General features: G+C 39.7%; 3 protein-coding genes and 2 long non-coding RNA genes across 13 annotated transcripts; 2 read left to right on the forward strand and 3 right to left on the reverse strand.

Moving 5' to 3' along the window:
- The first annotated feature begins 595 nt into the window (after positions 1 to 595).
- LAMTOR5 (late endosomal/lysosomal adaptor, MAPK and MTOR activator 5) lies at positions 596 to 8,247 on the forward strand. The gene is made up of 4 exons (XM_081946917.1): positions 596 to 760; positions 927 to 988; positions 3,176 to 3,293; positions 4,520 to 8,247. The coding sequence occupies exons 1-4, from the start codon at positions 726 to 728 to the stop codon at positions 4,578 to 4,580; spliced, it is 276 nt and encodes a 91-aa protein (XP_081803043.1). The 5' UTR covers positions 596 to 725; the 3' UTR covers positions 4,581 to 8,247.
- Positions 8,248 to 8,338: 91 nt separating this feature from the next.
- SLC16A4 (solute carrier family 16 member 4) lies at positions 8,339 to 31,934 on the forward strand. 2 transcript variants are annotated; one of them, XM_081946915.1, is made up of 8 exons: positions 8,339 to 10,302; positions 14,330 to 14,462; positions 14,910 to 15,053; positions 16,416 to 16,577; positions 17,354 to 17,914; positions 19,488 to 19,699; positions 20,723 to 20,816; positions 31,323 to 31,934. In XM_081946915.1, the coding sequence occupies exons 1-8, from the start codon at positions 10,171 to 10,173 to the stop codon at positions 31,445 to 31,447; spliced, it is 1,563 nt and encodes a 520-aa protein (XP_081803041.1). In that variant the 5' UTR covers positions 8,339 to 10,170; the 3' UTR covers positions 31,448 to 31,934. The 2 variants fall into 2 exon arrangements, with proteins under 2 accessions (XP_081803041.1, XP_081803042.1); XM_081946916.1 differs by having other exon boundaries at positions 10,178 to 10,302; positions 14,391 to 14,462.
- Positions 14,462 to 31,316, reverse strand: LOC309389026. Of its 5 annotated transcripts, XR_014174879.1 has the most exons (6): positions 29,549 to 31,316; positions 29,408 to 29,456; positions 28,818 to 28,916; positions 20,686 to 20,807; positions 19,574 to 19,696; positions 18,378 to 19,075 (listed from the first exon to the last, which is right to left on the reverse strand). It is a non-coding gene; the product is annotated as an uncharacterized lncRNA (long non-coding RNA). The 5 variants fall into 5 exon arrangements; XR_014174878.1 differs by adding an exon at positions 14,462 to 14,582 and having other exon boundaries at positions 19,012 to 19,075; positions 28,818 to 31,316; XR_014174880.1 differs by having other exon boundaries at positions 28,818 to 29,456.
- On the reverse strand, positions 31,350 to 36,145 carry LOC309389028. Its single transcript, XR_014174883.1, has 3 exons — positions 32,659 to 36,145; positions 31,945 to 32,418; positions 31,350 to 31,415 (listed from the first exon to the last, which is right to left on the reverse strand). It is a non-coding gene; the product is annotated as an uncharacterized lncRNA (long non-coding RNA).
- A 9,472-nt stretch (positions 36,146 to 45,617) lies between these two features.
- On the reverse strand, positions 45,618 to 52,980 carry RBM15 (RNA binding motif protein 15). Of its 4 annotated transcripts, XM_081946913.1 has the most exons (3): positions 49,141 to 52,980; positions 46,392 to 46,535; positions 45,618 to 45,986 (listed from the first exon to the last, which is right to left on the reverse strand). In XM_081946913.1, exon 1 carries the CDS (start codon positions 52,042 to 52,044, stop codon positions 49,234 to 49,236), a length of 2,811 nt encoding a protein of 936 aa, XP_081803039.1. In that variant the 5' UTR covers positions 52,045 to 52,980; the 3' UTR covers positions 45,618 to 45,986; positions 46,392 to 46,535; positions 49,141 to 49,233. The 4 variants fall into 4 exon arrangements, with proteins under 4 accessions (XP_081803039.1, XP_081803040.1, XP_081803038.1 ...); XM_081946914.1 differs by lacking the exon at positions 46,392 to 46,535 and having other exon boundaries at positions 49,167 to 52,980; XM_081946912.1 differs by having other exon boundaries at positions 45,618 to 46,535; positions 49,167 to 52,980.
- Positions 52,981 to 71,527: the final 18,547 nt, after the last annotated feature.

Raw genomic sequence — 71,527 nt, forward strand, 5'->3', positions numbered from 1 at the left:
AAATTACAGGCACCATCTCTCAGAATCGCCGTGTGGTTATGACTGCCTGCCGGTCCCTTGAACAAGCGCGGTAGGAGATACTGAGAAAGAAACCCCAGCTAGGTGGCAGCATCGAATTGATACCGATATAGAAAGTTAAACGGGGCGCTTCTGATCTGATGCTAAATATCAGGCTTATATATTGTTTTATTGTATTTATTTACTTATTAGACATAAGTAAATGTAACGCATATGACTCCGGGCGGCGTACACAATGAAAACACAAAGCTAAGGAGTCTGGAGAATTCAAACACAACCATTAAAAACCAGTTAAAACCAATTTAAAACTATATTATTTTATTATTCACAGACACAATATCAGGATCCTAGCTATGGGCAAGCAGGCACCAATGGTTTGCAACGAAGCTCAACCCCAAGCAAAAATCTAAAATCATTCTCGATAGGAGGCATCTATCTTCGCGGACGAAATAAAACAAATCCAAACTCTCAAATACAAATGCACGTCCCGCACAAAAACAAAACAAAACCAAAACCTAAACAAGCTGCGTTTTAAGCGCGGCCGCTTTCCGCAGAAACCCATTTTCTTCGCGTTCTCCGAGCCGCGTTTTGTTTCCACCGCGCAGCATTTAGGCCTTCGCGAGCCACCGTCTGAGTCTTGCCAGTCACGTGGCTCCAGATCAGCTGACGGATTCGAGGGCTGCCGGAGAGAGGCTGCGGTTGGCAAAATGGAAGGGACGCTGGAGACGCATTTGGAAGATACGTAAGTGACGCCAAGGACGGCGCGCCTGCCCGCGGGACCACCGGCAGGTTCTCTCTCTCTTTTTTAAAAGAAGGGAAGCCGGCCTGTAGTTGCGGGGGTGGGGGGGGGGGATGGTTTCTTCTCTGGCCGGTTCAACTCTCACCGGTGCCGTCTCCTTTTTCCTTAGTATGAAGAATCCCTCCATTGCGGGAATCCTCTGCACCGATTCTCAGGGGCTAAATTTGGGCTGTAAGTAGACGCTTTCCGGGGAAGGGGTGGGGTGGGGGCAGAGGCCGCCTTTTCGCCCCTCCAGAAGCTCTTGCGCGTATTTCCAACACCGCTTGTCTTCTCTTTCCTTCGTCCCTGCGCTTCTCAGGTTGTCGTCGTCTTTATTTTGAATTTCGAATAAAGCCTTATACAGCTGTGCTCTTTCTCTCTCCCCCCCCCCCCCGGTGTAAACTACTCTTTTAGCTGGTACTCCAACGCTATAGGATTGAATTGGCCAGGAGATATTATGGGAAGCAGGTGGTCCCTCAAGTAACCAGGCTTTATGCCAGTGTTTCTCAACCTTGGCGACTTGAAGTCCTGTGGACTTCAACTCGCCAAGGTTGAGAAACACTGTAGGCTATGCCAAGTAGGGCGCTATAGAAAACAGTTCCTTAAATTGCATTTGGAAGCCAGCCAACCAGTGAGTTTGTGAAGCAGGGGTGTTAGATGGGCATGCTGAGGCTTGGACCAGTTAAAACTTCTTTCTAGTCTTCCAAAGCAGCCTGTGCAAAGCATGTCACACTAGTCAACAGTTGTGAGATAATTAGAGCATGAGGGCTGTCTGAAGGCCCTCCCACCCCCCCATCTAAGAAAGGGCCTTAGTTTTAGTTCCAGCAGTTTGTGTTTACAAAACTACTGAGCCAACTGAAGTTTAGTCAGCATGTTCTTAGTTTCTGGTTCACTGTTGTTATGCAGATACAGCAATTGAGCGTATTGTATGAAAGTTGCTCCTATAGTCTGCGCATGTGCTGTTAAAGCAGCCAGATGTTCACATAGGCAAATGATGGGAGTAACATTGGGGTTGGGGAAATGCCTATGGAGATTCCAAGTGTCCAGTGTCATGGTTGTTCCAAAAGTTCTTTTCAAAAAGCAACTGGACTTTTTGTTTGTTTTTTCTTGAAGACGTTTCGCTTCTCAACTAGGAGGCTTCTTCAGTTCAGGACAGTTCAGAACTGAAGAAGCTTCTTGGATGAGAAGTAAAACGTTTTCAAGGAAAAAAACAAAGAAAGTCCAGTTGCCTTTCGAAAATCACCTATGGGAAAACTGCTAGCTCATGGAGAGGATTTGTTCTGCATCCTCCTGTCTACCGTGATCAGATTCAAAGACCAGAGAAAGTACTCAGCCAGACTTGGCAAGTCATTTTAAAGTTACTATCTGTGCTACTGTCCATCAATGAACCACAATGATGTAAACTTGTAAGAGCCATGGAGGAAGATGTAGACTCAATTGGCTCATTTGTTAGCAAAGAAAATGAAAAGAGGAGTAGCCTTCCACATTCACCGAGCAAGGGAAATAACCCTTTTCATCCTGTGACAAATTGCACTGACTTAATAATTATGCAACCTTTCTAAAACCAATACTGCTGTACATACTTTGTTCATTTAAAGAGGAAATGAATGGGAAAACACTGAAACAATAGTAAAGATAGAAATGAGAAGGAAGCCACTTTTTAAAATCTAAGGCAGAGTTCCCCCAGCTTTTTCAGCTTTGTGGACTGGAGGGAGGGGGATGGTTCCGCCAGAACGACAGGCAAGCACGCACACTTGCCCACTGTTCACACAGATGGGGATGCATGCACACGTTTGCCCACAACGTCTGCAGCCTGGTTCTGAACAGCTCAAAGCCCAGAGGTGGGCTACAGCCCGGGGGTTGGGGATCTCTGTATTAAGGGGTACCATAAAAAGAAGATAAACATGAGGGAAACATTTTTTCTTCCTAAAGGATAAGAGGAAAGCATTAAGGTGCTTTGAGCTTACAAAGGAGACCAAGTCTAACCTTCCTCACCTCTGGCTTAGAATTGCCAAAATTAGCAACTCCACATTAAACAAGCCTTTCCATTCCTTTGCTAAACCCAAAGCCTAGTTAATAATTGTAAAGCTGCAGCAAATAAGTGACATACTAAAAGCCTTGCTGGGTCATATCCAAAAGTTCAACTGTTTCAGGATTTTATTGCCAAAAAGTCAACCAAAATTTCTGAAAATGTTATTTAGCTGTATCAGTCCTTCATTGCACTTTGACTTTGCCACTACCGGTAGTAACTGCATATATTGTCAGAAATCCAGACAAATTTCTGCAATTTACAGTTAATTATTTGGGGAGAACCTTTATTCTTCTTCACAGCTAAATGAAGAACATTTTTCTTTTGAATGATGCACAGTTATCTTCTAGGTCGTGGCACCCTCTCAGATGAGCATGCAGGTGTAATATCTGTTTTGGCCCAGCAAGCAGCAAAATTAACTTCTGATCCAACAGATATTCCTGTTGTATGTCTTGAATCAGACACTGGGTAAGCATAATTAATACAGTTTTAAAGACCAATATATGATTCTATAAATATTGATGGATCCAAGTCCATTACAAGTAGGCAGTGTTCCCCAAAGAACATGGGCAAGCATGTTCATTTGATTCTGTGGTTTTCCTTAGTTGTGTTTAATGACTTAACAGACCTTACCTTATCATTGTCATTTTGAATAAGGATTTCAAAAAACTAAAATTAGAAGTTAAAACTCCCCCCCCCCTTTTAGTTCTAGAAATTTGCATAAAAGTTGCATATATAACACATCTATTACATGTGCATTTTCCCTTTCAGGGAGAATCCATTTACTATTTTTGCCTCCAAGCTCTGGAGTGTTCTTGCCAATTTTCAACCTAATTTTTGTATTTTAAAAAAAGGGGTAATTATTTTTGGAAATGGTTTGCAATTGCCTGATTCCTGATTGTTAGGGCTGAGAAAGAGTAACTGACCCGAGGTCACCCAGCTGGCTTTATGCTTAAGGTGGTACTAGAATTCAGTCTCCTGTTTTCTAGCCCAATTCCTTAACTACCACACCAAACTGGCTCTTTTAATAACAATAGCATCTAGACTTATATGCCGCTTCACAGTGTTTTACAGCCCTCTCTAAGAGGTTCACAGAGTCAGCACATTGCCCCCAACAATCTGGACCCTTGCTTTACCGACCTCAGAAGGATGGAAGGCTGAGTCAACCTTGAGCTTGGTGAGATTTGAACTGCCAAATTGCAGGCAGTCAGAAGTAGCCGGCAGTATTGAATTCTAACTACTGTGCCACTGTGGCTCTTAATCTTGGATTTGAATCCTTAATTCATTTTTATTATCCCCATGATCTATATGTTCGGGATAAACCTGGGTTTTCCATTGGGTGTGGAGTTCCCATGGAAACATTGAGTCCATTAAATGGCTGGTATAAGTTTGATTGTATTCTTTCATGTTTAATTGTTATTATAGTGTTTTCACTGTTTAAATGTATAAGTTGTATTCATTATGTAATTTTTGTTTTGTATATTCTGCCCAAAGTCATATGCAAGTGTGATGTGTGGCTATATAAATTCAATAAATAAAATACCAGGTTCAACCCGTTATGTAACTATAGGAATTATAAAATCATCAATAACCCCAATCTGCGCTATTTTCATTAATATTTTGGGTTTGCTTTCAGTATTAAAAAAAGTTTTAACTTATTTATTTATTGTTTGGTGTTTTGTTTTGTTTTTCAGCAATATCATGATCCAGAAGCATGATGGCATCATAGTGGCAGTACATAAAATGGCATCTTAATCTTGCACATTCACAGTATTCAATGCTTTTCAAGAAATCACTTTGTGGAACTGTCTTCTGCCAATTAATACAAATGGGATGTCCAAACTCATGAAGCCAGAACCCAATTGAATCTGTCAACATCCTCACTTGCCTACCTTGGTACAAGGTGTATACTTACATCGTTTCATCTTTTGAGTAATGAAGCACTTTTTATGTATTGCTGGAGAGACAGCAACTTAACAGATGTCCCCAATGTTAGAGGAACACAAAAAATTGAGGACAAGTAATGCATTCTATCTTGACTAAATATTGTGCATCTACTTTGATGTAGCAGAAGAATCTGTTAAGAAAATCTTGTCTTCTTCCTTGGCTCATTGAAACAAAAAGTCTATTTCATCTCAAGCTTGGCTCTTGGTGATTTACATGGCCATTTTTATGTAGCTTTGTTGCCATCAAATGCAAGAGGTTAGCCATTGCCGCCTTCTCTGAGATACTTTTCAATTTTTCACCCTAGTCTATAAGTTGGATTTCCTATCTCATTCCAAATACTGATCACGACCAATTCACCATAACTTTCTAGATCACTCAAGGAGGCTCAAATATTGCCACCTTGCAAAAAAAAAGATATTGCCTCCTTGCATATTGATAGATTTTTAAAGGAATTTGATAATAACAGCAATGTGGTTTTTGCACTGCTCTTTTCTGAAGAGTAACCTAGAAAACAAATGAGAACAACTTCTCCTCTAACCAGTTATTAACGAATGTCATGATCTTATTGTGGTTGATGAGACTATCACATTCTTTTATGTTCTGGCTACTCAAAACATACCAACAGGATCAATACTAAGCATGGATGTTTCTTGCCCTAAATTTTAAAGTGTAAATTTGCATGCTTACACTTAGAAAACAGTTCATCAGAGTTAAGCCCTAGGGACATAATTCAATTAAGGTTACTGCTAAGTAAAATACTTAGCAGCAAGAGATTGAAAGAAATCTGGTGCCCTTTGTTTTCTGCCAAAAAAGTAATTATTTGGCATTGTGAGAGTCTACTTAGCCAAAGGGAATACATTTTTTTAAAATGGAAATGGAGATAGAAGCTGGTGGCAAAGGATGATAGAATCAGAAACAGTAAATACCATGTTTGCACAACATGCTATTTAGAGTACTGAACTGTGATTGACTGCATTCTCTTGAATATGGGCAGAGCGCTGCAGAATCCAATATAAACAATGTCCCTTCAGACGCCTTCCCCAACTATACATTTGGGGGTGGAGACAATTTCCCTTCAGTCTTCCTTCCTTCCTCCATGTATACAGGGGAAAGCTTACTGGGCTTTGTATTATATTCTGAAATATTTTTATTGTTCCCTTCTTTTCAACTCTTAAATTGTAATGGTAAAATAATAAAACCATCCAAAATTGTGGGCAAAACAGGAAAGATTTTTTTTTTTAGTATGAAACTGATAGTTTAAATGTTGACACAGTTGACAATGTGGATGACTACAGATTTCTTCAGCTCTGTATTGAATGCTAGTCAGGGATATGATTGGGACACTAGACATTCTTCCATAGAGAAAGAAAACATCTGGATGAGTATTGTGTCCTTTGGACATTTAGCTGAATCTGCCTGTTCCTTGCTGCAAAGCACACATAGCCATTGTAATTAAAGGGTAGTTCATTAGCTTGCAATTAAGTTTCTGTAGAAAGGAAAAAAATAACACAAAACTATGTATACAATCACTAACCACAGCAGTAAGCCACTGTTTACAACAGGCATCATGTGGCATATCAGGACTTTTCCCCCCCTTTGCTAAACAGCCATGGATGTAGCCAGTGCATGATGCATCCAGCCCCTGGGCTGGGAGTTTAACAGCCCTAGTTTACAACATAGTACTACTGTCTTCATGTGTGCATTCACACTAAGAATTAAATATCTAACCAAACCTTGGCTCTGCTGCAATATTAACATCTGCACTATGGAAGAATATCCTAAATCCAAATCACAGAGGATTTTTATGTAATGAAAGTTACATTAGTTTGCAAATCTGTACTGGTGGTTTTGTGTCAAGCCATTTCCAAAACTTTTTTGTCAGCAAGAAAAGTAAAAATTGACAACTTTTCTAGACGTGTAATTCCCTTAGCTGGGGAATTCTGGGAGCTGAAATTACCAAATTTGAAAAACACTGGGTTAGTCTTAATTGGCTTTTGAGCAATTATTTTTAAAGGGCTGCAGCTGATAATAACCATCTCTCAGGATACTGTATAGCTTGTGGAAATGGCTTTTGATTATTCAAATGTAAAACTGCAGAGTATTATTGTTTTAAAGTCTACTAAAACCATGAAATAAAAGAAAGTGCAATATCTCGGATCTCAGAAGCTAGTGATTTTTCAGTCTAACCAATTGGCATTCAGTCTGAAACATAATTCTCTTTAAAGCTGAATTAAAAGGGCAGGGCCTAATTGAAAAGAGGACACTGATTTAAATTGCTGGAATTACAACCATATTTATAGTTTCAGTTGTGATCTATAAAATTGTTTTATCCACTATACTTTGGTCAGATAGATTTGTATGTTTAACAACAACAAAAATGAATACAAATAACGTGTAGCTCCATTGAAACCCTTTGATGGGTCAGGACTCTTAACATAGAAATCTATTAGGAAGTCCTGTTCATCTTAACAAATATAAGCTCATTAATAACATTTGAATATTTGCACAACAAAGTTAACTTTTTTAAAATATTTTTTTTATTTTCAAAACAAACAACACATAAAATCTTCCTTCTTTACATACTGTAGAAAGTGTATCAGTTGGTTACAAAATGCTTTTGTGCATCTCTTCCAGAGTCATCAAGCAAAATTCATATTAACTCAAGAATTTTAACTCAGATATTTATACATGTTACCATCATCATACCTCCATTTTTATTTGACTATAACTGTTTAAACGTCCATCATAAAATATACCAAGATTTAATACATAACCACATACTGGCATTTCATTTACTATTTGTAAAATCCTCCAATAATACTGAATCCTTATGTCCTATTGTAGCTATACATCCATAATGTTTAATAACAAAAATTTCTAATCCTCCTTTCCAAATCACTGTTTACAATTTACATCCAGTTTCCGTATGATGTACCCGTACATATATATATACGTTGTTATCATTATCCCTCCTTTATTTGACTATATCCTGTATCATAACATCTTCCCCTAATAATCAAGACTTAACTGTATTTAACTTAGTTCTTTTTTATTAACATTAATATATAATCCAAAAGGATTTCTAATCTTCTTTTCATGGGTACCATCCAATATTCATATCCAATTATTACTTATCATAACACTACTCATTATATACATTATTATCATTATCAATTATTTAATTATATCTATTGTCACTAAATTTAACTTAAGTTTAACTAGTTTTAAATTATACTCTTCCATCTATCAACCTGTATCTTTCCAGTAGCAAAACAGTCTCATATCTTCTGCCATTTGTGGTGTCAGTCCTCTAATCATCTTAATCACATTTGTATGGACTCCACTTAGCAATTCCTTGCTTATAAAATATCTCGTGTAATTTCGATGCCCTTCTGTTTCCTTAATCAGCTTATCTTTGATTGTCGGTAGTGTTATCAATGATGTTGCTAATAAAATTTCTTTCTAAATCCATAAATTATTTTGTTTCTTCTTCTGTGTCTTGCCATCTGGGGTAGATTTCCCCTCCATTTAATTCCTCTTTCAGTATTCCACTCTTTCTATTTTCAGAGACAAACCAATCACCATAAATATCAGTGAATTTAATTTCTTTATAGTCATTTTCCTCTTCGATTTTTAGGATTCTAACCACCACTTTTTCCACTTGATAAACATCTCCAACTTCATCATATTTTACTGTTGGATGCTCTAAGTCTTCCAACTTCTCTATCCTTTCAAATGTGTTTGATAATTTCTGTATTTCTAAAAATATCTTTTGCAGACTTAAAGTTTCTTTCTGCTGTTGAGATTGTGCCATTATCTTCAGCTAACAAACACTGCTGCTCTATCTTGGAAGGTTTTAACAAGATTAAGCATAGATTCACAATAAAGTTTTATTTTCACTTTTCTCTGGTTAAATATATACTTCAAAGGGACATCTGTATGCTTTTCTTCTTATCACTCTCTATAAACAAGTAGTAAGACCTTGGAGTGTCAAGCCAGGATAATCAGTGAGAAAAGTAAGAGTGTTTCATTTCCAATACACAAACCTCCAGCCTTTGAGTAGCAGTGTTATTGTTGCAATTTTCTTTGTTTCTTTTTGTGTCTTTTTTGTATTTCATGTTTTAAAAAGTCTGATTCTTGAATGAGTTAGAAGAACACTCACAGTAATAAAGGAGGAGAATTTTAGTCCATAGGTTACAAAGAATAATAAAAGAAAAAAAGAAGAAAACTTAATCCATTCATTTTAAAAGACTTGCATAAATTCCATCCATGAACATAGCACTTAAAAAGCAAGATAACCCACTGTCCCAAACCATTCCAAACTTAATTCCGCCGCTTATTTCTTCTGTTCTCCAATTTAAATTAATTTTACGTTTTTTATAGGCAGTCTCTTTTAAAACTAAAAATTCCTTACCAGGTGGAAACACTTTCTCTTTCCATATCCTTCCGTTTTGGAGCAGCCCCCGACTTCATCAGGCTAATGGCTGGATTTTTTGTTGCCGACTTGAAGAACTTCTCTTGGATCGATCAGGAACTTTGCGATGTCCCTGAGATCAGCAAGACGTATTCTTCCTGTTCACCATCTCTGCGGGATGGTTTAGGTCTGATTGGACCACCCAGCAGCAAAAGTATCGGCTGCGGTCTCGGAGCATCGTGGCAATGTTGGCTCCTCCTCCTAACAAAGTTAACTTTTAAAGCAGTTCCATTTAATATGTTTAATGTCAAAACTTACTAGTAAGTTAAACAATCCATAATGGTTTGTTTAAAAAATGGATCAAACTAAGGTTTTTTAAAAAATAGAAAAATCTTCACTTCAATTACATTGTTGCTAGGGGGAAATATTACACTGGAGAAGATGAAGAGGTGATCTGTCCCCTGCTGATCAAAATTGTTACAGGTGCTCTGGCAAACTAAACTAAACTGAACTGAACTGTATGCCCGAAAAAAAGGGGAAGAGAGCAAATAAAGAGGAAGCAGCAACAGGTCTTGCAAACATTAACAAACCACAAAAGAAACAGCTTTGGGCTATTTTCATCAGATTCTGGTCTCCTTGTCAGGTTCAACCTGTTGAAATTTTAAAAATTTCATTTTAAAAATCCAGAGGCTATCAAACAACTTTTTTAATGCCTGGCAAGCCTACTTTAAAGGCCTATCTTTGTTTATTTAAAAGCATTGGCAGGGGCCATCAAGCTATAGTAGCACCAATCTTTGCTAACAGAAAGGAGGAAAAAAACTAAAAAGATAGCAATTAAAGTTTCACCTCAGTTATATGTTTCATCCTTTGAAACATTTGGTTAATGATTAAACGAAGCCTGCAGCACATACCTATTAAAGCAATTGTGCTGATACACAATTTGAGAGGCAGACTGCCTTGGTTATTACATTTCTTATACTGCCAATGGCAGCAACTGCCTGGAGTTCAGAAAAGGATGGAGAATCCGTTGAAAGTAATAAAAACAGCAAAGGTCCCGATAGCACAGCAGTTCCTGATGGAGGATGGGGCTGGCTGATTGTTCTCAACTTTTTTCTTGTAAGTAAGCAGCAGATAAGTTACCGGTACTATGTAATGCGTGGTTTGTGTTGTTTAAAAGGCATGACAAATACAAAAGGCACTTGAAATTTAAAAATTTAAAAATATTGGAGAAAAAAGGAGGTTTTCTCAGTTTAAATGGCCTGTAACATGATTCTTGCCAAAATCTGAAACTATATAAAGAACTTAAGGAATGAGTAAGAATTGTTGCCCCTTTTGTAAAAACTTATCAAACATTTGCGGATTTCTTAACAGAATGAAAAACATCAAAGAATACAAATTGTACAAGATCCATACACTAGCATCTTTCTATAGCTAGTTTCTTTAGAGTAAGTACTATGAATTTAATTGGAGAACTATTAGCTGAAATCATGTGCTGTGCTTAGCTATAATTTTGTTTGGTTTTAGCATTTAGACAGACATTTTGGCTTATGCAACAAACCATGGTTGAGTAAATTATGCCATATAGACTGATATGTGAATCCATGAAACTCCTGCTGTCTCTGGTAATGAGCAGTTTGTGCTATTCTGAAGGACATAGTAAGTATAGTCTGTATAGAAGTTACAATTGATTTATGGTGATGAATGTGGTATACCAATCACATATCCCTCTCCAGATCATGCTGAAAGTAACATCTGGAAAAATGATGGTTTTCTATTCCTACTGCCAAAAAATTAACATCTGTCTAGCTATTGACGCAAGTTTGCTTTTTATTGCATGTTACAGTTCCCTACAGAAAGGGAAATAGTACAGTGTCATATAGCATGAATTACAGCAAACAAGAGATGACAAGAGTGTGAGCTCAGTGTTCTCAGGGTACCCTTGCAGGTAGGGCTACAATTAACAGTTTAATCAGAGCTGAGCAAATCCCCTCCAAGTCATGGCTGCCATCTACTATTTTACCAGGAACTCTAAATCAGGAGAACTCTAATATTATGAGCCTGTTTTCTCTGAAGGAGCACAACTTCAAGAATCAAAGATGGTATAATCTTGACGTCACTAGGCTTCTGAGTAAACAGCCACTTACCCTTTACTTGAAGCTCACCCTGCTTCAAGCACTGACTCAGGACATCAACCATTTGGCCAAAGGAGGAGATATACAATTAGGTATTATCAACATACCCCATACCTCATACCTCACTTTGAACTAAGTGATGACCCTTCCCAGACACTTTACGTAGATGTAAACAGAACAGGGGAGAGGATACCTTTGTGTCTGTGATCTGTAGCACATCCATTCCCACATTGTCACTACCAACCAGATTCATCCAGTTGCAATGTAGAAGTATCCAATTGGAATGCCGATTCCAAGCTTTCACAGGGGATTCAAAAGGATACTGGGATCCCCAACATTGAGGGGTGCCCATGGGCTTTGTCAAAAAGCCCAAATATTTTGCATGGTATATCAGAGAAACAGGAGAAAAGCAGAAAGCTGTGTAAGTCAGAGAGAGAAAAGTGTGGGGAAGGGCAGAGAAATATATGAGGAACTGAATGCAAAAGGAGAAGGGTAAGAGCACTCTACCCACCCACTCTATGATATTCTTGATACAAAGGATTGATTACGAAGCTTATCCAAATGTAAAAACTAAATAGTTCTATTCAACTCTGAATAGTTTCTAAACGAATAGAAACGACCACTGCATAATCTGCATTCTGTGTCACTGTAATGTGGGTTTTTGCAGCAAGGGAAACGTTGCTGTTTATAATTTTATTAGAAGCACACAACTGCTAGACAATGCCAAGAAAAGTCTAGGCCCATGAGGGCAAACCTATGGCACATGGAGTCATTTGTTAGGGCATGGGAGGCATTGCCCTGTCAGCACCAGCGTGCTGGCCAGCTGACTTTGGCCTTCTTTTGAGGCTGTTTTTCACCCTCCAGAGGCTTCCCTAAAGCCTCCGGAGAGTGAAAAACCGGCCCTATGGGCAAACCAGAATTTCAAAAATAGACTTCTGGTTTGCTTGTAAGACCATTTTTTGTCCTTTGGAACCTTCAGGAGGCTTCTCTGAAGGCTCCGGAAGGGGAAAAATGGCCCCATGAGCAAACCAGATGTCTGTTCCTGAATTTCCAGTTAGCCCATAGAGCCGGTTTTTCACACTCCGGAGGCTTCAGGGAAGCTCCTGAAGCCTGTTTTCGCCCACCCCAGGCTCCTCGAAAGCCTCTGGAGCCCAGGGAAGGTGAAAAACATGTGCCAAAAGCGGTGGATAGCGGTGGGGGGGTACCATTGGCTGCTCACGCATGTGCGCTGGCACCACACACAAAGCATTATGGGTGTGGCACACCCAGGCACGACTCCCCTGTGCTCCCCCCGCTTTTGGCACACGAGCCAAAAAAGGTTAGCCATCACTGGCCTAGGCTGTATAAGTTTGATGGGTTAGTTGAGTTGTTAGTTAGGTTGATTTTATTGTAAAGTGTAAGCCAAAAAACCTCATCACAGCTCTTTCTTCCATCACAATTACGTTTCTCTGGATATTTTCTAATGGCCAACCTTATCCTATGGTGACCAATAAGATGGCTAGGGCCCAGCCCTGCCATCGTCAGCCCAGTACCTAAGCCACATCCCTTTCTCTGTTTAGAAATGGGATTGAAAACGTTTTGTCCTATTGTGGGCCCACAGCAACACTGGCCCTGGGTCAATTCCATAGCAAACTTAAACACTCATTCCATCTCATTTGGTGTCTGCCATGCCTGGAAAGAAAAACTGAGGCACAAGAGAGAAGGCATTATTTGAATCTGTGTAGACAGGATATAGACAGAAGTACAGTTGACACTGTTACTTGATTTTCAAACAGCTTCTGGAAAAAAAAAAAACCTCACCGAATAATTTTGAATAAGCTTGATTCTTATGAATTGAGAACAATATGCTGACTTTTTAAACGGCTTGGAGAGCCATAAAGCACTGATATATTGCTTTTGAAGGGTATTAACTGGATAGGAAACAAAAGGTGGGAATATATGGATGCAAAGATATTTTAGAAATCAGAAGGCCCTCCCAGTAATAGATTTGTGCCTCGGGTGTGTAGAAACATAAAGGACAGAAAGCAAGAAACATTTCAGAAATGTAATTGATTTTTAATGAGTTTTAAACAAAACTTCAGGGAATGTCTGGCTTACACAACTATTTGTGCAATGCCAATGGAGACCAAAACTATGTACCATTTTCCATACAGTTGTGCAATGATTTCATGTTTGCAAAAACTAGTCTATATAACCGTTTCTCCAACAGAGCCCTGGCATAAAGTAGGAATTGCTCAAACAGGCAGTCCTCGTTTAGTGACAGTTGAGACAGCCTACTTGGTCGCTAGGTGAAACCGATACTATGCTTATGATCTACTTCGCATTTCCTTTGTTTTTACAGACTTGGGAAGGTTGTAAATGTGAGGATTGGTTCAAAGTTACTTTTTTATCAGCATCACAAATGCAAACAGTTGTTAAACAAGGACTTCTTATAGTTAATCTTTATAATGTGTAGCCCATGTTTCTTCCAGATATATTTTTCCTTTTTAGCTTAAATTCTGAGGGCATTCCATTTTTCAAAACATAGCTTTGACTTCTCATTATATCTGAATTCATCTTTTCTGGTGATCTTGGCCAAACCGGGACTACTCAGCCTGATCTTTATCACAGTTTTGTATGAAAACTTTGCAGTTTCCTCCCTTCTTCTATTTACCATCTCAAAATGCTGTGATGTTATTTAGGCTGACAGGTCATAGCTCATCCAAAATAGTCCAAAACATAACATTTATGCTTTAAAAATACTTTGTATCATTATTTTAGCACTCAAAACACGACAGGTTTCAAAATATTCATGAAATACAAGCTTTCAGCAAAGGTCACTCATTCCTCTTAATTTTTTTTCTTCTCAGATCAGATACTAGCTGGTCTTTGGGGCTCTGCTGGGTCTGCCAGTGTGATACCTAGTTTCATCCTCTGATCATTGAAAGAGAACACTGCAGAGTTTCACAATAGAGTGCCAATTAATATTCCATTTTGCATTTCAATTAATGTGATACGGATGATTTTTGTAGGTAAATGTATTTGTGATTGGAACACTGAAAAACTTTGCCATTTTCTTTGTGGCTTTTCAAGAAGACATTGGTGGCTCTTCTGAACATGTCAGCTGGATTGGCTCCATTATGTCCTCACTTCGATTCCTAGCAGGTTGGTATAATATTGGTTTAAATGCATGCTTAAATGCATTTCACTGGACTGTGCTGAGATTATGTCAGTGTAAGGCCAGTTCATGATCAGTGTCCAATTTGCGAAGTCTTGCCCCTAGAGCTGGGGGAAAGTGGCACTCTTACTCAGAATGCCAAATATGCTTGCAAAGCCTAACCCCCAAACCCCTATCTATATCTGTGAGTTAAAACTATTTTCCCAACTTTTAGTCATTTGCCAATCTTGTTTACTGACCATAACTCACACATTAGAGTTTTTATTTCATAAATCAACGTCTTTATAAAAACCATTATAAGTTTAATGAACAAAAATAGGTAGTTTGGTAATTCCTTAAAGCTGAAATATTTTCACCTCAGTGTTTTCCATCCCAGAAGTGCTATCTATTTCTCAAGCTATCATTAATGCCAATTTCCCTCTGCTCTGTTCCAGCACCTCTGGTAACTACAGTGTGTGAAATGCTAGGAGAACGGAAAACTTCCTTGTTAGGGGCTCTGCTGGTTGGTGCTGGTTTTCTTATTAGCACACTGGCCACAAGCATTCCTTTTCTTTGGGTCTCTATGGGACTCCTAACAGGTAAGCATACCATGTCAAGTATATTTAATAAGCCCCTCCAGAAACTTTCCAGAAATTGAAATTATACATGAAGATAATTTTCATCACCTACTCATTGTCAAAGGTTGGATTTTCTGGGCATTTTCATAAAGCTATTCCCTATCAAAGAGACCTGTAATCTGTTTGAGTGGCAGTGCTGTGAAACAGAAAAGGAAACAAGCTCAATGCAATACAGAAAAATAACCCCTCAATATAGTGGACTGTTCAGAGGGAAGAGGAATCCATTAAATGGTGAATGAGATATTTCCAGCCAAAAAATACACTTGGCTTTGTACTTCAGGTAAGGCAGAAAAAGGAACCAATGTTAAATGCTGTTTCTAGCCGGTTGTTTTAATTATTCACATCATCTTTAATGTTGTTTCTGCCTGAATTTTGGACAATAACAGGATCCCCCCCAAAAAAGTGCATAAAATCCACGCTGCTGAATTGAGGCTGTTGAATGGAATACTACTATAACTGACTATTTTAAATTGATGTTCTGTCCTTAAGTAATTACGGAACACTTAAAACCATGGCATTTAATTTGTTCACTCCTGCATCATCTTTTGAGGAGCATGAATAATTGCTTACCTGAGGCAAAGCCAGTACTCAATCCGTACTTCTTAAAACTTTAAAAGTTCTTGATTAAACTGAATGCTTGTATTGGAGACAGATACAAAGATAAAATACTACAAAAGCTTTTGTTATATCGCTATTGTTAGAAATATATTCTTACTTTTATATCACTTCACATTAAGAAGTTGTTCAGATATTTACATATAACATTGCAATATTATATAATATGTTGGCATGATGCTGATTCTGATAAGGCAATGATTATCCAGGATTTTAAGGTTTCCGTGTCTGTTGTATGTATTTTATTCTGGAGAAGATTAAGCCTTTGACATAGTAACATCATATCACAGAATTATGGTCCCTAAACGTGTACTATGTCAGCAACTGAGTTACTCTTTTGTTAAGTGACATCATTTCAAATTAAGGATTACTGCATTCAAAATAAATATACCAAACCTCAGACTAGAGATCAGTCTGTGACTATTAGTATGGAAATTCTAGAATGCAACATTAGCAGTCAACAATCCAATCTTTTTTTTCCTTTTGTTTCCAAACAGTATGTTAGAAGTAATTATTGATCTTGTTATTGGGGGGTGGGGGGAGTAAAGACTAAAATGCAATAGCTTCAGAGTTAAACACTGTCCACCTGGAACACTGTATTTGTGCGATTACATTACTTGTACTCATGAAAGGCTGTTTAACGAAATGAAATAAAAACACATTCCTACAGAAGATGCTGCCTCTGCTCATGCTGTTTTCTTTCTTTAGGGCTGGGTTTTTGCCTGCTGTATCAGATAGCTGCTGTCATGGTAGTTAAGTATTTCAGGAGATACCTGGCTCTAGCCAATGCAATTGGCCGCTCGGGAATGGGGCTGAGTGTTGTGCTAACACCCCTTGTCCAATTCCTGATAGAAATGTACGGTTGGCAAGGTTAGTCATCCTCATTTCTTATATCTTCACACTGTTAATATGTGAAAGTAAGTTGATGTTAAACTTAACATTACAGTCAAATAATAATTGATTTCTCATTCTCTTTCAGTCCTTCAGTTTCCTCTGAGTTTCCTCTCAGTGAGATAAATGAGAAATCTGCTTTGTATCCTTTTGATACAAAGTGCTTTAGATTTTCTATTTCAATTGCTCTAATTTTCTCACAGGACAATTTTAGAAACGTTTATAGAAACCAAGTTATTGCTATTCATGTGTCACCTCAGAGACACATGGGAAACAAATACTGTCAAAACAGCATTTTAGAGATTAAAACAGAGGTTCATTTTAAATAGCTAGAAAACTTTTTTTTCTTTTAAATTTCACTTAGTATAAATATAAAAATTAATTCTGGCCTAGGGTGTTCATCAGTATTGGGGGGGGGGGTGACATCTTGGAAAGATGGGCAATCTCTGAGGATTGTCAAATGCATTTTTAATAACATTGTTATTCACTTAAAGTGATATTTACCATATCTACCACTAATGATGTCCATTTTTATCTTTTTCTTTCAACAAGAATAAAAGCTTTGACATAATTTCAGGCAGTGCTTAAAGTCGATTCCATACAGCATAGAGAATAAGGAAATTGTTGGATATTGCTTGAAAATTATCAAAATAAATAGCTCTGAAAAGAAATATTTATCCATATGCTAGTTAGTTCTGTGACTGTAATGATTTTTTAAAATGATTTTTAAAAAATACCTTTTCCCATTCATTCAGGGTTCTTATTGATATATGGCGGCATCATGTTGAACCTTGTACCTTCTAGCCTGCTACTACGGCCAGTTTATAAGAAAAAGACTAGAGACATAGATCCTAAAAGTGAAGGTCAAATAGTTGCAATAAGTATGTTTCCAGAGACTTCCAGAGGAAGTGTAGATAAAATCTGCACCAGAGAATTGAAAATTCTGGATCCTACCAATCAAGAATGTGCTAAATCAGACAACCTACAACCGTCTGATAATTTAGCCCCAATTAACTACAGGTTTTCTGAAACGCCACAGAAAAACTGTTTTGTGGACACCTACAAGAATGATAACCAAACTTGGGATCAAATTTGCATCCAAGCAAATGAGGGCGGAAAATCCAGGCTGCAGCCTTTCATCCAGAAGCAATGCCATCTTGTTGTTTGTCACCTAAAGAATCCCTTCTTCTTTATTTTCACTTGGTCTTTTCTCTTCAGTCAGCTTGCCTATTTTATCCCAACTTTCCACCTTGCAGCCAGAGCCAAAACATTGGGCATTGACCCAATGGATACTGCTTACATCATATTAGTAGCTGGTAAGAAAAATCTTGAACTTTTAAAATGTTTCTTGTAAAATGTCACCATTACCTATCAATGCAAATCATGATATTAATTATGTAATCACTAATTACATATGGAGCACATCAAAATGTATAATTGTTTAGGGTTTAAAAGTCAACTCAAAAGAAATCAAGGCATGTGTATTGATTCAAGTTCAAAACTTGAACTCCATTATTGGACGAATACTGAAGTGAAGAAGAAATTACAATGTGACACTGGAAAAAATATTTAATATATAGCTTTATGAAATGTGGTTATGCTGTAATTATTAAGACCTTTTATTCAAAGGCATGCTTCTATAATTATGTAGTTTTGGAAAGCCATCTTAACAACAACAAAATATGTTCTTAAATTTTATTAGCATTAAAAAAAATCACCTCAATACAAAACTACTTCCATCTTTATTACATATTTTTCTTAAGAGATAAGAGATAAACCAATAGTTAAAATGACTTTATTATTTATTTTCAATTTAAACCAATCCTTTAAATTTTGCTTGAAAACACTGATGCGGAATAGGGGTTAAGAAACTGAGGTATCAGAGCCAAATCCACCTTAAACCTGATAATGGATTCTCTTGAGACAAAATCAAGCAGCTTATGTAGCAAGAGATCTTACCAATGGGCAATTTGGGGGATGGAGAAAGTTAAGGGTTATTACTCCTGATTATAAACTCCAATTTCATTTAACAAAGCATTTTGCCATAAAATTACTGACCAGAGCTTGTGAATAAGTGTAGAGTTTAATCTTAGAAGAAATGTTTAGAATTCTCAGATATGAATGTATCAGATAGAAACAAAACTTCAGCTCCATATGCCTAACAAAAATAAAGCAAAAATGTAGTATTCAACAGTCATATAATTAAATGTACTGGGCTTCAGTCAATTGAATGTGGAGCTGAAGAAAAAAAGAAAGGGAGGGGAAAAGAGTCTTCCAATGGTGAAAAGATGCTTTACTATAGCACCCAGGAATTTTCCATACAACATACTGGACAATTTTTGAGATGTGGAAGAATTTGGTGTTGAATCTTGATAACGATAGAACTGAAAATATAAATGGATCAAAGACTTACCACTCAGATAAGAAATCTGACAAAGGAGGCCACAGCCAAGCAGTGTGAGCATCTACCACCAAGTCTATAAGTAGTATAGAAAAGGATATTTAAATTGCCAGAGTGATTATTTTTATTTTTCCCATTTTGCAGTTTATTTTTGCTTCATGTGAATTAGAACAATCTGGTTACCCTCAGACTTGGAATGACAGTTTATAAACCACTTTATAAATATTGACCATATGGCTCCTCACAGTGTTTTGCAGCATGATTTTTCCATTTATTAATGTTTTAATTAAAATAATACAAAATAAAATTAGAGGGGGCACAAAATCTGATACTAGGACCTAGATATTATTGCTAGGTATATTTATATCCACTGATGCTATAGAAATTTTAGAAATGTATAAAGTGCCAGTTCCTTCTTTTTGATCCTTATCGACCTAAATAATTCTATCTTAGAAATAATTGTGTGTTTTTGTTCTGTTTTCTTTTAGGGATAGTAGAGACAGTCAGTTTACTGGTCTCTGGCTGGATTGCTAATCAAAACTGGATTAAGACATATCATTACCATAAAACATACCTCATTCTTTGTGGGCTCACTAATCTGCTGTGTCCTCTGGCTACCACCTTTCCATTACTTATGAGTTACTCTGTAACTTTTGCCATTTTCAGTGGTGGATATCTTGCACTGCTGTTTCCTGTGCTGGTAAGTGGAAAAAAGTAATTGAACAATTAAAATATTAGAACAGTAGCACTTTCCAAATGATGAAATTTGCTTCAATTCAGTCAATGCTAGAAAACTGGAGAATTGCATATTTCAGGTCCAGTCAGAAACATGAATTTAAGAGGCAGAGAAAGAATTGCACAGAAACACTGAAAATACTTTTTACTGATCCTAATTTGTTATGAGTTAAGCACTGATCTGCACTTTCTTGGGGTTTTTTACCCTTGAAAACATTTCACTTCCCAGTGGAAGTGGAAACTTTTGTGGAATGAGACATTACACTTTTTTTAAAAAAAGCAAAGACATAACACCTCTGAAATGTAGTCAGGTGTCAGGGACTTCATTTCCTGCTTTGAAAGCTGCTAGGCATATTTGGCTATTAATAGACAAGCAGTTAGGACGTGATCCCAAATCACATAACACATTGACATTGTGATATAATTCAAATCTGAAATTTGCAAAGAGGAGGTTGTTTTGGAATAGTTGGGCTAACAGGAATTAATATTTTAAAATGTTGTTGATTTTAGTGGCTATTTTAAAATTTTTGAGATATTGTCTTTTGAGTTTGATTTGCATTCAACATATACTTTGTACTATGTAAAACTGAAACCTGTATTATCAGTATCACCAGGATGCTTTGGCAGCCTCCAAGGCATCTGAAATTTTAGCTCCTTTAGAAGATACTGTTCATAAACTGAAACCAACAGTTCACCCTTATACAGTATTAAAATGTGCGTGTGTATGAATGTTTAACAAGGGATATACTTTTTTTGTCTTTGAATGTTGGCAATGTAAGACATTTTAAGGTTCTTCAACTCATATGATTTGGTTTTGCTCTGTTATAGCTGTGTTATAATTGTATTAAATTACAACAAAGGTATCTATAGTAATATAAAAAGATGGCTTTATCAAGCTTAGAATACAACAAATCTCTCCGTCTCTCCATGCACTATGATAAATCTGTTTACCTGTCTGTTGAATAATAAATACTGGTTCCTTTAACAGGTAGATCTTGTAGGTGCAGCCAGATTTCACAGTGCCTTGGGAGTTGCCTCATTCATTGCTGGGTTTGGAGTTATTGTTGGACCTCCTATAGCAGGTAACATAATTATCATTTTCTTTCCTTGAAAAAATAATTCTAACCGTACAGCGCACTGTATTTTTCTTTCAAAATACAAATTATAATGTGACTTATATATGCACTTACATTTAGGAAAAATCCTATCAAAAGTGTAAACAAAGGGAAAATAAAACTACCTGTGTACAATTTGGCAATGTAATACTTAGTGTTACATTTCATATTTAAATATTTTTCTACTTTTCCTCACTTCATCACCCTTTAAATCTATTCCTAGTAAAGAGCAGATATTTCCTTCTGTTCATAAAATGCCAGGTTATGTTGACAGTGCTGTGTAAAGAGTAATAGCAGAATGTATCAGCCACAATTACTACAGAGAAGAAATCATTATCTTCCTTATTTCTTCCTCAGTCCCGTCTTGTACTAAAGTTGCATTATAATTTTCTTTTAAACTTTTGTTAATAGATATCAGAGCATTATCCCTTTCTACTATTATAAGATTACCTCCTTGTAGGTCCAAATGAGTAGCTTAGTTCCTCGGGGGGGGGGGGGGGGGGAAACGTACGAGTATACACAAAACCAAAATCTATATCTTAAATATCTATCAGCCAAACAGATGCATCACTGAAATTGTGAAAAAAAGGTTGAAAGGCCAGGTAAACTATATAGATAGATTTTGACTTCTGTGTTTGTAGGTTAAGGATAATACTTTTCAATCTTTATGGTATTTAAACCATAAAAAATATTCAATTGTAAAAGGCTGTGAAATTCTGTGTTTTTCGTGAAAATGACCATTGGCTTACCTGAAGGGTCCTTTTCTGTGCACCGCGGGAGAGTCCAAGCAATGGGTTAATTCACTCTGGTTGCCCTGGATACTGAGGAACTTTTTTTCTCCCTTTAAACACACCTCCTCGTGTGATTACTGCCAGAATAAATTTCCGAAAGGTCAATCTGTCGAGAGGATGGAGCGAAGGCGTCCAAGGAGTGTTCAGTTGAAAAAAGAGGAAAGAATCCCCGGGCCGAAGACCAGGGTGGGTTGGACTCTCCCGCGGTGCACAGAAAAGGACCCTTCAGGTAAGCCAATGGTCATTTTCCTGTGCACCGCTTGGAGAGTCCAAGCAATGGGACATACCCAAGTTATTGTCCGATTGGGTGGGCAGAGTCAGAGTCCCGGGATTCGGTCGAAGACACGACCCCTTGAAGTACCCTCCTGCCAAAGGACGCCTCAGCCGAGGCGTAAACGTCCAGTTTGTAATGACGGATGAAGGGCGACGGGGAGGACCACGTAGCCGCCTTACAAATGTCTAGTATTGATGCCTGGGTGGCCCAGGCCGCAGTGGTAGCCGCGCTGCGAGTGGAGTGCGCAGTGATGCCTCGGGGCACCGATCTGGACTGACTTTCGTAGGCCAGGGCGATGCAGGCACGCAGCCACCTGCCAACAGTGGAAGAGGAGATTTTCTTGCCCAGGGAACCTGGATGAAATGACACGAATAAAGACTCCGACTTCCGGAATTCGGAGGTGCGGGCGATGTACGTTTTCAGCGCCCTTCTCACGTCCAACATGTGCCACTGTCGTTCCCTGGGATGTGACGGTCTCGGACAGAAATCAGGAATCACAATTTCTTGCGTTCTATGAAACCAAGTATTAACCTTTGGAATAAAGGTAGGGTCCAGTCTCAACACCACCCTATCTGGGTGGACGGTACATAGGTCCTGGCGAACTGACAGGGCTGCCAGTTCTGAAATACGACGAGCTGACGTCACGGTGATGAGGAATGCCGTCTTTAGTGTAAGATGACGCAGCGACGTAGTACTGAGAGGCTCGAAGGGTGGAGCGGTGAGCGCCTGCAGAACCACGGACAGCTGCCAGGTGGGGTAACGGTGGACCGTGGGAGGTCGTAAGTTACAAGCTCCCTTGAGGAAGGAACGGACCCTGGGCACCTTGCTAAGGGGCAAGACCGGGTCACCGGCCCAAACGGTGGAGAGGGCCGCCACCTGTCGTCGAAGGGTATTTGGAGCGAGGCCCTTGGCAAGACCCCCTTGTAGGAAGTCCAGGACGCGGGAGACCGGAGCCGTCACCGGGTCCAAACGTAAGGCGTCGCACCATTTGGCGAAGGAGGCCCACGAGGCATCGTAGATTCGAGTGGTTGATGGTCGCCTAGCTGCCTGAATGGTGTGTATTACCTCCCCTGAGAAGCCCTCGCGCCTCAGCTGGTCCCCCTCAAGTGCCAGACGGCCAATTGTAGCCATTGGGGCTCTGGATGAGTTACGGCCCCCTGGCTGAGGGAGACTTCGTCTGGAGGAATCTTCCACGGAGGTGACAGGGAGAGGCTGACCAGGTCGGCGAACCACGAACGACGGGGCCAGTGCGGGGCCACGAGGAGCACCTCCGCCTCCTCCGCGATGATCCTGTGGATGACTTGTGGAATCAGGGGCAGCGGAGGAAAGGCATAAAGTAGGCCCCGGGGCCAAGGAGAGCGAAGGGCATCCGTCCCTTCCGCCCCCGGGGACTGGAAGCGGGAGAAATAGCGGCGAAGTTGAGCATTTTCCCTGGATGCGAATAGGTCGACCACGGGGGTGCCGAACCTGCGGGACAGCTGGCGAAACAGAGCCGGATCCAGTTTCCACTCTGCCGGGTCTATGGTGGTCCTGCTCAGCCAGTCCGCCTGGGTGTTGTCGACTCCCGAAATGTGGTCGGAGCGAAGAGATGCCAGATGCCTCTCCGCCCAGCGCCCCAGGGATTCCGCTTCCTTCATCAACGTCTTGGATCTGGTGCCCCCCTGGCGGTTTATGTGAGCCTTGGTGGCCACATTGTCCGTCATCAATAGGACATGTTGATGGAGAATGTCCTGGCGAAAATGCCGGAGTGCCAGGTGGGCCGCACGCAGTTCCAGAAGATTGATGCTGCAGGAGCTCTCTGCGAGTGACCATTTGCCTTGCACCACTAGATGACCCATGTGTGCCCCCCAGCCGTCGAGGCTTGCGTCTGTGGTGACCACTAACCGGTTGGGCTCCTTGAACAGGTGGCCCTTGAGGAGTGCAGGGGACGTCCACCATCGGAGCGATCTCTTCACTGCTGGGGGAACGCTCACCAGTCGATTCGAGTTGCTCCTTGCGGCCCTCTGGTGAGGAAGGAGGAGCCATTGGAGAGCTCTGGAGTGAAGGCGAGCCCATGGGACGATCGAGATGGAAGAGATCATTTTTCCCAACAGCTGTGACAGGAGGACGATCGGTACCTGTCTCGCGAGCATCACCTTGCGGGTCATGGCCACTAAGCTGTCTAGCCTGTCCTGGGATAGGAAGACCCTGCACAGGGAAGTGTCTATGACCGCCCCCAGGTGGATAAGTCTGGTGGTGGGAACCAGATGGCTTTTCTTCAGATTTAGGGAAAAACCGTGGCTCCTCAGGGTTCTCATTGTGATGCGGAGGTCCCGCAAGGCCTGCTGCCTGGACGACGACTGGATCAGGATGTCGTCCAGGTAGCACTGGAGCCTTATGGGTCTGCGCCTCAGTTGGGCTGCTACAACCACCAGGACCTTGGTGAAGGTCCTGGGGGCCGACGACAGGCCGAAGGGAAGGGCCCGGTATTGAAAATGCCTGCCGGCATAAAAAAAGCGCAGGAACCTCCTGTGCTGGGGACGGATGGGGATGTGTAGGTAAGCCTCCTTGAGGTCGATAGAGGTAAGGAGGTCTCCCTGACGGATCCCCGACAGGATGGACTGGAGGGACTGCATCTTGAACCTCCGGTAGGCAATGTGCCTGTTGAGGTTCTTCAGGTCCAAGATGGCCCTCCAGCCCCCTGAGTTCTTTGGTACCAGGAAGAGGATGGAGTAGAACCCCTTCCTTTCCTGGTCGGGGGGGACCTGCTCTATCGCGTCTATCTCCAGGAGATGGCGAATCTCCTGGTTCATAAGCTCCCTCTTCAGAGGACAGGAAGGAGTGGGACACCGGATGAAGTTCCGGGGAGGGGGGGATAGGAATTCTAGGGATAGGCCCTCCCTCACGATCTGGAGGACCCAGGCGTCCTCCGTGGTCTGGACCCAATGGTGGGCGAACAGCTGGAGGCGCCCCCCTATGGGTGACGGGCCCGGGCAGTCACTTAGATTTGCGGAAGGGCCTGTTAGAGGCACCTCCGCGGTTGGATTTACGGAAACCGAATTGTTGTCTACCTCTGTCCTTAAAGGAGGACCTGTCCTGGAACCTGTCCCCTGACTGACCGGCCGGTCGGTAGGGCGGGGAGAAGGAAGTAGAGGTAGAGGGTTCAGGGGCACGAAAGGGCTGCCTCCTGGGGTATGGAGCGGACTTGCGGTCCTGCTTTTTCGTGGTGGAAGGCAAAATCTTCCTTTTATCTTTGGATTCAATGAGGAGAGGCTCAAGCGCCTCCCCAAATAATTTGGCGCCCTTAAAGGGGGCTGAGGCCAGCTTCCACTTATGCTTCTGGTCCGCCTGCCAGTGACGGAGCCAGATCAGGCGGCGTGAGGTGACGTTGGCCGCCAAGGCTCTAGAAGCAAATTTAGAGGCGTTAAGGGATGCGTCCGCCGCATATTGGGAGGCCGCAATAATTTTTGAAATATCCTGGCGGAGGCGCAAGTCTCCTGCCGGGAGTTTGGTCAACAGTTCCCTTAGCCATATAACGGAGGCCCTGTTAAAAAAGGAGGCGGAAGAGGAGGCTTTGATGGCCCAGGCAGCCGCCAGGTGGGCCTTATGGCACACCCTCTCCGCCTTCTTATCCTCCGCCTTGAGCCCATCCAGCAGTTCTGCTGGGAGGGAAGAGTTGGAGGTCAGGGCAGTGATAGGTGGTTCCACGGCTGGGAGAACCAAAAGGTCTTCCAAGGTGGGGTCCATAGAGTAAAGTTTCTTGTCTGCCCCGCTGGGGGAAGACAAGGTGGCTGGTTGGGCCCACTGGCGTTGGATTACGTCCAGGAATAAACCCGGAACCGGGACCAGCTCCTGTTGGGGGGCCGGGACGTCGAACATGGCCGCATTGGGATTTTCGGGAACAGCATCGGCCGAAGGTTGGACCGGCTTAGGTTTAATCCCTACCCTGGTAGCTAGTTTGGCCTTACGGAGAATGGACTTAAAGAGAGTGGGTTTGAAAAGTCCGGAAAAGGCAGGGGCGTCCGGGGGGAGGCCCTCGTCTTCAGATAGCTCCAGGCCGTCCTGGTCAGCGTCCTCGATGGCGGAGGTTTCGCTGACCACGGATGACTCAAGGGACGGATGGCGGGCACGCTTGGCTGGAGGAGGGGCCGCCGGGCCCCGGGAAGTGGTCCCTGGCCCCGAAGGGGGAGGGGAGCGCTTTTGGAGGCCCTCAGCAATGCCTCTGGCGATAGCACGATCGACCAAAGCCTGCACGCGCGGTGACATCTCGGGCTCCTGATCAGAATCTGATCCCGGGTCCCTGGGGTCTTGGAGATGGTAGGGAGAACCCCCAGCCGGGGGAGCCCTGGTGTGACCCTCTGGGACTGGGTCCTGCTCATATGACCAGGACGGGGCAGGAGAAGTTGGCTCCGCCAGTGATCTGTCCGGGGACAGATCCTGAGACTCTACCTCCTCATTCAGCAATGCCAAGATATCACTTCTGGATGGGGGAACGGGGGCCACCTCTGGGGGGGACCCTGTCCCAGCCTGGCGCCGGGCCTTCTCAAATTGTTTATCAAGGGCCCGCTGGCGTCTCTCAGCGTCCTTGGTTTCGGCTGCAGTCGGGGCCTTGACAGGGTGCCTATGGGTGTCCCCTGAGATACCCTTGCCCACACTCCCACCCCTACTGGAAGGGGGATCCTTGCTAGGGGCCTGAGAGGGGCCGGATCTAGCCTCAACGGAACCTGATGGAGGGAGCTCCATGCCAATGACCGCACAAGGATGATGCAGAAAACACAGGCAAACGGGTGGGCTGCAGCGGAATTCGACTGGCTACACTGAAAGGCATAAAGAAAAAAGACAATTATGATTAATAATACAGGTATAGGAAAAATTAATAAATCCATTTCAGCCTAACACCAGTAGCAAATGGGAGGAGGACACCCAGGAGGCTGAGCTATGAGGTGGGCCTGCAGCTCAGGCTGCAGTAACCCTTGCAGGAGAGGCAGGGAAGTCAGTAGGCCAGGAGACTAGAGCTTAAAAAAAGGCGAAGGCCTGGCCAGATCTTAAGGATAAAGAAAATCCTTCCCTGTGCCGGTGCAAAGGACACGTGGTGGCCAAATTACCAGCGCCGCTGATGTCCAGTGGGTGGTGGCCGAGGGTCCGTTGGGCGGGCCCGGCGAGGCCCTGTAGCCACCAAGCGGCCTCCTGCAGGAGCGTGGCTGAGCGGCAGAGGCCTAAAATTAAAGGCGCGAACTTTTCGCGCCTAAAAATGGCCGCCGCAACAGCGAGGAGCTGGGCGGAGAGGAGAGCGGCAGCCAGGATCAATCCGGGCCGCTCGTAGCTCCGCGGGGGCTGAGGGGTGGAAAAAAACGCAGGGGAGTCAAAAAAACGAAAAAACTAGGCCGGAAAATAACAACCGGGGAGGGAACCGACCAAAAAACAAAGAAAAAAACCCCTTCGCCGCTGTTGCCGCGCTCTGGGAGCAAGCGGCAAGTTTCCAAGCCTGCAAAAGTGCGAGGCTGTGGAGAAATAACCTCCCCCACACACGCTTACCTCCTGGCCTCCTAGATAGCTGATGTTGATTGTAGAAGAATAAAAGGCAGGGAGAAAAGTTCGTTTTGAAGAGGAAAAGGTTTTCCAAATTTTTAGGAGAGTCCAAGCCAAGGATTAATAGCCTGAACTCAAAAATACATCCGATCTGGGCATGAGGAAAATTATTCTGGCAGTAATCACACGAGGAGGTGTGGTTAAAGGGAGAAAAAAAGTTCCTCAGTATCCAGGGCAACCAGAGTGAATTAACCCATTGCTTGGACTCTCCAAGCGGTGCACAGGAAAACAGGCCCGTATTTTTTTAAAAAAAGGCATGAATAGCTTGGGGGGGGGGGGGGGCTTGCAGAGTGCCCCGGGGGGGGGGGGGAATGAACAAAAAATGGGGCCGTTTTTTGGGGGAAAAATGCATGCATAGCCTTATGGAGGCTTATAGAGTGCTGATGGGGGCTGGGGCAAAAAAGGCACGTTTTTTGCTCATTTCTGCCCTCCCCAGCCCCCAGGAGCTCTCTGAAAGCCTCCATAAGGGTATGCAAAGCCATTTTGGTGAAGGGGGCAGGAAGCAAAAAATGCTGTATTCAGTGTATAAGACGCACCCAGATTTCCAGCCTCTTTTTTGAGGAAAAAAGGTGCGTCTTATACTCCGAAAAATATGATATTTTTGTAAAGGCAGCAATGAAGGTATCTATTGTTCAGACTAGATATCCTTTGGGAAATATGTTGATAAGTGGAACATGAATAAATAGTAACAATAAATATACTACAGCACCAATGCTACAGCTAGACCAACTTGTTTACATCTCTCCCCCGCCCCGCCCCGCCCCCCGGTGTGTGTGTGTAAGAGACAGATAGGTGGAGGAAGAAATGTGTGTTTTTTGTATTCATACATATATTTTATATTAATAGAAAAAAGATTCTATTTTCTAAGCAAATGTTTTCTTCGGTGCAATGCTACACTAACAGTTTCACTGTCTACTTTCATCCTAGCCCAAGCTAAATAGTTACATTTATCCAGTTTACACCAAATGTGGATGAAATACAATCCTTGTTTAAATTTCTAAAGCTTAATTAGGATGTTATATTTCATTTGAAATGACACAACCTATGTGGTGAGGGAATTAATTAAAAGAATGATTTAAAGCTATTGTAACAGAAGCTCAAAGCCAATAACACAATTTAACAATCTAAAGGAAACAACAATGTTAAAATTGTATTTAGCATCCATAAGGAAAATAAGGAAAGGCTACAAGTTTTGATAAAACCAATGTCAGCCGATGAGGAAAAAGGAAGAGAACGTTTATTGAACTAAACCAGGAATAGGAAATTAACCAGAGAAACTTAATACCTTTGTAATAGAATTGCGGAAAGAGGATAGGGAAATTGAACAGGTTCTACCTGGAATCTTTGCATCGGTCTTCACTGTGAAAGATGTTAATGCAGGACCCACACCTGAAGCATATTCTAGGGAATGAGGCAGCGACTGCCTCTGAAGAGCTGTGCCAAATAGAAAAAATGTAAGGTTTTAAAATTAACACATTAATAACTACGTGACAACATGATTTAGACTTCTTGAAGAACGTCTAGTAAATATTTAGGAGTGTTAACATTTAAATCTAGCTGTTTATTAACCCTCCCTTAGCAGCTAGCAACAAAAATGGTAAAACCACACCCGTCTTGATTTCTTTGGGTATGGTGCAGTTGTCAAAGTGGATTTTGAGAAGTACTGGTGAGACAGGATTCATTTCCAGAAGACAATCATTGTAAAGTTTCTATGTGTTTTATATTGCAATTGTATCCATGCAACTTATTTACATAACTGAGATTAATAGTATCCATTGGATGTGGATTCAGTGATTCAAAATAGTGAAACCTAAAGCAGAACTTTTAAACAATGAATGAACAATTAAACTACATGGTTATATACTTTGAGCCCAATAAAACCTATATTCTTAAAACAGTAGAGGTTTAACTGCAAAGATTTTCACCTGAGGTAAACATTTCCTTATAATACGCACTGGAAGAAAAACATGAGCACTGGATTTATTAGGAAAATAACTAAAAACAAAATGGAAAGTACTGTTTTTAAATAATTATGTAGGTAACATCATTTGGTATAATCAGGATACGTTTCAGAACCTATTTCATAGCCCTGAAACAAACAGAAAAGAGTAAGTGAAATAATCAGAAATACGATCATGTCCATATACACCATGTTAAGGCACTTGAGACTTCAAAAAAAGAATAGGGTCAGAATTTCATATGTATATTTGGTAAATGTGCATATTCTTTAATATTTCTAACATTTGAGTTCATTCAGTGCAAGTTATCTGCTGTAGATTTAAATTAGGAAAAAATATATAGTTTAAGGCAAGGGTGTCAAACTCAAGGCCCACAGGATGCTTAGATCTGGCCTACGGGGCCACCCTAGAAGCAGCAAAGGACCGACCCATAGCGTCTCTACCAGCAGAAATGGAGCTGCAGCCCTCCCAAGCTCCGTTTTCGCTGGCAGAGTGTTGCAGGAGGGCATTACAGCCGAAAATGGAGAATCAGGAGTCCCTTTTCACTGGCAGAGCACTCGGGCTGTCACAGGCGCCCCTGACATGAGTACCATCAACCTGGTCACATCCACCCTCATCACACCCACCCCGGCCCCCTGAGGTCAAACTCCAAACCTGATGCAGCCCTCAATGAAATCGAGTTCGACACCCCTGGTTTAAGGCACAAAATAGCCAAGCTAACAAGCAGAGGGTTACATTTATAGCCAAATTCAGGTTTGAATCTACATTTTTATGAAAAGCAGATAGGTATTAAGCCTTAAGGGATAAAAAGAATTTGTTCAGACACTGTTGTGTATGAGATTTGGAATAATAGGGGGAGAGGACTATTTTCTGCATACAGGAAACATCTATATGGCTGTTATTTTAATGAAGAGAACTAGACTGGCAAGGATCTTACGATCCTCTAGTAAATCAATTCATACATGTAATACATAGAAGCACCACCTAAGTGTAAATCAATAGAAGCAGATTTTCAGACAGGATCTACCCGAGTCCTTTAAATATGAGCCATACTGTTTTAATGTGGGAACAAGCCCTCTGGTGGTAAATTTTAATAGTTTGCCAGAGCAAGAAAATCCTCCACAACATAATTGCTATGGGATCCTGGGGATTTATTCCCAAGTAACCGTGTGAACACCAGTGAGATTTCAACAAATAAGAGATCAGTTCAGTCTATAAATGTTAGGGGTAGGATAAGAGTGCATTGCTTCTATGAATGTATATACTTTTTCAAAAGATGTGTTTTACCCATTTTCAAAGTTATTAATACTTAAAAATCTGTGAGTCATCATATTAAAGAGTATTACCTGGATTCACTCTATATACATTACATAAAATTCGCAAAAATTAAAATGTCCTTATATGTGAGTGTATAAGAATGCTTAGTCTGAACACAAGACTGTATCTTCTACACCATTCAAGTACTCCATGGCTCAATACTACTGTAAAAAGCCTCCATCTCTTCTTTGCTGTCGAACAATGTACTCAAATGTGGGATTCGGTAGATCCTAAAATACAGAGATTGAGCAAGCAGAAAAATTAACAGACTGGTGAAAGAAAAACTGAAACAGATTATTATTTAATAAACATGCCATGAAGAAATATTAAAGGAACGAAATATATTTACCTCGGAATAAGAAATCAGCTCCTGCAATTTAAACCAATTAAGGTGGATTAATATATAAAACACAATCTTTATTGTCACTTGGATTAAATGATGCAAACCCAGTATTGTTGAGGTACCTACATGGTTTTTAAGAGTTGCATTAGTAATGATATGAAAAAACAGCTACACCAAATGAGACTGATATAATAACCAAATCCTGTTATTCCTTACTTACAGGTTGGCTGTATGATTACACACAGACATATGCGTGCTCCTTCATTTTGACTGGTATATGTTTCCTTGTTTCATCCATTTCATTATTCTTGGAACCTTTAGCCCAAAAATGGAGACAAGAAAGTTGAATCCACTGTATAAGCAGATAAGATTCTGCAATTCTCCAAAGGCTGGTCTTGTAGAAGTCATAAATTTTCAACAATAAACTAATTATGGGAACAGTGGCTACAATGTATCTTTCAAAAATATTAATATTCTGCATGACTATAACTGTAATGCTGTAACTATATATTTCTGTATTGTTGCATGTGGTGAAATAGAAGCTGCTCAGCTATTTGTTATGGATGCTTTAATTTTATTCCTGCAACCACCAATGAGTCTAAGTCCCATGGTCAAAATGGCCTCTTTGAATTGTTTCATTTAGCAAAGTGTGTTGGAGTCTGAAAATTTACTGCAGTTATCTTCCAAAGCAAATGAAAAGATTAAATTAGACATCCTTTCTTGCATCTTGACAGCTGCTTGATTAATATCCCAAAATAGAGGAACAAGGGAGATGCAGGTTTAAGTATAACATCAACTATATGTAGAAACTCACATGGTGTTACTCTTTCTCAGTCGAACCTACCTCATAGGAATGTGGTGGGGATAGAATGAAGAGCTATCTTCATGTAAGTTGGCTGGAGCTCCTGGAGAAATAGCAGGATAAAATGCTAACAATCAGTTTATTCATTTGAGCATATCATCACTCTTCATTTAAAAATAAGCACACAAACTAAAAAAATCATCCCTTCCTTCTTTTACAGGGAAAATAAAACTATATTCTGAGAATTAGGACAAGTTCTCATTTTTGCAAAAAAGAACCACCCCCACCCCAATATCAGACCAAATAAGGAAGCAAGTTTTGTAATTCATCAGTTTTCATATTTAATACAGGTAGTCCTCACCTTACAACCACAATTGAGCCCAAAATTTCTGTTGATAAGCAAGACAGTTGTGTGAGTTTTGTCCCATTTTATGGCCTTTCTTGCCACAGTTGTAAAGTGAATTTGTTAAATTAGTAACATAATGTTAAGTGAATCTGGCTTCCCCATTGACTCTGCTTGTTAGACCAGGGGTAGTCAACCTTTTTATACCTACTGCCCACTTTTGTATCTCTGTTAGTAGTAAAATTTTCTAACCGCCCCACCCCCACCCCCGGTTCCACAGTAATGGTGATTTATAAAGTAGGGAAGTAAATTTCCTTTATAAAATTTATAAAGCAGTTACAGCAAACCCCTACCGCCCACCACGAAAGCTGGAACGCCCACTAGTGGGCGGTAGGGACCAGGTTGACTACCACTGTGTTAGACAGTCACAAGAAGTGATGACATAACCCTGGGACACTGCCCATCATAAATACGTCAGTTGCTAAGTGTCTGAATTTTGATCATATGGTCATGGGGATGCTGCAACTGTCATAAGTGTGAGAAATGGTCATAAGTCACTTTTTCAGTGCTGCTGTAACTTTGCTGTAACAAATAGTTGTAAGTCGAAGATTACCTGCACGTTGAGGTTTTTCGTGTACCTAAGAGAAAGGTTTGAGAACAGAAGTCATTTCCACTCCTTTGATCTTACTCCAACCTTTTCCAAACAATGTTCTCCAGAAATGTCCAATTATGAGTTCCTTTTAATTTTCAAATAACACAGGTAGGACTTAAAAGTCCAACATCCACAAGATCCCATGTTGGGAGTTATATGGGTGCAGAACTCCAATATCTCTTGAAAGTGTGAAACTGGAGAAAGTTGGGTATATCGATAGGTACCAGAATTAGAAAACTCAATTGGTTTTATGTCCAACAAGGGCTATTCACTCAAAAGTAAAAATAAAACCTTTGAATTATTGTATGAATGTGCTTATCTCACGTTACAAAGTTTATATAATAGGACTGCATTTGTTCAGATCTGAAAATCATTGTAGTTTGTTACATATACGTATGTGTATGAATTTCTATCACTTCCAAATATGTGTTGGAGGAAAGACATAAATTTGTGGGGGTGGGGTGTTATAGAGTGGATATAAAAAGCCTACACTCCCCTGGTTGAAATGTCAGGTTTTTGAGTTTTTGAGATGTAAAAAAAATCAGACCAGGATAAATCACTTCAGAATTTTTTTCCACTTTTAATACAACCTCTAAGCTGAACAACTGAAAAATAATTTTAAGTCTTTTAGGGGAGAAAATAAAAATAAAATGCTTACAATAAAATGGTTGCATAAGTGTGCACATCCTTTTCAGAAGTAGAGCTATGGCTGTGTTCAGAATTAACCAATAACATTCAAAGTGATGTTAAATAGTTGTGTACAGGTTGACAGTTGGTACCTGCCATCAATTAAAGTGACTCTGATCAAGCCCATATAAAGTCCAGCTGTTTTAGATCATTATAAACCTTTATTCATTAAACATAAAACTCAGTCAACTGAACATTTAAAAATGTACCACAAATATTATTGACTGGCGCGGATAGTTGATATGGGTTGCTGCCAGCATCCTAGATATCAACCAAGTACCTTCTGAAGATGTACAATGTACCGAGTAGCGTTTTTTTTGCAGTTCCACTGGTGTTATTGCAGGAAGCTGCAATTTATTGATGTATTTTGTAAAATTCTTGACATGATACCAAATGCCCCATAATCACGTAGGTTTGATGGCCAGGTGGCATTATCTCATTATTGTTGCTGTTGTTATTATTTTGATATCTGCTCAGTTGCCTCTTATAGTAGAAGCCATGGTCTGTACAGAGCCTACAAAGCATCAAAGGGATCTTATTGGAAGGTATCAGTCAGGAGAAGGGCACAATTTTTTTCCCCATGCATTGGATGTACCAAGAAATTATAGTGATGACAGTCATCAGCAAGTAGAGAAAACATGACACAGCAGTGACATTACCAAGAACTGGATGTCCCTCCAAAACGTGATGAAAAACCAACAAGAAAACTGGTCCAAGAGGTTGCCAAGAGGCCTATAGTAACAATAAAGGTTAAAAAGGAGTCCCTGTGGATTTTACTCTGCTGGTCTTTGCCGGCTATAGGGGGCAGTACTAATTTTCATTTTAAGGCCATTGAGTGAGAGCTCTCCGAAGACATTTCTAAGGTCATGTGGCCAGCATGACATCACAAAATGCTGTTATCTTCCCACTGAAATAGTACCTATTTCAAGACCCGAGCTTCATGCGACAGGGTGAGAGGTTCTGTCCTCGTCCTACCTCCTGCTAACCTAACATTAAAGGAACTGCAGGAATTTCTGGAAAATACTGATGGTGTACTAGATGTGACAACCATCTTCCGTATTCTTCATGTTTGGGCTGTGAGGTAGGGTGGCAAGATGGAAGCCTTTTCTTTACAAAGAAAAAACATCCAAGCCCAGCTACATTTACAAAAAACTATCATCAAGTCTGAGAAAAACATGTGGGGAAAACATGCTATGGTCCTGATGAGATCAAGATTGAACTTTTTGGCCATAATTCCAAAAAGTATGTTTGGTGTAAAAACAACACTGCACATCAGTGTTGTTTTGTACACTGTTTTGTAACAATGATGTTTTGTGCCCACGGTGAAGCATGGGGGTGGCAGCATTATGCTTTGGGGCTGCTTTTCTTCAGCTGGAATAGGGGCTTTAGTCAAGGTGGAGAGAATTATGAATAGTTCCAAATATCAGTCAATTCTGGCACAAAAACCTTCATGCCTCTGCTAAAATGCTGAAGATGAAGAGGAATTTCACCTTTCAGCATGGCAAGGACACAAAGCATATCTCCCAATCAACAAAAGAATGTCTTCCCCAGATGATCCAAGTTCTGAAATGGCTCAGACAACTCCAATTGAAAATTTCTTGGATCACCTGAGGAAGGTTGTGCACAGATGTCCTTGCAATCTGACTGATTGGAGCATTTTGCAAGTAGTAGGCAAAATTCCAAGGCCAGATATGCCATGCTGGTATGCTTCTACCCCAAGACTCAATGCTGTCATAAACTCAAAAGATGCTTCAATAAAATGTTAGTTTAAGGTACTTTTGTGCAACCAGGTTATTGTAGGTAGCTTTATTTTTATTTTTCCCTCTAAATGATTTGCTTTTCAATTGAATTGAACAGCTTATAGTTGATATTAAAGGTGGAAAAAATCTGAAGTGACTTATCTTGGTCAGTTCTTTTTTTACATCTCACAAACCTGGCATTTTAACAGGGGTGTACAGATAATCCTCAACTTACAAACATGATTCAGCCTAAAATTTCTGTTGGTAAGCAAGACAGTTAAGTGAGTTTTGCTCCATTTTATGACTTTTCTTGCCACAGTTAAGTGAATCAATGCAGTTTGTTAAGTCAGTCATATGTCTCTTAAATTAATCTGGCTTCCCCATTGACTTTGTCAGGTCACAAAAGGTGGTCAGATAATCCCGGGACACTACAACGGTTATAAATATGAGTCAGTTGCCAAGTGTCTGAATTTTGTTCACATGATGGTGGAGATACTGCAACAGTCCTAAGTATGCAAAATGGTCGTCTCTATTTCAGTGCGACTGTAACTTTGAAGTTACTAAACGAATTGTTGTAAGTTGAGGACTATCTATACAGACTTTTTATATCCATTGTACTTATATCTTATCAGTTTTAATATTAAAAATCAGCTCATAGATAATAGGAAATACCTGTGCCTGCCATGCAATTTGGATAAACATTACCAATTGTAGCTATTTTACAAATTCATTGGGCTAGAATTCCCAAGCTAACAAAGCCACTGACCATATAGTTGAAATTCAACACAGGTCAATGGCTAGAAAAGTAAAATAGTCAGATCTAATAATTTGCCTGAACTAGGAAAAGCATTATATACTGCATGAACACATACTTCTAAATAAGAAGTATGGAGCATGTGAAATAGGCTTTCTACTTAGCGAATAGAGCTTTTTCACACTGAACCAGCAGAACAGATTAAATCTTGCATGTTGCATCCTGTTTATACTTACATTTGCTGTGAAATTTTTAGAAAAAGTGTCAAAGTTGATGACACTTTTCTATTTGTATATTTAATGCTTCTAATTGGAATCTGAGGTACAGTTGTTTTGTGTCATGTGTGCTTTGTTTGCTTGGCTAGTTGCAGCTGCTAACTTCCTAGCCATGTGAAGAAACTCACTGACCAATACAAAAACATATTTACACTCTAGTAGGTAGCAATCCCATTGCTGCAACTGCATGTGAAAATAGTAGAATGTATTATTTTTATCCATGGCAATATCAGTTAAAGGAATACAACCCATGAGTCGTTTATGGTGGTTTCTCATATATATTCAACAGTTTCTTTTCCATTTCAGGCTTAGCTCGTTATCTTTCTTGGTTCTTGGACGCTAGCTGGCTTGTTCAAAATCCCAGTGTGCAGCACCATAGTGACTGATGGCATTGGTTAAGAGTGCCTACCAGTTTCATTTCCCTAAGACTGAATTATAATGATGCAAAATATTTGCTTACATCATTCCAATCCTCATTCCAGGCTTATCATTTGTTACGCTTAAAAGTTGTTTATTTGCTGGTGAAGGCCCACTCTGAATGAGAATCTTCTCCTGAGGCATACAGAGGTAAAAACAAAATACTGAAATAGATCTCAATATTAACAAAATCAGTTGACTAAACCTACCCAGAAAATACCTGATTCATCCCAATTGCTTTACAAACATAGCAAGCAATAGTTACTTCCTCAGCTTTTTCAGCTTAAACTTGTTCCTCCTTTAACAAAAAAAGCAAGGGAAATAATCTTGACTCCAAGCACGCCAGTGTGAAGTGTGGTCATCAAGGAATTTATGTCAGCTGAAATTCTGCTAATTGTCTAATTCAGGGGTGTCAAACTCGCGGGCAACAGGCCAGGTGTGCTGGCCATGCCCACCCCCATTTGAGTGAAGGGAGGGGGAGTTGCAATATGTCACGTGATAAAAATGTGATGCCACGAGTTTGACACCCCTAGTCTAATTCATCACTATGAGATTTGTGCTTATTTATGGATATTGCCATTTTTCCATGCAGATACTGCAAAAAGCATTGTTTCAACTTGTCAAAGTGTGTTTATATGATTTATGGTATTGTAAGGATTGTATATAATCTTTAGAATCACCAATTCCCAGTTTTCGTCAGAATGGGAAGAAAAATACAAGTCATTGTTTTTCCTTATATTTACTATTACTAGTTGCCTAAGATGTCATCCACAGAATAATACAATTCTGAACATTATTTTCTGCAGTGTTCTAGCTCTAGAATGGTTCTTTCAATCAAATGAATGAAATATAACATGCACTGAAGTGACACCTTCTTCCTGGCTCTTTCCTTCTTTTCAAATCTGCTGCATCTGTACTATCACATTCACTGGAAAGGTTAAATCAGAGGTGTCCAACCTTGGCAATCTTAAGAGTTGTGGACTGCAACTCCCAGAGTTCCCCTGCCAGGATGGCTGGCTGGAGAATTCTGGGAGTTGAAGTCCACAAGTCTTTAAGCTTCCAAGGTTGGAAATGCCTGGGTTAAATGTTTAATCAGTGGACATTTTCAACACTGTCCAACCATAATTTACCTTAGTCATCACCACTTTCTACAGCATTTAAACACATATGATTATGCAGGATCATTCTCAGATTGTCAACCAATTATGAGGCCTGTCTCTAAACAGAATAGTTTGATGTAAATATGTTGCTTATAATATAAATAGGATGGAAATTTAGAATATAAAATAAAATTAATAAAAGTAAGTTTACTCCAACCAGCATTATCATTCAGATTCCATTTGCTAGATTGACTGTGTTCAAACACGTCACTTGTTGGTTAGATTCATTCAAATATAAAATCATTAACACAAAGAAGAAAAATTTTGTGGAAAAAAATAAGCATAACTGAGTAATAGTTATGTCTAGGATAGTGATTACAGTTCTGGGCACACACAATTCCTTTACTATACTTAAAAGATCAAAGTGGAAGTATCATTCTTTAAAGTGGCCTAGAACTTTGTTTTGTCAGTTTATTATATAATGTTTTATAAACTGTTCCTCTCCTCATGATGCAATCTTTTGTTATGCTTAGGATCCAGGTACATGAACGATTCTCTGAAGCTGTTTGCTTTGGATTTGATTTTAAAAACATATTTCAAAGCATGTGAGGCCACAAATGTAGCAGCAGTCTGCAGTTGTTGTTTTAAGTAGCCACCTTTTTCCATGACTGAACAATCCTGTGAAAAGGCATGGCTGCTTTTCATTCTCATGTGATGCAAGTCGTTTTTTGTAAATTGAATCCAAAGAACTGCAAATCCCTACATTCCTGAAAACATCAACAAGAAAGGACTCTTAATGTATGAAGTACAAAAAGAAATGATCCTGGTGGTTATTCTCCAATAATTGTAATTAAAGTGCAGCTTAGCCATAACCCAGTACTGACAATCACCCAATTCTTCTATAAACAAAACAAATAACAAAACAGATCCCACCTCCCCGATGGTGAAATCTATTTTTTTTGCCACCGGTTCTGTGGGCATGGCTTGGGGAGTGTCATGTGACTGGGTGGGTGTGGCCAACTTTTTTTCACTTTTTAAAACATTTTTTCCCTGCCAGTTTGGGCAAATAGGCAGGGGGGAAAGGGTTTTAAAAAGTGGGGGGGGGGGGAAGCTTCCTACAAGCGCGTGGATCACCTGTGAGTTGCACAATCGTCAGCTTTTTAAAACATTTCTTTCCTGCCTATTCGCCCAAACCGGCAGGAAAAAAATGCTTTAAAAAGCGGGGAAAAAGCTTCCGAAAATCGCCAGCTCACAGCCGTCCCTACCGGTTGGGCCAAACTGGGCAGATTTCATCCCGACACGTCCCCCCTTGTGTCCTTGGTTTTAATGACTGATGTTAACTTATGTTTTAACTGTAAATGTAACTGTAAGCCACCCAGAGTTAATCTATGGTAAAATGGGCGTCCAATAAATGTTATAAATAAATACATAAACTTGATAAATAAATAAAAAGGATGCTATAAGAAGCCTTCCTGAAGTTTTAGATTCAGTATTCTATCTTATGAAATAGATCAATAGAAATATTCCTATGTTCTGTAACCTTACCAATTCTTAACATTTCTGCAAGGCAATTTGCCTTTAAAACTCTAAGAAGGGATGTTAGACTCTAGAGGGGAGGGGAGTGAAAACACGGACCAGCCTAGAAACTCTACTTAGTAGCCACGAGAGAACTAAGTCCAAACCCCCCTTGGGTGCCACTGACCTTTATCTAATTCTAAGCAGGTGTTAACTGACTCTTGTGCCAATTGAAGTCTGTACATAGGCTGTTAACAATACATTAATTTTGCTGAATTTTTTGTGTCTGACAAAAATTTGGAACATTGATAGTTTAAAAATTGTTCAGTTCCATGCTGGCAAAAAAAGTGTTTGACATAAGTAGGCAAAGATGCAAGAAAAATATCCAATTTAATCTAGGAATTTAAAGGGTCTCCAACACCTTGCTTCAGTCATCTAAAATTTTCTGCAAAGCTTTTCAAAATATTTGAGAACATTTTTGTGGATGGCAATATATTAATGGAATTCCTAATTTGAGGGATCTTTCTTCTTATAAACAAATATTGCATATCAGAAATTGCTGAAATAGTGATGTTTTTAAGTCCAGGGCATTTTGTGTTTCAATTGTGCTGCCACTCCACTGCCCCCAATCTCATCTGTCATTAGAGGGTCCTGTCTCGTAGCATAGCATAGAAATACAATAACTGGTCTGCAATTATCCAACCAATCACTACAAAGCAGCACAGAGAGCAAGAAAAATATTAACTGTGATGCTTGTTCAGATTTTTCCAGCCCAGATCTCTAAGTCTACTCTTTAATTTTGTAGTAAAACTTTAACATTGTTTTGCATTCTGTTCACTATTTGTACACACACACACAAAGATAATATCACCAGCCACTGTAATAATTAAGCACCATGAATAGATTTAAAAAGGAACTAAAGAGATATATCCTCAAAATGATTTTGTGCTCTACTGTGTCTTCCATTTCCAACAGCTAAGTCAATTAGCTGTTAACACTGCCTTTTCAACCCAAGACATTTATCCTCTAAGATTTTTTTAAAAAAATACCTCTTATACACTCAGCATGCCTAAGTTTGACTAAAATGATAATGTAATGGTGTGATACAATTTGTAGTAATGTGCAATGTTTAGGTCTCCTGGATGCAGATGCAAAACAAAAAACCAAAACCCAAATACATACAACAGAAGCCAACTGAGTGACTCTGGGCCAGTCATTCTCTCTGTCCAACCCACCTCACAGGATTGTTATTGTGGGAAAAATAAAAGGAAGGAACTTAAAAGGTAATAAGGGGGAGGGGGATCTAATAAATAATTAAATAAACTGCAGCTTCTGATATATTTTCCTAAATACTTCAGAGTCATTTAGAAATGAAGATACCTTTATCACTACAAATTATTTTAAGTATGTAACACATGATGGAAAGTAGAAATGAACAGCACCCTGTGCAAGTTATCTTTGTACCACTGAATGCTTTTTGCATCTCAAAGGTATAACATGCATTCAGTGGTACTTGAATGTCTTGGTACATAAACATACTGTCAGTAGTACATAGAAGCCTTGATATCTTCCATGCCCTATTATTCTTTGAGTTAAAGCCCAATCATTACTGTCCTTAATAATTAAAGTCTGTCATCACCAGAACCTACCAGCAGCGGGCATTTCCATTTGCCTTGTTGAAGATTTAGCACCAAGATTATCATGCAGGCTCCTGGGGACAGTAACTTAGTAAATAATGCACTTGGAAAACACCAGGGATTTGCCTGAAATGTTCAACCTGTTCAAGAAGCATGCAAATTTAATTTAAGAATATAATCAAGGAACTTTATTTTCTTATTTCTAATTTGATTCCAACCCCACCTGCCATACTAAATAGTAATTGGCTTTAAATTAGTGGTTCCCAACCTTTTTTTGGCCATCCCCCCCTAAGCATCTCTAAAATCCTGGTCTGCCGGTCTGCCCCCATATAATTCTTACTTTACTCAAAAAGTGAACTCTACTCACAAGGAGGAAGCCTAAAAGGCAATTAATTTGGGATCTTGCTTTCTTACATACCTTTCAAAAATTCCCCTTGTAGATTAGGATTATAGCATCCTCACTATGATGAATACTTTCTTATCATGTATCAAATCCTAAACTTTCATTATATGTGATAAAACTTTGCACATAAGGGTAAAGGTTTCCCTTGCACATATGTGTTAGATGTTCCCAACTCTAGGGGGCGGTGCTCATCTCCGTTTCAAAGCCGAACAGCCACCGCTGTCCGAAGACGTCTCCATGGTCATGTTCCCAGTATGACTAAACCCAAAGGCGCATGGAACACTGTTATCTTCCCACCAAAGGTAGTTCCTATTTTTTCTACTTGCATTTTTATGTGCTTTCAAACTGCTAGGTTGGCAGAAGCTGGGACAAGTAACGGGAGCTCACTCCATTATGCAGCACTAGGGATTCGAACCGCCGACCTTTGTGCCGACCGTATCCCCTTTACGCATAATGCAACTTTAAACTGGAACTAATTCTCCAGTTAGATCAAAATTCTAATTATTTGATGAAAATAAATGAAATCAATTTGATGCAAATTAATCAGGAATAAAGACCCACTGTTTTCAAAGGATTTTATCTAAATATGCTTAAATCTGGAATCAAAGTATTTGTAAAAATACTTTATAAAGGTATTTTTTTTAAATGCAAAGATATCCTGTAACCAAACCTGATTCTATCCCAGTAACTGCAGAAACTATCCCAGTAATTGCAGAGTTTCTAGCAACCATTACAGATATCGTTATCTTCTGGGATAGTTTTTGAATTTCTGGTTTAGCCTGAAGCCCTATTTCCCTAGCGATGTCCTGTTTAATTTCTGCCAATTAGCAGCCATCTTTCCTGATCAATTAATTTTAATATGTTACAACCAGGAAGGCTCCCCCTCCCCTTTTCATCTAATCATATCTGGGATAAAATAATGGAGCAAATCTTAGCTCCATTGCTAAATTAATGTAGAAAAAAATTAACATAATTTGCAGTCTAAAAAAAAGACTATGGATACAAAGTCAATCATTGCATGACATACACCAATCACAGAATGCCCGGATCTTTCTTTTTGCGTGATCCCAAGAATGCCTGTAGAAACATTTAACTATTCAAACAGAACATCTCATTTTATATGAACTAGAGATTCTGGCTGTATATCAATTATAAATATTTCTAAAACAAGCCAATTCAAAACACAAATTAATGTAGTATAATTAATGCAAACATCAGAGCATTCAGTGACTTAACTACAATCAAACTAAAAGCTATACAAACCTATTTTCCTAAAGAATGTATTATAATCCCGAGGCTTCATAAAGTCATGCACATTACAATAAATCTTGGTTTATCATGACATTAAATATAGTCAGAGTAGCTATCTTTGTAGTTCATTATGTTGAAACATGAATTCCACATGGATTTAATGCAGTTATTTTCCAAAATCTAAGAACAAAGTGTTAGGTTTGTTATATTCCGCTAGAAAAATGGAGAAATACAAGGATTATTGTACCATTGCAGAGTATATCCTGATGAGGGGCAATATTTCATTTAGATTGTCTTTTTTAATAAAACTGTCTGAAATCTTAAACTATATAGCCCTAATATTTGGATTGGTAACTAAAAGCTGCCTTTAACTGTACAAGTTATATACAGTATTAGCCAAAGTTAATCATTTTTTTCAATTTCATTGGTTTTAGTGGGATAATTTTGTTCTCTGATTAAATTGGTAAGATTTTCTAAAATTTGTATATTAAATGCTGTTTAATATTAAAACTGCTATTCCTCTTTAGTTTTACAGTATATAATTTTAAGACAGTGCTCTAAGGAAATGCAGTTTCACAAGTTTCTCAAGTCTGCTTTGAATGATTACATAGCTACGTCCATTTTTATATTCGTATGTCATAGTCAAAGCCAACCTAAGCAGCATTTCATTCTTATGGAAAAAATAGTTACCTTTCAGATAAAGATGTCCCTCTAATCAGTCCAGAGGGGCTGACCAATCCTGTGAAGAAATAACTATTATGGAACAGCTATTAAAAGCATTTCCCAGCACCAAATGCACTGTAGTTATATACTGGGTTGAACAATAAAAGGGAAAATACATTAAATATTGTGATTTAATTGATCTGAAGAATCTTCTTCAGTTTGCTAACTCAACTGTATCATTCCCTCATCAGAAACTCTTTTAAGCTGCAATTCTATAGAGAAATATGTAGCAGTGAATTCCATTTTACATGAATTATTGCTGAGTAGACAGGAGCAAGTTAGGATACAATTTTTAGATTACAATCACAGAGGATACTTAACCAAACCTTTTGATCTATTTATTAAAATTAGCTGCTTTCTTCCAATAAAGGATGCTTATTGGAACCTGTTACTTACCAATCAAGAAAAATTCTAAAGTTTAGAATTATAACTATTTCTGCCAAGTAGCTTCTCTACTGATGTCCTCTAGCATTCCATAAGCAGACTGATTGTATTTCTGGTCATATCTCAATTAACTATTGAAAAAAATAGAATTATCTAAAATTGACATCTTCACATTTCAGTCTTTCACTGTACAGAAGGGACCAATCGCAACATAAATATATTTCATTATGTATGTACCCAGAAATACACGTCCACCTTTTTTTACATTACTTTTCTTACAGAGAAAGGATAGCCTGGACCTTGTTAGAGATTACTGTATTTGATACAAGCCTTAATAGCTTCTGTAATTTGCTGAACAGAAATGCTCAGCCCTCACAACTACTTACATCATTTTAAAAGTTTGGGAATCAATATGAAAGTGGCATTAGATGTTCAAATTAATACTTAATTGTACTAAACCTCATTGCATTGGGAGAGGGGGTACTGTAAGTTAGTAAGAACCAGTAATTAAGAACTTGGAAGGCTACAATGAGCAAAGCCTAAAAGCAGTCAACCCAGTTCCTTATAATTACAATTCACTTTGACCTCTTAAAACCCCCTTACCTGTTTAAGAGTTTTATACAGCAGTTTGCCATGGGAACCCATTTTTTGTGGAACACAATCGTAGCATCCTTGGTTGATAAGCACCTGCTGCCTAGCAATCATCCTGCATGGATATAGGACCGCGCTAGTGTTCTTTATCCACCATAGGTTAAGCATTTCAAGGCAACCAGAGCAAGCTTGCATTTCAAGGTGTCTTCCATCTGCATGTCAAATGGCAACTAGTTAATTCTAAGAGACTCGGGAAACAAATGCAGTTTCTGCAGCCACGATGCAGGTGCAGCACTGTTCGCTTCCTCTTGACCTCTGGTGATGTGTAGTCAACTGTGCCCCGAAGTCTCCTGCAGCAGAGTTGTACTCCTGCACAGTGGGAACAGCTTTCCAAAGCTCAAGATCCCCAAATGCAGGAAATATAGCACATTTTTTTCAAAGTTTCACCACTTTTTTTTCCTCCTGATATCATCTGTACTACAAACTAAAAAGTTTGCAGCGGTACCTACGAAACGATCAAGTTGCATGCACATCCAAGGTGTGTAGACCATTTGCTTCAAAACGGGTCAAGTAAGAGCACCAATAACAATCGTACAGGTTTTAAATGACAGCGCTCTAGCTCTCAGGAACTCTTCTTCCATTCAGAACTACACCCAGGACTGCATAACTCTGAAGAAAAGCCCCTGGTGGGGGAGGAGCTCTTCAACTGTGTCTGGAAACGCGCTATCATTTAATTTTTTTATGAGTTACTTTTTCTTTTCAATTTGGTGAAAAGGTTATGAGCAAGATGCAAAGCAATTTCAAACTTTCTTCAAATTAAAATCAGAACTAAGGCCAAACAAGTTAGGTGAACAAAATAAATCAAGAACTTAAAATTCAGGAACTCCAGCTCTTCAAAATCAACAAAGTCCCAGATCTGCACACTGTTCTGAGACTTAAGATGCTTTCCCTGCTTCTTGCATGCCAGCAACAGCACCATTTCCTCGTAAAGATGAGGAGATAGCAGCCATTGATCCCCATTCACCGTACACAAGAGGACACAGCAACACAACAAACTAGATTTCTTCAGATCTGATACAAAAGATGGTCAATATCAAAGCGAAGGTTTCCCTGTTTCTTGTCTGAGACCCACAACTATCAGATCGAGGAGAAGGAGCAGCAGGAGCAGTTGTAAAGTACCCCCACAGCTGCAAACAAAGGGGTCAAAGGTGTGTCGTCAATTCATTTCCAGGCAGAAAAACCACTTTCCTCAAAAGAAACAATTTATTTAGAATGAAACAAAATCAGCTTGACTGTGAGCGCATGTTTTGAGTGACAGCTATTTTAAGCTGTGTGAGCCATAAAAAGGTTTTTTTTCCTTTACTTTTGCAGAAATCTTGTGTACACAGCACAAAGCAAAGAGGTCAATTTTCCACTTTAAAACATGGGCATTGGCATCACAAATAGCAGATACACAACTTTTTAAGCTGCCATTTTAGTAAAATGCACAAATACTAAACAGATAAGCTTTCTTCCATGAGGCCCATGTAAATTCCACATAAGCCAACGGTTTTCTTCGCAAAGGTCCATAGAGTTTGGAATCCCTTGTGGTCTTCAGCACTTCACTAGCCTTGCTTTCAGGAGGAAAGAAGAGGTTATTCAGTACAAATGTTTACAAGAGATCTGTTTTCCCCCTACATTTACAGATAACTGTTCCAACTACAAGGCTATTAATGTTCTAGGTAATGTCTGAAAGCACCAATCACCCTTCACTGGCACAAAGCTTTTGAAATGAATTAACATCTGTATATAAATGCACAAATAGTAGTTCAGGGAGTTAAAATATAAGGTAGAGATTGAAAAAAAAAGCTGTACTAATTTAAAAAAACATACAGGAGAAAAATCAACTGAATTTTCACAATTCACACAATTTCTATCACTTTCAAAAAGTCAAACAAGAACAAGAAATTTAGTGTTCTGTTTGTAAGTGTATTTTTTCACATTGCTATGTTATCTCCAACAACAGATTCTTTACTTACTGGAGAAAACTAGCTAAAATATGCATCAGATTCTCTTCATCCCACATCTGTGTGCATTTTTCTAGTTGTTCCAAAATACTTGGATAATGTAAAGGGAAATGTTTATCTTCAGTGACACATCTGGAGCAGCTAATATTGTTTGCTCTATAGGGGGAAAACCGAAGGCAAGGAAATTAACATACATCAAATTACTGTACAATTTTGCAAACCATTCAATCAGGCACCCTACATGGATTATTATTTTGTATGCTCAAGTGGCTACCCTTAATGTTTCCATTTTTATCCAATTCAGATTTATTCCTACATTCTTTTACTCTTAAAACATAGTCAAACTCCTACTACTTGTTTAAATTCCTAAGGAAGGCTTCTTCCTTTCCCCCTTATATATCTTGGGAAGAAAAGATCCATGCTAAATATATTGGCTTTTAAATTTTGTGTTTAAAATTTTCGTGTTCTAAATTTTGACAATTAAAACTGGGAGGCAATTGTATAAACACAAAAGTGGATCCTGGTAAATGAGGTGGCCTTAAATTGATACTCCACTGACAGCCACCCATGTATGATGAACTGTCAAAATGCAAAGCTCCTAGTTAACTTTAAGGGGGGGGGGGCAAACTTTTAAGTTTCTAATTATAGAATTTAAATCCTAAAGACAACATGCCAACTAAGATTTTCCTTTCCAGCTCCCCCAAAAGTGGTATTAAGTGACTCTCAGGAAAAAACACATTCTCCATCCTAATGTTATAACTCTAGAAACAAATTTCTGAACATGTGCATCATTCAAATATACATTGCCCTAAAGCTTCATAATACCATATACAAAAGATCACAATCCTTTTTTTCTGCATACAGATGTGTCACAAAACTTAACTTTTGCTATGCTGAAGTCTTGGAGGTTGGCTCAAATGAATAATTGTACTGCTGTTATCCTAATACAAAAAAAAGCTATAGCAGCTATAACTAAGTGCTGAGCCATCCAATGTTGGTTATCATTTTAGTCTAAATTGGACTCCTAACATTCTTTTTCTTTCTATAGCTACTACTGGATTATCTTCTTTCTTTAAAAAAATCTTAGATAAAAGGTTTGGAAAACTGAATTGCCCATTTCACATATCCTTTACCCAGTTCAAATCATAAGAAGCAGCATTGAACATAATTTTCAATTAAAATAGGGGGGGAAAAATCTATCGTGTAGGGTTTTCCAACACCGGTTCCCAAAAGTTGCCTAAAATGCCAGAATGTTCACTTTACCTCAAATTCAAGTTCCAAAGGATTTTTTTTAACAAGGAGAGCACATCAGTATGCATACTATTGCCAACAAGTTTGACTTTCGAATCTGATATTAAAGATTTTCCCAAAAAATACAAGGGTGGCTTTTAAATTAATATATTAGTTCAACATAGAGCAAGTTCACTCTCCAAATAAATACACTAAGAAAACTTTTTATGTAGCCACTAGCATATTGAATTTGACAAATGCAGTAATATGGATAATCCAATAATATTATGCAGTACAGGCAACACAAATCTGTCTTAGTGACTCTGCCTATAACAGTGGCTAGATTTAATTTGGTTCACAGTTCCAAGTTTCATTTATTACAGAACAATTCATATTTCAGAATTGTGGGGTTTAGGTTACTGTACCCACATTCTTAAAGAGTGCAAGGGTGTAATAGTTTCAGAAGTGAGGCTCTACTTGAAAAAAATACTTTAAGAATAGCATGTTTCCCAATAATATTTCACTGAACAGTGTTTCATTAAGCCACTTTTCAACTATCGTAATTGTACTTATTCAAACTTGAGAATTGGTTTACACATGAGAAACATTGTAACTGTACAGTGGCTTTACAAAGGAACAAAAACATTGCAAAAGTGTCAAGATTAAAACTGTGCAAACCAGACTATAAAACCTCGCATAATGCCTATATTTTACCTGAAAAATATTGAGCAGGTAAGTTTCCTTTCTATTTCCACAGGGATAGAATGATAATTGAAATGGTTATGTGGCAGAACTTTTCACAAAAGTTAAGACTCATCTTTAAAAGTTGCGTTCCTGTTATACTTTAGAATTCATTGTGCCTATTACAATTAGTAATGGGCAAAAACAATGATACCATTAACCACCTGCTTCTTTAATACAGAAGTTCATGATGTTCATGGGTTATAGTAAAGCTCTCATTAAAATCACAACCCTTAAATGCACACAAGTTTTTAAAAAATCAAAACAGCAAATACCATTTAGGGACATTTTCAAGGGTATGCATTTCTCTGGATTTGGGAACAAAAACTGAAAACCCAGCTGAAAGAAAACTGCAATGCACCATGAAGGCTTCATTATCAGCTGTATCAGGGACTCAACCATGAGTTAATTCAATTCAATTTTACATTTTGTAAACTAAGAATTATTCTGAAATCATAACTATAGTTTTATGGAAGCTGCAGGGCTCAGAATGGGCATGAATCATGAATGTTTTAAGTATGGCAATTTAGAATGTAAGTATAGGAAAAGATTTTATACCTACTTTAAAGTTGTGAAATGAACAAGGACAAGTTAAAAAGTAAAAAAAAAAAAAGAGGGAGGCAAGCTTGTTCAATGTTTCATATTTTAGTGAAAGCAGGCCATCCCTTCTTGCTATACTGTCACTAGCAAGACAGTTGAGGGCAGCCTAGTGAACAGTTAATATATCTGCTCTCTAGAGTTTATAGAAAATAAAGGGAAAATAAGAGTAACTACAGATCTAAAATTATACTTAGGGTGTTGGCTAAGGCTTAGCACCTGGCAGACACTGGAGGAGGGGGGGGTTGTATGAAGCAGCAGGATAAGCACAGAAAGCATTAGGACTTTAAGATGCACCACGAACAATGATCATGACCAAATAGTCATCCTCCGATTTAGCCAGGGCCTTTGCTGTAGAATCCAGGAATTGCTGAGAAAAATCACAGGGGGGGAAAGCATGCAAGACCCCACTGTTTTCTTTGTCTTTGTTGCCTCCTACTGGGAGGCTTATCACTCCAGCTGCCTGCTTTTGTTTAAGATAGGACACCAGGTTTCTTAATGGCCGCTGGGTAGAGGTGGTATTAGCTTCACCAGCCCCAGATGAGGCACGGTTGTCTGTGGTACCAGGCACAGCAAGGAGAATAGCATATCCATTGGGTCCTGCTACTTTGATACGGCGGGTAACTTCATCCAACTTGGGCTGGTCCAAACGAAGACGCTGTGTGATCTTTAGTTGGGCCACTTTGCCACCAGATGTTCCTTCCACCAGCAGATTGCTAGCTACGCTGAGGTCACCTTGTAGTAGGTGCATGTTTGATGGAAAGTTGCTGTTCTTCAACAGAAGCATTCCTTGCCAGGCTAGGCAGAGTTTGGTAGATGATCCCGACTTTGAGGTTCCATCCTGTTGTTGCTGCTTTTGGGGTGGCTTCAGCCGAGATCCACTGCTACTATTCCCTTCAGAAGTATGTTCATCCTTTTTAGCTGGACTCTTGCACTCTTGGATGGCAGTTGATGCAAGTGTGCGGTGTTTTCTTTCTTTTTCCATCAAACTCTTATGTTCCCGCTTCTCATTCTGCCCTCTCTCCAAACTCCCCTTACGTGGCTCTCTGACTGGTGAAGGACGATCCAATGAGAGTAAGCGAGAAGAGGGCCGATCGGTATCAGTGTTGTAGCGGTCTCTGATTAAGCCTGTTTCAGGACTACGATCTTGAGGAGATGCTACAGCAGGGCAGTGACGCTTACGAGATGAAGATGAACGTTCACTATCTGGTGATCGGTCCAAATGTCGACCCCCATCCTCCACTAGCCTTCGCTTCCTAGGTGGGTCTCTACTACTACCAAGCTCTCTTTCCCCACGAGTTCTTTCTAGAGACCAACCATCTCGACGCCGTTCCAGACTTTCAAGTGCATCATACACAGATGCTCGGTTGCCTCGGTCCCGAACTGGAGGTGGAGGAGGCACCCAGTCTGGTTCAGCATATAAGTCTCTATCACGGTCACCATAGAGTAGTGGTGGTGTTCTGTCCCGAGCACCTCGGAGTGGATCTGGTGGGGCTCCACGATGAGCTCCAAAAGCTGATGTTTCTGCTACCAGTTCATAGTGAGCAGGGGGTGGAAGTTGCAATGGCTGCAAATAGGGCTGTTGGTACCGATGCTCAGTGTCAGCAAAGTCCACACGGAGGCGACGGTCTGGCCCACCCAGAGGAAAGCCACGCATGTGGGTACAAGCAGCTTGTGCAGCATCCAAACTCTCGTACTGAATGTAGGCCCATGAGTCACCTTTACGATAATCAATGGTACGAATGGTACCAAAGCGATCAAACTCCCTGGCAAGAGCAGCCAATGGTACCCAGGGTCCCAGACCACCCACCCAGAGTCTCGTGGTGGGGGTTGCTTTACCATAGCCAATTTTAATAGGATTATGCAACAGCACTTTACCAGACATGGCAAGCTTAGCCCGGTGGGCCATATCCAAGTTCTCAAACTTAAGAAATCCATATGTACTAGTTTGCCCCCGGGATGGCCTCTTAATATCCACTTCGGTGATAACCCCAAAGCGATCAAAAGCCCTATGAAGGTCTGAGTCTGTAACCGATATATCCAAATTACCCAGAAACAGGGTACGATTAGCTCTCTGGTCATCTTCAGGACTGATCTCTTCTTCAGTGGCCGTTCCTGTACCAACCCCACGAAACGCAGCGGCCGCCACTCCAGCAACTCGATCCAGACTGTACGTGGGCCTCACCCGATCATAGAAACCACTGTAGTCTCGTTCTCTTTCCAGCTCTCGGGGCAGAGGCGGTGGGGGCAAACGACCAAGGGCAAGCTGCTGCAATCGGAAGTCTCTGTACCCTAAGCCTGCTCCTCCGCCGGCAGGAGAGAGGGCCCTCTGGGTGGCCCCAGTGGCAGGGTGCCTGATAGTGGCAGGAGATGCCCCCGCCACCCCCACTGCTGAGGCCCCATAGGAAGACTCCTTGTCCAAAAGCGCTGGAGAGCGACTGCCGCGTCGCCGGCTGCTTCCCCCTCCGCTGCTGCCCCCTACATAAACGGCCTCGATCTTCAGCGGCCGATGGTAGAGGACCAAGCGGCCGCGAGCATGCTTGGCAGCCCGCGCATCCTCAGGGCGGCGAAAATTGACAAAGGCCACCCGCTCGTCGCCGGACCCGGTGCCCGGGGGCAGGCGGCTGATCTTGACGCTGACGTCTCCGAAGCGCTTGAACTCGTGGAAGAGACCATCTTCGATCGCCTCGTCGCTCAGCGCCGAGCCCAGCTCGCTGATCTTTAGCGTCTTGTACTCACTGCTGCCGGCGGAGTCGGCGGGGGGCGCGCGGGAATCGACGCCGCGGCCGCTGCTGCCACGCGAGGACGAGGAAGACTCCGCGTTTTTGCTGTTGTTGCTCCCGCCGTAGCCGTGGCGGCCGCTCCCAGAGCCTCCCACTGCGGCCGATTCATACTCTCGGCTACTGGCCCGGTTCGCTTTTTCCAGATGAAGGCTCCGCCGACTACTGCCGCCACCGCCCTCGCCCGAGCCGCCGCCCGCAGATTTCCCACCGCCGTTGCTGGGCTTCTTACTGCTCCGCTCGGTCCGCGCCGAAGAAGAATCCTCGCCACCGCGGGACCGTTTGGCCTTGGCAGGCGAGCGCTCCTTGCCCTTCATGGCGGCAAGCGCCAACAAGAGGGAATCGCGCGCGGAGTATCGCGCCTCACGCACCCGCCGCCATCTTGGAACCTCAGACAGGCTGGAACTCCGCCCACCGGGCAGGCATTGGACAGTTTAATCGGAGCCCATCGTGTTCATTGCACAAAGGACCTGTCGGTGAAGAAAAGCGTAGAATCCGAAGCGCTCCAAGCACCGGAAATAGAAATCTCGCCTTCCTACGCTACTTTCACTAGGCCGTTGGATGAACGGCCAATCACTCATCGATTTCTTGAGCGGTAATGGCCCGAACTGGAAGAACTCCCACCCCATTGGCTGAAGCAAGAATCCCAACTCTTTGTTTCCCCACCCCCTCCACGCTCTTATTGACGGTTTTTGTGGAAGGCCTCAGTTTCCCCGCCGGCCTGAACCCGCGCAAAAGTGCTTAGACCACGTGGGACCTTTGGGTCTGACAGACGGCCGGGGCGGCGGGGGTTGTTATTTTGTTGTTGTTGTTTGGGACCTGCAGTGGACGCAGCTTCGAGGTTTTTTTAGCTTAGGCGGGAAAAGACTTGTCGAATGGATATCGTTTCGCCTCTCTTTTTCTCTATAGCGAGCGGGGGCGTGTGTTCGTCTGGGCGGGAAGCGTGTCTCAGCCTCAGCAATTTTAAGATGTGTGGACTTCAACTCCCAGAATTCCCCTCCCGTCAGGCAGGTCATTTCTCCACCGAGTGCTGGCGACGAAATTCTGGAAGTTGGTTGCTGAAGCTGAGAAAAACGGGCTTAGCGGATCACGGAAAGGACCCGAGTCCCCCTTCTGGCATCTCGGAACCTCGTCCGTCCCCCCAAAAGCCAAGCGCTTTTACCTGGAATCCATTCAAATTAGTTTCCCAGGGCCCCCGCCTCGCTAAGCTACTCTGGGGCCTTACAAAGGATTAAAAACACCAGGCTATAAAACAGGAGAAATATAAAACGCATGGAAAATAGAAAGCACCGCGCCGGGGATAAAACCCAGCCATTCATCTTCGGTGGTTTCCTGAAAGAATTGGATCTTTCGAAGCACGGGCCGAGCCATTCGGTTTATTAAAGTAGTTTGGTTGCTGTTCTCGGAAATCTCGTTCATTAAATCCATAAATGCTATTAAATGGCCGTAACAAGAAAAGTGTTTACAAATAATAGTAATTTTCAAAAAACGACTGAAAAGGCTCGCTGGAAAAACAATACAGCGCTAAAAAGAGAATGAACTGCAAAGCCTATACTACTGGTACTATTCTTCCTATATCCTATGGGGAATAGGATGCTATGACCTAGAAATTATTTAATTTATCCGTACAATTGCCTTGCAAAAATTAATTATGATTTTAGAACACTAAAACAACAGGGCTAAACCTCAGAACTGTCTTGGCTTGTTAGTTTGCTTTATTTAGAACTGCACAAAATGTTGCCGTTATATACCGTAATCACGTTTCAAAGTTACCATTTTAAATGAGCAAATGTGTAAAGTACTGCAGTACTTGTAATTTTTAAAGAAACGTTGCTGAAAATTGAAAGTACGGAAGTGAAAGCCAATTTGGTTGAAGTAGTTAGACTTACTCTGCTAGAAACAGAAACTGCAAGTTCTACTTCTTTAAGCACAAATCCAGTTGTTAATCGTCAATTAATCCCCAGATAGAAAGCAAAGGGAAATTTGTGCTGAAAGAATTGGGGGACTTGTCCATGTAGTTTCCAGGAGCTTAGACTGACTCAAAACACAAAATGGAAGTAATGCACAAGATGCAAAGCACTCTGCTTTTATGTTATTTTTACCCTCTTTAGTGCTGGAAGTAACCTTCAATCCTGTATACTCAGAATCATTGCATGATAGTGGAAAAATAGGTACTGGAACATTTTTTTTGGCAGACATACCATATTATATTCATGATTTTAATAAGTTAGTTGTTTGTAATTTGGATAACTACTAGCTAGATCTTCCTCAAGATAAAGTTTCTAGTGCAGATTATGGCCTGCCAGCCATTTCTCTTGTTTACTTGTCCTCGAAGAAACCATTTCTGCTTACTTGAGTAACAAAATGAGGGAAGGAGAAAATTGGGGCCAACTAGCCTATTTTTCCACTATCATGCAATGATTCTGAGTATACAGGATTGAAGGTTACTTCTCCAAGAAACCTTCCCTCCAAATTATGCTGCTGTGCCCAAGTTTCATATTGTGTTGGGCAAGAAAAGATTCATGGCAAGTGGACTGGTAGAGAAGCATACAGAAGCAATTACCAGTCTTCAAGGAGTATTGGGAAACAAATTACTCCTAATTTTGCTAAGTAAAGAAGCAATCTTCAACACTATCATTGCAAAGATATGGCTTCCTTCCTACTTCCTACTTACTTTATTCTATCAATAATTCAAGAATATTTTTAAGTGTGGATATTATATCAAACATGCACTAAAATGGAATCTCAGGTAATGATACATCAATGAATTCATAAAAAGTTAAAATGGTATCAACAGATCTGAAATTATACATACAAATGTGTTTAGGGTGTACTAGTCTGACCAACAAAAATATTTGAAAGGATGGATATCAGATTTTCTCTGTGTAGGTATAAAATTGAAGGTTCCTTGATCATGATCATGTGATTATTTGATATCTTTTGGAGTTAACTAGTGTACATAAGTAGGTTTATGTAGGTTAAATGTTTAATTACTATAGATTTTAATGAATTATATAACAAAGCTTTGGAATCTATCAGGAATGATAGTTGTACTGAACATGGGAAATGGTAAAACGAAACATCAAAAAATTGGAAAAATATTCTTTCAAATATTAAGAAATGGTTTTCAGAAATATTAATTTAATTTATTAGATTTCTAGACCGCCCCCTCTCCCCGAAGGGAGATATATATTGATATATCTATTTTGGAAAAATTAATATTTTATATTAATCAAAGGATGCTGTTTTAAAATCAGCTTTGGAAGACTCTTACTTTATACTTTATATAGAAACTTTATATAGAAAGTCTAAGAGAAGCTAAACTAAGAGAAGAAGTAATTTTCCTTAGTAATTGTGTCAAGGCTTGTCATACTTTCATTGTAGACATTTACTTAATTTTTCTGTACTGTTTTTATACATAGAAATAAAGCAGTTTTATTTGAATAGGCATTTACTAATAGTCTATATTTTAAGGGTTTTTTGGGTGAGGGACAGGTGTTTTGTGTATGTGTGTGCCTGAGTTTATGACTCCTAGTGATTGCCTGGATTATTTCCTACAGTTTTCCAAGATTTTTCAGAAGTAGTTTGTCATTGTCTCCTTCCTAGAATTGAAAGACAGTGACTGGCCCAAGACCACCTGGCTGCATTTTGTACCTAAGGTGGCAATAGAACTCATGGTCTCTTGGTTTCTATCTTGATACATTAACCATTCCTGTACACCAAACTTTCTCTTTTAGTTTTATTAGTCTCTATAATTTTATTTATTAATTATTTAATGTGTGCCAGCTGTTCATCTCTTGTTTCAGTGATGTGAACAGAGTTAGTAGAAAAGATTGATTTCTGGGCATAGTTGATATGGTTGCCAAGCTAGACTTCTTGTTGAGATATCATGGCTCTGCTTCCCCGTTGGAGGAAGTTTTTGCCGCCTCTTGCCACCCAGTTAGAGATTGTGTAAGCGAAATGCTAATTGGCAGCTTTGCAGCTTCTCCTTAGTAGCTCAATCAAATTTTTAAAAAAATAATTTTTATTTCTAAGCAAGGCGATTGTTAAGTGAGTTACATGGATTTTACGACCTTTTTTGTCATGATTCTTAAGCAAATTGTTGCCGAATCACACAGTCACTAAGTGAATCCAGTTGCTCCCATTGGGGAGGTCACAAATGATGATTCTGGGATGCCACAACCATCATAAATGTACACCAGTTGCCAAGCACCTAAATTTTGATGGGGATGCTCTGATGGATGTAAGTACGAGGAATGGTCATAAATCACTTTTTCAGTGCCACTATAACTTTGAATGATCACTAAATGAATGGTTGTAAGTTAAGGACACCTGTATTTTGTCCATTTCTACCTTTTAGACCTGGCAAGGTGCATGCTATATGTCAAGTTAGTGGGGTTTCTCCTTTTATATTTTCTATACCTTTTTTACGTGGTGGCTCAGTGGCTAAGAAGCTGAGTTTGTTGATTAGAAAGATCGGCAGTTTGGCGGTTCAAATCCCTAGTGCCGCGTAATGCAGTGAGCTCCCGTTACCTGTCCCAGCTTCTGCCAACCTAGCAGTTCGAAAGCATGTAAAAATCCAAGTAGAAAAAATAGGAACCACCTTTTGTGGGAAGGTAACAGCGTTCTGTGCACCTTTGGCGTTTAGTCATGCCAGCCACATGACCACGGAGACATCTTCAGACAGCGGTGGCTCTTCAGCTTGAAACGGAGATGAGCACCGCCCCCTTGAGTCAGGAACAGCTAGCATGTATTTGCAAGGGAAACCTTTATCTTTAAACCTTTTATAGGGAATTTGGTGGTGGTCGGATTTTTGTTATTGCAACATCTGAGGTCAGGGGTGATTTTGCTTTTTGATTTGAGCATTTCAGAAATGAAGATAACCACAGATTTTCTTCATAGTGGTTCTGGAAGTTTGGCGAGTGAAAGTAGTGATGGTATGAAAATGTGATCAAATTACTTTTGTATAGTAGCAGTGTTACATATTATCGCTAGGTTAGATTATGAAATCTATATAGGAATCATTTGTTGATTTAACCCGAGAAGTAGTAGGGTTAGAAATCAGTGCCAGATAATTTCACGTTTCAATATAACTTGTCTTCATCCAAACAAAATACTAAGAGCCTGTGTGGGAGTCAGGCAGAAGAACATACTCAGACTGGGTGTCATAGAAACGAATTAATGGTTACCATGAATCTATTTTGAAATCACATTGACAGAACCTCCATTAATTTCTATTTTGAGCGGGCTTTATTGGGTTTGGAGAAGGATGACATAGCAGAAGAACATACAAGGCTGAATTTGATCATAATGGAACTGAGACTGTATTCTTATATAACTGTATTTACAGTTCTTTTGAATGATATATATTATATAGCATCCTTACTGAATACTATATGGTTCTGTTGCTTCTCTTCCCCCCTTCCCTAATTACAACATTTAACACACTGGATGGAAATATATTTTCTGCCAAAATTAAAATATAAGATTACACTTCTGTCCAATATTTATTTATCTATTAAATTTATTGGCTGTCCACCTTACCACAATAAGAAAGAATATTGGACTTCTAATATGCAAGAAACCAAACCTAGTATAGTTATCCCGTCAGTGAAGAGAAATACAGCTGGTCCTTGACTTACAACCACAATTGAACCCAAAATTTATGTTACTGAGAAATGTGTTGGTTTTCCCCATTTCCTGCCACATTTGTTAAGCGAATCACTGCAATTGTTAAATTAATAACATGGTTGTTAAGTGAATCTGACTTCCTCATTTACTTTACTTGTCAGAAGGTTGCAAAAGATGATCACATGATCCTGGGAGAATGCATCCATCATAAATATGAACCAGTTGTCAAGTTGGACTTGATTTAAATACAAATTTAAATCATATGACCATGTCAGCTTCTGCTACGCTTACTTGCTATCGGCTGCCATAGAAATGGGGAGGGAGGGGACTGAGTTATCATTTGATATGGACTTGTTTGGTCCTTTTTGGCTCAGATGCTTTACTTTCGCTGCTATCTTTTCATAACCAGTAAAAGTATTTTAATTCCATGAACAATGGAGTTGGAGTTTTCTTTCTTGATTATTAATGGAGGCATGCCTGACAGACCATGGGGATCCTGCCAGAGTCATAAGTGTGAAAAATGTTCATAAGTCACTTTTTTCAGTGCCCTTGTAATTTCGAACACTAAATGAACTGTTGTAAATTGAGGGCTATCTGTAGTTAGGGCATTAACATAGGCTGGGACAAAATAAATATGGTTTAATTCAGAGAACAATACAGAAGGTCCCACTATTTTCACCAAATAAATTCTGTGCTTATACGAGAATGGAAATATGTAATCAGAATAGGTATCATAACTGGTGGGTGCTCAGCTCAGGCAAGGAAGTACAACCATAAGTTTTTAAAAATAGTCCAAAGAAAAGCCACAATATAGAAGAGCAGCACACAAGGATTATCCTAGCAACAGGAGTTATAGATTCCCTGCAAATCAGACAAAAAAAAGACAATAACACCCGCATATCCTGTCATGAGTTCTGAGGGTGAGATATTCCAGGACCCATCATCCAAAGCAGGTCATCTTCCTTAGTAGATGTAAACATACAAAGTAACATAAAAGCTTCCCTATTAGCTACAGTGGAACATCCTGCAGGGACACTCCTGTGTTTATTACCAGAAATCCTGCAGACACCCTTCAACTCCCCTTATAACCCATATAAGATGAATCTGCTGATATTCTCCTAACTGGGACAGCACCAACACGTCCCATCTTTGTTAAGAATGTTTTCACAATGCTGCCTTCTCCAACCAACAACTGGAGATCTAATTTTCTCCAACACATTTTTTTTGCTATTAGTATGATCTTAGCATGCTGTACTGACAATTGCCATACTGATCCAAATATGACCCCCTTCCCTGAAATCAATGGGCACTTACCTCCGTGGATATTTTGACTCTGGGTATAAAGGAGAGATTGGACACCTGGCTTCTGCAGAGAATCCTGCTCCAAAACTGCTGCATACTGTCTGACCAATACTTTCCAAAACAATTGTCAGGTCTTAGATATGCAAACTTAACACCTTTTCAAAATCCAAATCTTCTTTAAACAAAGATTTACCATTTATTTAGCATATAGCAATGTTACATTAGCCAGGAGAGTACGGTGCTATTTACGAAGTACTTGTTTGGCTGCTGAAAATTGCCAGTTCCTTCTGTTCACGCTTGTACACTCTCCAGAGTGCACCACAGGGGGGCATAAGGAACGAGTGGCATCCTGCAGCGTCATCCTGGGCCTTCTCTCACCACCAATGTTGCCTTGTAGTCAGATGTCACATCTGGGCAAGTCCAGCACTGGCAGACTATTCACACAAAACACCACCACGTTTTCCACCACAGTGATATCTATTTATCTACTTGCATGTAGCATGCAGCATGCTTTCAAAGTGCTAGATGGGCAGGAGCTGAGGCAAGTAACAGGAGCTCACTCCACCACGCAGTGTTAGGACTCAAACTGCCAGAGCAAAGACTATCTCCAATGTCTTTAAGCCATTGAGCCACTGTGCTTCTACTGATTTATCTATTTTTTTAAAGAATACTAGTGCTATGTTAAACTGGGAAAGAGATAGATGTTCTATCAGTAATATATTGCTAGTTCTGTCACCGTTAGCTTTGTTAGTTTTTCCTTCTGCTGACAAGAAGTTTTGTGTGGCTGTATTTATCTGCTGCTTATACCACTTTTGTTATTTCTGAAACTTTGCAGGCATAACTGGTAACTTATCTGTCAACACTTCCAGGATCAGTACCTTGTAACTACTGTCTTCATAACGTTTGCAGTTACTTTGTAATCATCCTTATTGCGGAGAGGGGAATTTTCAATAGTTCGTTTAGTTTGGGTGGCAATAAGTGCCTTGGGGAACATTATGGGAAAATCATATTTGCATGATTTTGGAACTCTACCATGTATGTTTTCCATTGTGGTCCACAGCTGCTTTGGGAACATCCAAGCATAAGGACAGAGTTAGACACCTTGGTCCTTTGCTAAACTGCTGTTCAAAGATAGTCAGGCAAATTGTCATTAGCAGTGGAAATGGAGTTGCATAGAGCAGGGAGCATTAGGTGAAATCATTCCTGATTCATCTTGCACGTCTCAGCTACATCTTTGGGATGGGAGTTCTTTGGGTTCTAGGCCCTGTCAGAAAAGTACTGGACTCATATTCAGAAATAGCCTGACTGAAAGTGATATGCCCGAAGAAGCTACATATCTGTTAGTCTGGGTCTGAAAACATGATGAACTTCACATTCCTTAACTTTTATGATGTCCTCCTTTTTATAGCAGAATCAGAAGTGGCAATGAGAGCATCCTAATTTATGCCAGCATATTTTTTTGAAGTTTAGATTTTTACTTCCCCCTTCAAGACAGGAGATTAGCACAGCTTTAACAGCCAATTGCTTTTGCTCTTAATATTTGTATTATCAAAATTGTTGATTCTTCTGCAACTAAGATTGGTGAATTAGAAATTTATGGCATTATTTTGAATGTTGTGATTTAACTCCAACAACTTGGAAAGTTATTTGTGTTATTAGTTAATTAAATTCGTTTGCTTTTGGGAAAAATGTAAAAACTGACACTAGTAGAATCCCTGAATCTTTTGCTGCTGTTCCACAAACACTGCAGAGATATCTACCATTGTACATCATTTTCTGAATATCTATGTTAGGGTATTGTACTAATTAGTCTCGATTGGTATAAATTGTCATTCCGTTGTCTTAATGGCAACATATTTTTCCCTCTTCAATATAGAATTGCTTCATGGAATGGGATGAAAACAAACACCAGTTGTTTTATTTACCATTGATCAGCAGAGGGCAGAAACTGTATAGGAATTTTTCTAACACTTCCCTGATTGCAATGTTCTATCATCTGTCACTTAGACGTTGATAACGATAGCATCCAGAGCCTGAATTGGAACATCTGCTGTAATATTTCATCTCACTAAAATAATTCATTCCTTGCTAAGTTTTTCAGTCAAATGGCAATGCTAAATTTGAATAAATAATGAGAGAACTTTAAGACCCATTAATGCAGCCATCGATCTCTTTCTCCTAGAATTCTGAGAATGATCAGGTGCTTTCAAACGGGGTTCCTGGCACTATCTGTCATTGCTCTTCCTCAGTTAGCTGAAAGCTGGATTGCAATTGGCTGTCCATGCATCAGAGGGCCTGTGCATTTTGAAATCCACATCTTGTTCTGTTCTATACATAAAATAGAGGAATAAAGTTGTCAAGCAGGCAAGCTTTCATCACTAATTATCACACAAAGTTCTCCTGAAATCTTTAATGTCAGTAATTTCTTAACATTATTGTAATACTGCTCTCTCTTTCACCTTTAATTGTAGTTGCTATTATTGTTTTGCTATGATTCTTATTCTTATTGCCCACAGAACAGAGCTAGAAAATTGCAAATATTCCTATTTCTAAGTATATAAACTTAACTCTAAGTCCCGTGGAGTTCATCTCAGAGCAAGGTCTAATCAAACTTTATTGTAAGTTTACATTAGCAGAATCTTGCAAGTCTGAAAATACATTTCTCTCCCATCACCTTTACAGCCCAACAAACTAGGGAAGGTCCCTTCTGAGACCTTTGCCATATATTTCTGAGCAGGGCTGACTCTTACTTGACCATTTTCCTGGTTATGACTCTTTTCCTGTCTCCTAAGGATCAGACACCTACAAGTTTAAAAAAACAGAAAAAATAGATTTCCAAAATTTCCAGAAATGCTTTGCTTTGAAATAATTTTCTGTCACTTAAAAAGGAGAATAAAAATAGGGACTTCTGTGATGGTCATGGTGAGCTAAATGACCTTGAAGGAGCAGGGATGGCATAGTGGCAGGGATCAGCAACTTGAAACTGAACACTGGATAAATTCAAGTATAGCTGGAACAATGAACTTGGAAATTAAAGTTAAGATTGTCTGCTGTCATAGACAAACTGGATGTAAAAGATATTATAAAACTGGAAGAAGTTTTATTGGATAAGACTGAGACTGAGGCTAATTTGAATGTGGATTTAAAAATGACAAATTATAAGAATGATATAGGAAAAAGATGTTAACACTATTCACTATGCAAATGAAACCTGCTAATTTCTTAATAATTAAAAGTGATACACCAATAAGAAACCATAAGAGTGACTTAGATAATTTTCTTATTTGGGGTTTACAAAAGAGACTTCTTAAAGTTTCAGAGAATTTTCTGAGACGAGACCAACAAGAAAAGGAAATCAAATTCTGGAGCATAAATTTAAAGGGATTAAAGTTAAAATAAAAGGGAAGGAATATAAAGTTGGTTTATTTGACTAAGGTTAAAATATATGTGTTGTTTCTAGTAATCCTTAAAGGATTTGTATTGACCAGAACCAAATGATGAGGCTTTAAAGGTTTAGAAAAAGATACTTTAGAGAAAGTGGTGAGATTTTAAGAATTTCTTGATAGATAAGAGATGAGATGTGAGAAGAAAAAAACCTTTTGTTGCATTCTCAGAGAAGGTGATTAGTTACTGAAATTGTTTCCACTTGTTGTGACGAAGAGGAAAGTCATTTTATATCCAGCATTTCTTTTCTTTTTCTTTACTTATTTTTTCTGTATTTTCTATTTTTATTTTTATTTTATTTTTTGCAGTTTCTATCCCTCTTTTTCCATTTTTAAAAAAGTTTGTTATAGTCTTTTATTTTTGTAACTGCAAATTTTATTAAAATAATTATTTTTTAAAAAAAGAGAATAATAAAAATGGCCTGGGAGGAGGGTCAAGTAAACATGTTTTGTCTTCCGTTCCCCTGACCTTTGCGAAATACAGAAGTAGTGAACAATTAAATAGGATCAATTAATTTAGAAGGGGTTACTTATGCTGTATTCTAGTTATTTCAATAGATGGGAAATTTATCTTTTCAGAACTGACCCTCATTCCACCATCATCCCCAGAACCATCCCCCCCAAAAAACCCAAAACAGGAACAGTTTGTTTTTGTTCTGACTTCCCCTACTGGAGAAATGGATACTTTGATCTGCCTCTGTAAGTAAAACAGCAAACACAGCAAACCACAGCCTGGCATTTGCATGCTGTCTGGATTCCTGCTGGTGGGGAGAAGGGGTCTTTTTCTTGTCAACCACTTCAGAAGATGGCTCCTACTGACTTACTGTTAGGCAGCTCTTGTCAATTTCATCCCTACTCATTTCCCTTAGCTACCACAGTATATCACTCAAGGAGCTGTGAGGACTGGAACGACAGCATGGGTCCCCATTCAAATTAGGCCAGTGAGTGTCTTTTATCAGAATCCAAAGTGATGGGAGAAGGAACACTTGATTATCTGGAAGTCTCTTGATAAAACTAGAAGAAAAACAGAGAGTCAATTTGGGATAGTAGTTAAGGCATCAGGCTAGAAACCAGGAGACAATGGGTTCTAGTCCTGCCTTAGACACAAAGCGACTCTCAGCCTAGGAAAAAGCAGTCAATGACAAAATACTTCCGAAGTCTTGCCAAGAAAATTGCAAGGACTAGTCCAGGAAGTTGCCATTAGTCAACTCTGACATGAAGGAAGGAAAAGGAAAAGGAAAAGGAAAAGTACTTCTATAATATTGTTAACACTATTAGCCATTCTGCTATTGGGGCTATAACAGAAATGGTATACAGATAAAACAATGTAATATAAGATAATCGGGCACTGACCTCTTTGTTGTACAATATTTAGCTTAAACAAAGCATAATCTGTTACTCAAATTTTATTGCTGTCTGTTTTCCCACATTCAGACTTGATTCTCTTTGTTCAAATCTTTTAAGCAAAAGGTAAATTTATATTTTGTTCTTATATACATATATTAATCCATATTTATATATGTAATATGACTGGATAAATTCTCATTGTGATAAAAAGTCTGGAAATTACGTAAACTAGAATTGAAAATGTAGATGAGCAAGCTTACATTATTTAAAAACTTCAGTTAAGCCTTGAACAAAAGCACTGATTTTTTTTTCAGAATTGGACAGATACTTTTAATTTCCTGAAAGCTAGTATATAATAATATAATCTAATAATAATGAGATAATAAACTCATATTGAGGGCACGCAGAATATCAGTTCTATTAATATCAAATTGTAATCCTTTTCTGAAGGGGTGCCTTGTGCTCTAAAGTATTCATCTAAGAAAAAATGTTTTTTATTATTTTGATATCATTTATCTTTATTTTATTTATTTATGAAATGTATTTACCGCTTATCTCCTATCCCATGACTCTGGGCAGCTTGCAACATAAAAAAAATTAAACAACATTAAAATAATCGTAAAAATAAACCTAGATAAAAACATTTAACAGATAAAATCATTAACACAAGATGGCAAAGGAGGGAGCCAGACACATGGGGGATTCAAGTTTTAATTAACCACTCGAATACGAAGCTCCCCCATTGGGTCTCTACGCTGTCTGGCAGAGCCAAGTCTTAAGGCTCTTACAAATTTCAAGCAAGTAGGAGCCAATATCATCTCAGGGGGTAAGAATATTCTGCTGCTTGTAAGTTTATAAGATCACTGTCCCAAGGATCAGAAAAAACCATTCCCAGCTATGTTACCTTCTCTATATTTCTTTTTTTATCTATTTCTTCTTTTTTTTTTTTGGCATAATTAGAGAGGAAGACAGTTGGAGGTTGGAGCTTCACTTTTCATCCTGCTCACCTGATAAATTGCATAAGTGATATTTGGGCAGGCAAGGACAAATGCCAAGAAAAGCAACTGAGAATGCAATGATCATTTTGATTTGAGACTACAGGGGTAAAGTCTTCCATTTTATAATTTTAACGACTATTTCTAAACCTTTGCATTTACGAGCAGCCATTCTGGAGAATCTGAAGATGTTTCAGCAATTCCTAGGAGCTGAACTTTTACTGATACAAGAATGGATAAGGCAAAGGTTCTGCCAACTGTGTGGGATGCATGGAGCAAATAGCCAACAGGTTTCCTATGTAAGGGCAGCCACATTATTTTCTGTTCTTGTTTCCCTGCACTATCAGTCTTTACATACTAGAAGTTTCAATCATAAACATGTGCTACATCCGTCACTAAACTTGTGCAGATTGTCAGGAAGCCTCAGTGTAAACTCATAAATAATCTGACATTATTATACCATTGCTGTTTAAGTCGGTACTGTAATTTCAAATGCTCTTCCAATTACTTTAATTATGGAAGAAAGAATTGGGGAACCTGAGTTAAGTCTAGCAGGAGATGCAGTTAAGTTTCTCATTGTAATTATTTTATGTTTTGTTTTATTTTCTTATAGCTTCTGATTCTCTTTGGTTCTTGCAAGCCTTGTTGAAATGGTATTCTTGCTTGAGAAAATCTTTCAGTTCTTGTCATCAACTGAAAACCTATCAAGGGACTTGATTGGTTGTACACAGCTACTTAAACATCAGGTTTTTCCAAACTGGAAAGCAATAGGTACATTATATATAGTTCCACTCCCTGCCCCAATAATGGTGGATAAGCTATTCTGTTATTTTTTTTTTTTTTACAAATGGCAGTTTGAATGGTTGACTAGCTAGAATCCTGTGAGCAATGGGCAGTCTTGTGATACCTAACAATTATTTTCTGTTGCTGTCCAGATAGCTTAGGGAGAGATCAAGGAAAGAACAGTAATTTTATTGCATTTAAATCTTACAGCCTATCTGCCTTGAATATATAGGCTTGACTCACACTGTATACTCAACCAAAACCAAGCAAAACATGTAATCATTCAGCATGATGTGAGAAGGAACACTTCTAGTTCCTCATAATATAGTTAATTCTTATTGGCTATAAGGGTTTGCTTTAAGTCAACCAGTTAGTTTTCAAAATATCACAGGAGGTTTTGTATTCTAACTGTTGTGATTTAACATGAGTCATTTTTTGAAATGCATTTGTTGTATGCATACATCTCCTCCCTCAGAAGAGAAATATCATCGTCTTTGATATTTCAGACTTTGCCAAGGAAATTCAGCCAAGATTTTGTTAGTACGTACTTCAAAAACTTATGGATCTTAAGAATCAAGACCATCACAAGTTTCAGTTGGCAAATGTAATGAAGAAAGCACAAGCATCCAATGTGTCATGAAGTGTTAAGTTGACAGAGTTAGGAATACAACACCTGCCAAATATGTAATAGAGACTATTAAAGAGAAACAGGATAGGAAGCATGGTTGAGGAGAACCAGGAGCACGGGAAGAAAGTAAAGGAAACTAATATAGAAGCAGGAAAAATGAGTGGTTCAAAAAAGTTACTTGATCTCATCCAATCAATATTTATTACCCATGATTTTTTTATAAAAATAAAGCATCTGAGCCAGAAAATATCTTCAGGAGTGGGGGCTGGGGTGAATCCTGGGGAGAGCTTGGAAATGGATAATGCCCTCAACCAGGACCCACAGAAAAATAGGGAGGAAGCTCTAGTTCAGTGGTTCTCAACCTTCCCAATGCCGTGACCCTTTAATACAGTTCTTCATGTTGTGGTGACCCCCAATCATAAAATTGGTGTCTCGGTTCCTAAGACCATCGAAAATATGTTTTTTCTGATGGTCTTAGGCTACCCCTGTGAAAGGGTCGTTCGACCCCCAAAGGGGTCCCGACCCACAGGTTGAGAACCACTGCTCTAGTTGAAAGAGTACTAGCAGCCCCAAGTCTCAGTCGGGACTTCCAGAGCAGCCCCAAGTCTTTGAGAGTGACAGAAACAAAAGAGATTAAATTACAATAGTGCCAGACCACAGGAGAAGGCTCCTTTAGAATAATGGTCTACCTAGGAGTTATGGTTGTTTCTAAGTATGACAGCAGTCTCAAAGGGGATAAATATTTCATCAGTTGGAAATGATTCAGTACTAGAAAAAACAGCTATATGCTGCTGTGATGAGCTGTCAGAACTTTATTTGCGTCTTAAACTTGAACCCAAGATCTTATGGCTTCTTAATGTATTATCATTTGCTGGTTTCATGAGCAGAATAGTAGCTACACTACACAGTCCCGGTCACAATGGATTTTCTTTTTCTTTTTTTCAAAATTTTTTATTGGTTTTTATACATATATGGAAAAAGGTAAGGGGATACAAAAAAAATTGGCCCCTCCCACACTAGTGATAGAAACCCATCCAAAACTCACAATTGTTACAATCTTAAAAATAAAAGATAAAAGATAAGCAGAAAACAAGGTCTTATTCTATATTGTCAACCATGTGTTCATTCATTTTCCTTTGTCACTTTCTAGAGTATCACCAATTGCTATTATTTAAAATACTTTTATTTTTGTGATCTGAGCCTTTTCGATATTGCTCCTTCTTCCCTGTCCCCAGAGGAAGCCTCACCCCCCCCTCCTTCTTATCTTGCACCTTAGTGTCCCTTCCACTACCTTCGCTATGTTCATCCTCTAGGAGGGGAAATTCTTTTTAATGAAGGCTTCCGCCTCCTGCACTGTATTAATTCTTATCCTGTTTCCCTCCCAAAAGATCAACATTCCTTCTGGCAATAACCATCTAAACCAAATTCCTTTATTGTATAGTTTCTTTGATAAGGAGGAATACTTCCTCCTTTTATCTCTTATCTTTTTTGGAATCTGCTTAAGGATGGTGATTTCTTTATCTTTATATTTCAATGGTCTCTCCCTTTGGGTCCCAAGCACCTCATCCCTTGTGGTCCTCCTGAGAAATTTAACACGTACCTCCCTTGGAACATTATGACTTCTAGCATATGCTGAATTTATCCTATAAACTAGGTCCATATCGCACCACAGCTGTTTTTTATCTCTCTTAATATAATCTGCTAAGATTGTACTCATGATATCCTTAAGGTCTTCATTTTCTGTCTCTGGTAGGTTCTGGAATCTAAGAAAAAAGGACATTCTTTCAAATTCTATTTTTGCCAAAAAGTTTTCCAAGTCTGCATTTCCCTTCCGGATTGTTTTAATCTCTTCCCCCAACCCAGCCGCACCCTCCTCCAACACCACAATCCTTTGTTTATTTTCTGCAATATGATGTTTAACATCTCTGAGTTCTTCTTTAAGTTCTGTCATTTCTTTTTTCAATTCATTTTGACCCCTCATAAGTTCTTGAAACATTTGAGAGACAGATAGTTCTTTTGGTCCCTCTCCAGTCTCCTCTTGCTGTAACAGTGTGGTAATTTTTGTTTGTTGCATACTAGGACTGGAGGAGGCAGATGAGGGGGCCGAAAGTGACTTGCCCGTCGGTGGTTTCTTAGGCCCCATTTGTTTAAAGTTCAGAGATTTAAGTCTTTTCCCAAGAAGATGACGTCCGAGGATTGCGCAGCTGTGCTGATCCCAAGAGGCAAACAGAGCCGAAAGCGCCAGTTCACAGTTCCAAGGCACCGAGGCAAACCAAAAGAAGGGGATCAAATAGTCAAAGTTCAGAAGAGCCACGTATCAGGGAGGGGTCTCGGTTTCCCTCAGAGAGAGTAATAAGGCTGAAGGTAGTTTCAAAGGAAAGACTTCATTTATAAGTAGACAAACGAAGAAGGGCGGGCACCATCTTGGCTCCTCTTTCCACAGGGAGAAAGAAAACGGAAATCTCTATCAAAGCTTTTAAAGGAAAAACGGCTCCACAGTCATTTCTAGCAGTTGTGAAACGATCTTTCTCAGTTAGCTAGCTCAAGTGACAGGTCACCCTTTGTTGTCTCTCTTCTAAGAGAGATCGTTCAAATGCCGCTTAATCCGGGGGGGGGGAGAAGGAAGAAACACCCCCCTCTAATCTCCATTCAAATGGGTTGAACACAGAACTTACAGAAGTCTGCTGCTTTTCTTTTAAACGATCAAAGAGTTCAGGATGGATTCCCCACCACCAGGATCCAGCCGCGCTTCTCCAGGTACACTCTCTCCTCCGGATCCATTTGGCAAAAGGGAGGACAGCGCAACGCTGTCCCTCGCCCCCCCCTCTGCTCCCCGGCTCCTAGGCGAAGCTGAAAAGCACCCCCGCCGGCTGCCGCCGATTCCGGGGGGCTTCAGAAAGCCGCCCTTTGGCAGGGGACCCCTCCGGGCCCCCCTGTGCTCCTTACGGAGCCAACCGGGGAGACGAGCAGCGGACAGCACGCCCGTCGCGAGCAGGAACCAGAAGTCGTCTCATCACAATGGATTTTCATCCATCACAAATACCTCATAATTGAAGGTGAGGAGGATGACAAGTATGTTAGGGACTATCTGGCCATCAATTTTTTTCCTCCTCTTATAGAGCACCTGGAAAATGTGAGGAGAGATAAATTATCATTTAGATTAGTAATCTGGATTATTAGTAAACATATATATCCCCAGGTTTACATTGTGTAGTGTGTGGGTGTGTATAGTTTATACACACACTATACAATGTAAACCTGGGGATAATCTCACGAAGACCATGTAATGTATTTATATAATTACATAATGCAACAAAATTTCCATTTAAAACCAGTGGAGGAGAAAGATTGAACTGCAAATTACCTCATATACTGTATGTCAATGATATCATTACAAAAATGATGCAGACCACCATGCAAGACAAACAATTAATAGAATTTAACTGCCTCATCCAAAATTAGATGCAGGGAAATGTCCATTATTCTAAGGAGAAGTCCAGACACAATTTTCAATCCTTACATTTGAAGCCTGCTAAACTAGAGACCATTATATGGTAGTTTCACTGCGTTAATACAGGCTAGGCCAGTACATGGTGATCGTGTGTTACCTCAAAGGCACTTTGTTTCTCAGAGGTGACACAATTCATATTACTTGAAGAGCAATCATGACATTCTATCTTTGAGGCCTCTGGCATTTCCAGGAGCTTGAAGGCTTTTGTGCATCTTTTGTAAAACAGCTTTGATGGCATCTCTGTGTGCAGCAAACTGAACCTATGTAAAAATGACGATACTGTAAATGTGTGGCAAGATCAGGAGGTAAATGCCACTTCGATGAACAAGGCCCCGATGTTTCATGCAATTTGTAGGTGCATTTTGCGATGTCCATTTTCTCACTACCCTCCTCCCAGTTCTCCTATTGACCCTCTTTGGAATGACTGCTGTAACTGCTTCACCCCATTAATTGTTCCATCACTTTCAAAATTTTGCACAGCCCAGATATAAAATCAGTTGGCAGCAAATGTTCCTTGCATGTGGATACTCCAAAACACTTTCAATTGATTTTTTCAAAATGTGTAGTTATACTGAACTTTTTCATTTTATAATTGATATCCTGCCTTTCATGCTAAAGGCCCTTACAAACATTTTGCAAGCAATATAAACAGGTGGAAATAAAAATAGTGCACAGTAGTATTTAAAAGCCAAACATCTAGAATCCTTCACACAGGGTAATTGTTTAGTCAAGCTTGTATCAAGTTGCAGAGGGAGGAAAGAGTCAAACTGAGCAAGCGTCTGTGTTGCTTTTTATCTGCCTTCCTTTCTCTCCTTCAATGTTTATCTTGTCTTGAAACTTAATACAGTCTTATAAAAAAGAAAAAGAAACTTTGTGGTCTTGTTCCTTGGAGAAGCTAAAAGAGCAGTTCAACCTAACAGGCTTCTGGGATGGATGAAATCAATCTTGCCCTTTCTCTCTCTTCTCCAAATTATTGGATTCTACCTCTTAATACACAATACAATAGTAGAGTTGGAAGGGACCTTGGAGGTCTTCTAGTCCAACCCCCTGCCTAGGCAGGGAACCCTATACCGTTTCAGACAAATGGCTATCCAACATCTTCTTAAAGACTTCCAGTGTTGGGGCATTCACAACTTCTGGAGGCAAGCTGTTCCACTGATTAATTGTTCTAACTGTCAGGAAATTTCTCCTCAGTTCTAAGTTGCTTCTCTCCTTGATTAGTTTCCACCCATTGCTTCTTGTTCTACCCTCAGTTGCCTTGGAGAATAGTTTGACTCCCTCTTCTTTGTGGCAACCCCTGAGATATTGGAACACTGCTATCATGTCTCCCCTAGTTAGCTTTAAGATCTTAGCTTTAAGATCACTAATACATCTTACACATTAATACAACAGTTAATTATAATTCAAATAGTACTATACTATCCACACAAAAAAACTCCAACATATTTATTTCACTGAAAGCAGTCTCTCTCTGAATGTCTATGGAGATTCTTATCCATCCAGATCCTGCTTGTCCCAAAGGTGCTTTTTAAAAAAAGGCAACTGGACTTCCTTTGTTTTTCTGTGAAGACGTTTCACTTCTCCTCCAAGAATCCCAGTTGCCTTTTTAAAAAGCACCTTTGGGACAGCCTTTGTGAACAACAAGCACAAAATTATAGAGAGACAAAGACTAATATGTGCATATATCTAGATAAAGTTTCAATAAAGCATAATAGGCCATATACATACTGTATACATCTATAAGGAACTTGTTTATGAATTGCAAATAATATCCTGTTTACCAATTACTCAGAGGGTTGAATACATGATGAAAACAACCTTTTAAAATTGTTTAATTTGGGGGTGAGTTCTTTTCAATCATAAAGTCATCTTAAAACATTTTTTTTGACTTTGCATTCCTCTCCTTTAAAAGCAGGGGCAGAGCTGTATAACTGCCAGCTATGTCTTTTGTCTCTATGGAAGAATTTTTCCCCCTAGATTTTTTTTAATGGGTATGTATGTTTCTGTGTTATTTGTTTGTTTCTTGCAGTGACATGATGCAAATTGTTTCAAAGTTCTTTTGTTACTGAAACATTTTTAAGGATGCACGTCTTGCCACTCATGCTTAGATGTGAAGACCTTACACTGGGTGCATCTAAGGTGAATGCACCCCATTTTTTT

Source organism: Natrix helvetica (assembly GCF_964273705.1).
Source record: "Natrix helvetica genome assembly, chromosome: 3".
NCBI classification, from domain to species: Eukaryota; Metazoa; Chordata; class Lepidosauria; order Squamata; family Natricidae; genus Natrix; species Natrix helvetica.

Excerpts from the sequence above, each read along its gene's own strand:
- SLC16A4 (XM_081946915.1), top strand. The coding sequence starts at position 10,171 with ATGGCAGCAACTGCCTGGAGTTCAGAAAAGGATGGAGAATCCGTTGAA. Across the intron at positions 16,578-17,353 it reads AGAAATGTACGGTTGGCAAG|GGTTCTTATTGATATATGGC; the intron begins GTTAGTCATCCT and ends CCATTCATTCAG. Across the intron at positions 19,700-20,722 it reads CACTGCTGTTTCCTGTGCTG|GTAGATCTTGTAGGTGCAGC; the intron begins GTAAGTGGAAAA and ends TTCCTTTAACAG.
- LAMTOR5 (XM_081946917.1), top strand. The coding sequence starts at position 726 with ATGGAAGGGACGCTGGAGACGCATTTGGAAGATAC. Across the intron at positions 761-926 it reads GAGACGCATTTGGAAGATAC|TATGAAGAATCCCTCCATTG; the intron begins GTAAGTGACGCC and ends CTTTTTCCTTAG. Across the intron at positions 3,294-4,519 it reads TGTCTTGAATCAGACACTGG|CAATATCATGATCCAGAAGC; the intron begins GTAAGCATAATT and ends TTTGTTTTTCAG.
- RBM15 (XM_081946914.1), bottom strand. The coding sequence starts at position 52,044 with ATGAAGGGCAAGGAGCGCTCGCCTGCCAAGGCCAAACGGTCCCGCGGT.